The 72,089-nt window shown below is 42.1% G+C and overlaps 1 protein-coding gene across 2 annotated transcripts; it reads left to right on the top strand.

The window, feature by feature from the left end:
• The first annotated feature begins 17,724 nt into the window (after positions 1–17,724).
• ufm1 (ubiquitin-fold modifier 1) lies at positions 17,725–63,103 on the top strand. 2 transcript variants are annotated; one of them, XM_041198595.1, is made up of 6 exons: positions 17,725–17,816; positions 19,125–19,181; positions 20,669–20,726; positions 41,778–41,817; positions 42,603–42,635; positions 62,553–63,103. In XM_041198595.1, coding segments are annotated over exons 1-6 (258 nt in total). In that variant the 5' UTR covers positions 17,725–17,814; the 3' UTR covers positions 62,621–63,103. The 2 variants fall into 2 exon arrangements, with proteins under 2 accessions (XP_041054529.1, XP_041054530.1); XM_041198596.1 differs by lacking the exon at positions 62,553–63,103 and adding an exon at positions 47,068–47,123.
• Positions 63,104–72,089: the final 8,986 nt, after the last annotated feature.

The raw sequence follows: 72,089 nt of genomic DNA, 5'->3' as shown, positions 1-72,089 counted from the left end.
ACATGCCTAACATGTCACATACTTGAATTACAGAACTTTATAAAATTTACACGTTTTCTGCTCAGTTCATCTCAAGGAATCTTTGCTTTTAAACAAAAGGAGAGAGGGAATTGGGGGAGAGAGAGAAACAAACTGAGGGGGCAGAAAGGGAGAGAACTGGGAGAGAGATAGAAAACGCACATTTGAAATAAAAGATCTCATAGCCACCTGTAAAAACTCTGAAGGGATCAAGAAAATAAGTATTTAAACATGCAGCAAATAGCTGAAGGCAATGTTGGTTCATCCAGGATTTAATACCATGAGCAATTGAAGAATGTAGCACTGACTTTAGGACTAAGGGAGGAGACAGAGGAACAGAATGAGGCATTTTCAGCATTCATGGGGTGTCCAACACTTTGGATTTCTGAATATTAACATATAAATGACGAACAAAAATAGGACAAAGATTGGAGTGTTACATGGAATGCACTACCTGAAAGGGTGGTGGAAGCATGCTCAATATCAACTTTCAAAATGGAATTGGATAAATATATAAAGGGGAAACGATTGCAGAGCTATGGAGAAAAAGCAAGGGTTGGGACTAATTGGACAGCCCTTCCATAGAATCATGCTGGCATGAGAGGTAAAATTACTTCCTTCTGTGCTGTTTCATTCTATGATATAGGAACTACAGGAGATGGTATACTTTTTATCAGGTGAATAGTGGAGTGTTTACAAGACAAGGGAGTACAAGGAAGCTGGGCTGCAAAAGAGTAACATTGGAAAAGAATAGAATAGTTGTTAAAAATCTTAGGCGGAATCATCCCAGATTTGAACTAAGTGCACTAGCGGTTGGGGAAAATGATGTTTTACCCAATGGCCACAATGGTGGCTTCTCACACTGTGTGGTCCCAAAACCACTGCATTAATTATCCATTCTTGCGAAACATGTTGTTCGATGGCAGGCAGGCTCTCATTTGCCTGCCACGCCATCACTTCACTGCTTCATCATGCCGGGCGCCATATTTAAAGTGCAGCCGCACGCACACCTCTCAGGGCTTCCAGCCCAGGGCTGCTGCACAGAAGGCAGGATGGCCCCAAAAAGCAAAAAGACTGCAGCCCCAGGTTTAGTGATGCGTCTCTCAAGCACCTTTTGGACACCGTAGAGGACCGCCGTGATGTCCTCTACCCCTACACTGGCTGCAGGAGGGGCAGTGGCATCACCAATCCAGCTTGGGAGGTGGTGGTAGTGGTGGTCAGTGCCAACGCGCTGCAAAAGAGGACAGCCACCCAGTGCAGAACGAAGATGAATGATCTCCTCTGCACCGCAAGGTTAAGTCACTCTTCTCATCACTCTCAACTCACACACTCTCAAACCCATCACACATCCACATCACTCACTGCCAATTCAAGGGGCATCACCTTTCACTCTCTCACACACACTTTCATTGTCCTCATCCCATCCATGGGACCTCTCACCACCCACACATGTCAGGTATACTTATCATCTGGCCTAGCAGGTGTCCTGTTTACACTCCATCTCTAGTCATGCTGGACAAGCTGGCACACAACCAGAGAGAGAGGTCGCAGACTGGTGGGGGAATACCTGAAACAAGGTCCTTACAGGCTTTGAAAACAGCCATTCAGCTGCCTGGAGAGGATCAGAACCATTCCTGCCCTGATGGTGAGGTCGGCGGTGAGGATCCAGCAGTGCAACATCCATCAGACAACCATGCTGTGAGTGATGTGTCCTGTTTCACAGGCCACTGCCATGCACTAATTATCTCCCCTTGCTTTTCAGGAACATATGAGAAACAGCCAATGAAGTCCATGACCCAGGGTCTCCAATCAAGCCCCGAAGAAACCACCAAAGAGGAATCTGAAGGCACCCTCATTGAAGGTCTGTCACAGTGCTCACCCAAATCACTCCACCAGTGCAGAAACACACACCTTGTTGGTGGGACCTAGCTTTAGGGTAGCCTCGGGGTTAAAATCTAGTGAGCACATCGCATTTTCCGATCCACAGCAGGCGGCAGCAAGGACGTCCTAGGTGTCCAGCACTCAGTGGACTGCTTGAGACCGGAAATTTGTTGAGTCCAAATCAGATGACAAGCAGCTGGACTCGGTTATGTCTCAGTTGCTGGAGCTGCAAAGCGATGTTCGGGAACATCAGGAAGGGATGTCCGCTGCACTCCTCAGATTGTAAGGCATGATGGAGGAGTCCGTCCGCCATCAAGCTGAGGTGAAAGCACCAGCATGCCAATACAATGAGGTCAACACTGGTAGGATGGCGACCACCATGGAGACCTTGGTCCAGGACGTCGCTCCTGTGCTGCTGCGCGGGCGGAACTCTATCGCTGATGCCTAATTGGCCTCCAACAGTGTGTACGCAAGAGGGGTGCAGGGCAGCACCCTCTTAATCCAGCCTCCCCTTCTCCTCAAGGAGTCAGCCAGGGGCCCTTGGGCACCTATCGGGAGGAGGATTAGCAGGTGCACTGCCCAGGGCCATCAACCCAGGTAATCTGGGAGGGTCCAGTCCAGCAGATATGACCCCAGCAGCTCCTGCTGCACAGGCTGAGGAGGGTGCCACCGCCACACAGCAGGACCCTGAAAACAGGCTGAGACCCTCCAGAGGATGCCCGTCAATTAAATCTATCACAATTAGGGCTTCGCAGTCAGCAGGCTGCCTCCACCTCCGCTGTGGATACCTGGGGAGCTCCAAGACATAACGGCAGGGTTAGGAACCTTAAGAAACTGTAGTTGTACACCCTGGGCCTGGGTGTTAACCATTTGTACATAATGTTCACTATTGTAAATAAACTCTCAACAATGTCTCCCTGCCGATGGCTCCTTGTTATGGTGAGCAGATGTCAAACCTTTCTGCACAAGATAAAGGCAGGTGTCTTAGTCCAGGGGGTCTTCCCTGTGCTTTGTGCAGCCTTCAGAACAAAGTGATGGTGCAGCCTCACATATTAGAAGTGCCTGCACCTCGATGGTGCTTGTTATTGCTGCCAGAATGTTGTGAGCAGGTGTCACCAAATTCCATCATTCTCTCTGTGTGCTCTCAGCACCTTTAAGATGGGACTGGCCCCCAACCCTTCAGCATCTGTGACCAGTGAACCTGTTCTCCTGAAGGTGTCAGGTGCAGAAGGCAGACAAAAGATCAGGCTTTTTAAAGCTTCATGGCTGTGACTCCATGTAATGACCCTGATCACAGAGTGCGAGGAGCTGCCCTTGGCTAGACAGGAGTCAGACATTCTCAGAGGCTATGTGAAGATCTATGGAGTGTCCTCACTACATGTCATCATCATCTTCCTGCAATCGGTCGACTATTAGGGCCTCCACTGCATCTCCATGACAGGAGCATTATCACAGAGGGTTTGTGTGCTGCCGTAAGGCAGATTGGAGTCAGATGTTCACAGATACAAGGTGAGGATCTATGGTGGCTCTTCACTGCATGTCATTGTCCTCCTTTACAAATCTAGTAGTTATGAGGGCCTCCTGAGCGTGCCTGCCTTTTCTGGCCAGTGCAAGGACATCAACACCGTCATCGTCGCTTTTGAGAACCTCTTCATCCTCATCACCATCGACTCCCTCCTCAATGGAGGAGACCTCCAGCTCCTCCATCTCCTCCATCTGCCCCTCAGCCAGCTCGTCTCTCGTTGCAGCGCTAGGTTCTAAAGGGCACTACAGATGACAATGATGCGTGACACCCTCTGTGGACTATATTGCAGGGCTCCACCAGACCAGTCCAGACTCAGTTTTAGCATCCCGATGGTTTGCTCCACCTAGCACAGAGCCTCGTTATACCGTCGCTCTGCTGCAGTCTGAGGCCGCCGCACGGGTGTCATCAGCTATGTCTTCTGCGGATAGTCCTTGTCACCGAGGAACCATCCCTGCAGTCCCTGTGGATCCTGGAAGATATCAGGGATCTGTGACCGACTAAGGATGTAGTAGCCGTGAACACCCCCTGGAAATCTTGCGCAGACCTGAAGGATGCGTTTGTGGTGCTTGCACACCAGCTGCACATTCAGCGATTGGAACCCCTTGCGGTTGACATAGTTGACCGCTTGGTGGGACAGAGACCTGAGCGCCACATCAGTACAGTCGATGGCACCCTGCACATGTGGGAAACCCAAGATCAGGGCAAATTCACTCGCTCTTGCATGCTGGCTTTCCTGATCCTGGGTGAAATGCACAAATTTGTGTGCCCTTGCAAAGATGGCATCCGTGACTCATGGATGCATTTGTGGGTGGAGGTTTGCGATATCTCACAGTCACCTGTGGATCCCTGAAGGGATCTACTGGCGTAAAAATTGACCACCACGGTCACTTTCACGGCCACTGGCATCCATGTCCCTATCACGCTAAATCTTGCAGCAGGTGACAGGAGTGACCAACCAGTTCCCTAGACATGTGCAGTCTTCACTGACACTGTTTGTTAATCATCTTCAAGAATTATAGGTGGCATCTATAGACCCTGGGTCTAGCTAGGCACCGACCTGCATCTGCTCGCTGTGGCTCTTCAACGGTGTGTGCAAGAGCCCCAGCCGCCCCTTTTTCCTGAGGGTACCACTCCTCCCTCTGCCCAGCCAGGCACCTCCATCACTCTCTTCTATCTTGTCCTCGCTCTCTGTATGCCACAAGGTATACAGCTAGTTCATCAGGCTCCATGCTCTTGATGTACTCCTTCTGCAGGATGAAAGAGAGAGACACGTGGGTTAGCTTGGGGGTTCTAAGAACCTCTCTTGGTTCAGTCTGAAGGCCCCTTAACACATCCCGGAAAGTGCTGGCCACCACTTGGATGGCCAGAGTTTAGTGCGCTGCATGGCTGCCCGAAACCCCACCTTCCTCCGCCCCACTCCACCTGACCGATTGGCAACAGCTTTGCCCATTGGACTGCATGCTATGTTCTCAGCTCAGGCGCAGGCATTCTCCTAACCTGCACTGCAAGGCTGCACTGTTAGCTTGAACCATAGGGGAAGCTGGTCCAAACCAAGTTGATGATGTTGCAAGAGTCTGTGAGTGCCTCCACCAGTGACTGCTCCATTGCCAACTTTAGCAAGGAGATTGTACAATGTGCCCAGTCATTCAACTGTTCTGCTGTTCACTAAAATTCTTATTAGTTTGCAGTCTGTGCCCAAGGGGTGAAACGCTCTGGAGCACTTGGTGGCACTTTCATGCCTCTGTGTTGCCTGAGTGGACAGGTAAGCTACAGGCCCGATTCCACGCAGGTGACCTGGGCGAGCGCTATGCAATGTTACTGTTCACTCACCTCCGAGTTCCCCTCGAAGTGTAGCCCACCAAATGCACGCCTTACATATGCAGTTGTAAAACATATCGGCGTGGGCAGATGATCCAGCTTGGGGGGTGCTGATTTCGGCATGCTGGCCTTATGGTATACCGATATATTACAAGAGGTTCCCGACATCCAATGGCAGGAAACATGGCCCGCCATTGACGGGCTAAGCGGACAATCGCAAACTGGTTTCACGACATCTTGAAACCTATTTCTGGCCTTCTCGCCATATTGTCTGCTCACAAAATCACAGAATCACAAAATTGTTACAGCACAAAAGGAGGCCATTTGGCCCATTGCTTCTGCTCCCTAACGAGCATTGCAGCTTAGTTCCATTCTCCTGCTTTCTCCCTGTACTGTTGTGCATTGTTTCTACTCAGATAATCATCTTTAGCTCTCTTGAATACCTCAATTGAATTGCCTCCAGTACACTTCCAGGCTGTGCATTCCAGACTCAAACAACTCGCTGTGTGAAAAGGTTTTTTCTCATATCACATTTGCTTTTTTTGCAAATCACTTTAAACCTGTGCCCTCTTTTTCTCGATCCTTTGATGAGCGGGAACAGTTTCTCCCTATCTATTCTATCCAGCCCCCTCATGATTTTGAACCCCTCCATCAAATCTCCTCTTCGAATTCTCATCTCCAAGGAGAACAGTCCTAAACTCTCCAATCTATCTTCATAACTCAAATTTCTCATCCCTAGAACCATTCTTGTAAACCTCTTCTGCACTTTCTCCAATGCGATCACATAATTCCTATAGTGTGGTGCCCAGAACTGTACACAATGCTCCAGCTCTAGTGTCTTATGTAAGCTCAGAATAACCTCCCTGTTCTTGTACTCTATGCCCCTATTAATAAAGCCCAGAGTACCATATGCTTCATTAACTGCTCTCTCCCCCTGTCCAGCCACTTTCAATGATTTATTCACATATACACCCAGGACTCTCTGCTCCTGCACACACTTAAGAATTGTACCCCTTATTTTATATTGCCTCTTCATGTTCTTCGTACCAAAATGAATCACCTCACACATCGCTGCATTGAACTTCATCTGCCACCTATATGCCCACTCCACCAATGTGTCTATGTCCTTTTGAAGTTCTATACTGTCCTCCTCACAATTTGTAATACTTTCAAGTTTTATATCACCTGCAAATTTTGAAGTTGTCCCCTGCAAACCAAGATCTAGATCATTAATGTACATCAGAAAAAGCAGGAGTCCCAATACCGACCTCTGGAGAACTCCACTACATACCTTCCTCCAGCCCAAAAAATATCCAGTGACCGTTACCTTCTGTTTCTTATTACTCAGCCAATTTTGTAACAACATTGCTACTGTCCCTTTTATTGCATGAGCTATAACTGTTCTCACAAGTCTGCTGTGTGGCACTGTATTGAATGCTTTTTGGAAGTCCATGTACACCACATCAACAGTATTATCCTCGTCAACCCTCTCTGTTCCCTCTTCAAAAAATTCCAGCAAGTTAGTTAATCACTTGACAATTTCCTCTTTAGAAATCCATGCTGGCTCTTCCTAATCAAACCACATTTTCCATGTGACTACTAAATCTATCCCGAATAATTTTCTCTAGAGGCTTGCCTACCACTGAAGTTAAACTGACTGGACTATAATTGCTGGGCTTATCCTTACAAATTTTTTGAACAAAAGCGTAACGTTTGCAATTCTGCAATCCTCTGGCACCTCCCCTGACCCTAGGGATGACTGAAGGCCAATGCCCTTGCAATTTCCATTCTTACTTCCTTCAATATCCTTGGATGGATCTCCTCTGGTCCTGGGTTCTTGTCAACCTTAAATACAAATAGCTTATCCAACACTTGCTCCTTATAAATTTTAAATCCTTCTTGTAACAGAGTTTCCTCCTGTTACTGTGGCCTTGGTAGCATCTGCTTCCTTGGTAAAATCAGATCCAAAGTATTAATTTAAATCCTCAGCCACGCCCCCTGCCTCCACATGTAAATCTCATTTTTGGTTCCTAATTGGCCCTACTCCTCTTACCATCCTCTTACTATTTATGTGCTGGTAGAAGACTTTGGGATTCCCCTTTATATTGGCTGCCAGTCTTTTCTCATGATCTCTCTTTGCTTTTCTTATTTGCTTTTTCACCTTCCCTCTGAACCTTCTGTTTTCCACTGGGTTCTCGGTTGTATTTGCTACCTGACACCTGTCATAAGCACACTTTTTCCTCTTTATCTTAATTTGTATCTCCTTTTTCATAGAGGGAGCTCTGGATTTGTTTGGCCTACCTTTCCCTTTTGAGGGTATATACTTTGATTGTGTCTAAACCATTTCTTCTTTGAAGGTACGCCATTGTTCAGCTACAGTTTTTAGACCCAGCTCTGTTCTTGCCTTATTGAAGTCGGCTCTCATCCAGTTAATTATTCTTACTCTGGATTGCACATTGTCCTTTTCTACCATCATCCTAAACCTTAGGATACAATAATCACTGTCTCCTAAATGTTCCCCCACTGACATTAGATTTACTTGGCCCACCTTATTTCCAAGAACCAGATTCAACAGTGCTTCCTTTCTTGCTGGATTGGACACACACTGCTGTATAAAATTCTCCTGAACACAATATAGGAACTAAAAACAAAAAACTGTGGATGCTGGAAATCCAGAACAAAAACAGAAATAGAAATACCTGGAGAAACTCAGCAGGTCTGGCAGCATCGGCGGAGGAGAGCACAGTTGATGTTTCGAGTCCTCGTGACCCTTCAACAGAACTAAGTAAAAGTAGGAGAGGGGTGAAATGTAAGCTGGTTTAGGGGGGGGGGGGGGCGAGTGGGGAGAGAAGGGGTGTGGTGGTTGTTGGGACAAGCATGCAGTGATAGGAGATAACCAAAAGATGTCACAGACAAAAGAACAAAGAGGTGTTGAAGGTGGTGATATTATCTAAAAGAATATGCTAATTAAGAGTGGATAGCAGGACAAGCAAGGTACACATAGCTCTAGTGGGGGTGGGGTGAAATAAGACTAAAAGGGCATAAAATGTATAAAAATAATGGAAATAGGTGGGAAAAGAAAAACCTATATTAATTATTGGAAAAAACAGAAAGGAGGGGGAAGAAACGGAAATGGGGTGGGGTTGGAGGAGGGAGTTCAAGATCTAAAATTGTTAAAATTGTTAAAGTGCCTAGTCGGAAGATGAGGTGCTGTTCCTCCAGTTTACATTGAGCTTCACTGGAACAATGCAGCAAGCCAAGGACAGACATGTGGGCAAGAGAGCAGGGTGGAGTGTTGAAATGGCAAGTGACAGGGAGATCTGGGTAATGCTTGCTGACAGACCGAAGGTGTTCTGCAAAGCAGTCACCCAGTCTGTGTTTGGTTTCTCCAATGTAGAGGAAGCCGCATTGGGAGCAATGAATGCAGCAGACTAAGTTGAAGGAAGTGCAAGTGAAATGCTGCTTCACTTGAAAGGAGTGTTTGGGCCCTTGGACGGTGAGGAGAGAGGAAGTGAAGGGACAGGTGTTGCATATCTTGTGTTCACATGGGAAGGTGCCGTAGGAGGGGGTTGAGGAGTAGGGGGTGATGGAGGAGTGGACCAGGATGTCACGGAGGGAAAGATCCCTATGGAATGCTGCTGGGGGTGGGGTGAAGGGGAGATGTGTTTGGTGGTGGCATCATGCTGGAATTGGCGGAAATGGCAGAGGATGATCCTTTGAATGCAGAGGCTGGTGGGGTGATAAGTGAGGATATCATGTTTCTGGGAGGGAGGAGAAGGCGTGAGGGCGGATGTGCGGAAGATGGGCTGGACATGGTTGCTCTTGCCCCTCTCTGCCCTTTACACTACCACTGTCCCAGTCTACATTTGGGTAATTAAAGTCCCCCATTATAACTACTCTATAATATTTGCATCTCTGTAATTTCTCTGCAGATTTGTTCCTCTACATCCTTCCCACGGGTTAGCAGTCTATAGGCTACAATGAGCAATGTAATTGAACCCTTCTTGTTCCCTAGCCAAATCGTTTCTGTCCTTGATCCCTCTGGGACATAATCTTTCTCCAGCACTACAATGCTTTCCTTAACCAATACCGCCACCCCTCCTCCTTCTCTTCCTTACCTATCTTTTCTGAACAGCTTGTACCCAGGAATATTTAGCACCCAGTCTTGCCCTTCCTTGAGCCAGGTCTTTGCTGTTGGCTGTTGTCAGAACATCACTTTTCCACATGGCAATCTTATTTTCTGTACTCAGTGCATTCACATACATGCACAGTAACCCTGATTTAGACTTCGTGACTTTCTCCCTTACTCCGACTCCACCTATTAATTTACTATTCTCTATACTAGTGCTATCTGTCTCTCCCAATATTTGGTGCACCCTGGTATTCCTCTCTAATATTCTCTGCTGGTTCCCACATCCCTGACAAGTTAGTTTAAAGCCCTCCCCCCGACAGCACTAGCAAAAGAGCCCGCAAGGAACTCAGTCCCGGCTCTGTTCAGCTGCAACCTGTCCAGCTTGTATAGGTGCCATCTTCTCCAGAACAAGTCTCAGTGTCCCAGGAAACTAAAGCCCTCCCTCCTGCACCATCAGTCCAGTCACATATTCATTTGACTTATTCTCCTATTTCACCGACGAGCATGCCTGATGCCAGAGGGCAGGGAAAATTCCACCCCTTATCTCTGACACCTTTTTGTATGTTGGTTGTGACTGGCTAAGGAATATTCCAGCCACATAGATGCCTGAACAACAACTGGTTTATTGGATGAACATACCTATATACAAATATACAGAACTATGGGCGGAATTTTCCGAGCCCACTGGCGGTGGGCGTGATAGGTGGCATGCGTGGAAAATATGGCGGGACCCAGCTCACGATGGCATGAAGACAGGTCGCAATCTTCCGCTTAGCCTGCTGCCGATGGGCCACGTTTCCCACCATCGGTTGGCGGGGAGCTAGTTGTAATGCATTAGCATATAATTAAAAGGCCATTCTGCCAGGCTCCGGGAACCCCGCCGTATCGTCCGTCCACATCGGCGGGAAAGCGCACCGACATGTTTCACAACAGCACGGGCACTTGGCGGCCTTCAATTTGGGAGAACTGAGGTGAGTGAGCAGCAGCATTCTCCACAGCTCACCCATTGCTTACAGGCCTCAGGGGTGCCGGGGGTGGGTTGGGGGGGGGGGGGGGGGGGGGGGGGGGGGGGGCGTGGGTGCGGTAAATTGATACCTGGCCAAGCAAGTGACTGCTGAGAGGTGGGGAGGTTTCTGGGGGCAAGTGCTGGCCAGCCCCAGAGGCAACTGCTGAGGGGTGGGGAGGTTTCTGGGGGCAAGTGTTGGCCAGCCTCAAAGGAGACTGCTGGAGGCGGAGGGTCAGTGAGGCAGGGGGCAGGTCAAATGCTGCCCTGGTGTTGCATCCCACACACAGGCAATCGAAGTATGGGGCAAGGTGAGGGAAGTGGCCATGCATTAGGGACACCTGTATAAACTGACCATGCCTCTGCAACTAAGACAGATCAGGTGCAACCACAGTGATATGTTCACAGCCCCTTGCAATCTCAGCATCCTGTTTCGGACCAGTGTCCCCCATGTCACAGGTTGACAGGGCAGCCATGCAGCTCATTCATCTCTGGCCATCCAAGGGGTGACCAGCACTCTCCGGGAAGCATTAAGGGGTGGTTACACAGGGCCAGGAAAGGTGCTAAGTACAGCCATGATAACCACGTCTCTCTTTCATGCTGCAGGAGGACCACGTCAGGATCATGGATTCTGCTGACCTAGCTGCATGCCTGATGACTTACAGAGACTGTAGAAGACGGAGGAGAGAGCGACTATGGCACCTGGCTGTGCAAAGGCAAAAGCAGCAACTTCATGAAGAAGGGGCTCCTGCACACACTGTCCAGGAGCGACTGTGAGCCCTGGCTGGTCAGCGCCTAGCGACACCCAGGGTCGATAGACGCCACCTGCCATTCCTGCAGATGACTGAGAACCAATGTCACCAATGACTGCGCATGTCTAGGCACCTTGTGGCTCACATCTGCCACTTACTGCAGGACTTGGCGCCAAGGGGACATGGATGGCGTCCACTGCCAGTGGTTGTGACAGTGACTGCGGCGCTCAATTTCTATTCCAATGGCTCCTTTCCGGGCTCCACAGGTGTCCTCTGTGGGATTTCACAATCTGCCACCCACAAATGCATTCATGAGGTCACAGATGCCATCTTCCCCATGGCGCACAACTTGGTGCATTTCGCCCGAGACCGGGACAGCCATGAAACAAGGACCATTAGATTCGCCCTAATCTCGGGTTTCCCACAGGTGCAGGGTGCGATTAGCTGCACTCATGTGGCGCTCAGGTCTCCATCGCTACACTCAGTGGACTTCATCAGTCGCAAGGACTTCCTCTCACTGAACTTTTAGCTGGTATGCGACCAAAGGTATGCGCACCGTTTCCAGGGAGTATGCACGACGCCTCCATTCCGAATTGCTTGCAGATCCCTGCAGTTTCCCAGGGTCCACAGAGGCTGCAGGGTTGGCTCCCTGGGGATAAGGGCTACCCCCAGAGGCCGTGGCTGATGACATTCGTGCAGCAGCCTCAGACTGCAGCAGAGCAACGCCATAATGGGGCTCATGCAGCAGCTCGCAACTTGGTGGAATAGACCATCGGGATGCTAAAGATGCGGTTCTGGTGCCTGGATCGGTCTGGCAGAATGGAGGAGATCATTCATCCTTTTGCGGCACTGGGCGGCTGTCCTCTTCTGTAGGGCGTTGGCGCTGACCACCATTGCCATCGCCTCCCAATCCAGGTTGGTGACATTGCTGCCCATCCTGTGGCCAGAGTGGGGTAGACCACATCCCGGCAGGCCTCCATGACATCCAGCTTGCTCGAGGGACCCATCGTTGAAGCGGAGGGGCTGCACTTTTTTTGCCTTTGCTGGCAATGTCTCCCAGACAGCGGTAGTGAGCTGGTGGTGATGAGCGCTTTGCTGGTGGCTGCCTTTTAAAGATGGCAGCTGGCCTGATGCAACAGCGAGGTGATGGCAAGCGGGCGAATGAGAGCCCGCCTGCCAATGGAATGGCATGGTTCATGGGAGTGAATATATAATGAGGTGGGCTCGGGAAGATACGGCGTGAAAACCTGTCATTTTCCCAGCCCATTACCACACTTTGTGCAATTCTGGGAAAATTCAGCCCTACGTGTTACTCAATCTAAGCCATGAACTTTCTCCTTGTTGCCTCTTAGTCATGTGTCTCTCTTACTTCGTCATGTGGATAGCACTGTTTTTCCAGTCCCACACATTAGCCCTTTCAACTCTAAACACTTTAATATTACAATAGGTAAAGGTAAACCCAATGAAAATAAGAACATCAAGCTATGATCACATCACACGTTGGTTATAGTGTGGAAGATTGGGTGAAAGCCAGATTAGAAACTCTCTAGCAAGGAAGACCAGGAGCATAATTAGGGCAAGGACACACTAGGAATCTTGAGGGAAAGGGAAAGGGCAGTGTAGTAACTATGGTTTTATTTAGTGTGTAATGTGCCTTTAAGAATAATACTTGTTAGGCAAGATCACATGACATGTAGCAACTAATAGGAGAGTAGCGCGGGCTACCTCAGCAGTCAGTGTAGAGATAGAGTTGGAGTTGAAAATGCTGCTGAGTATATTGTAAATAAACTTAATGTTTCCACCAAAGAAGTGTCTGCTGATCAAGTCTATCATTAATAGTACAAATCAGCCATCCTCCAACAAACTGGGGATGAGGATAAAATAGGATTGAACAGAAGAAATCATGTTAAAAAGAAATCAGCGCTATACCTCACCCAGTGATGGTAAGTAGCAAGCTCTGTTAGTATTGAAGAAATTATCCCCTCTCAAAATGCTACAATTTTGGAAAATTGATCCTTTTAAACCTGCCACACATGATTGGTCTCAATACATAGAACGCTTCACATTCTTTTTTCAAGTGAACAAGTTTACAGGGGAAGACAAGAGGCGAGCGATCCTCTTGAGTACTTTTGGGACCAAAACCTACAACTTGATTCAAAGTTTGACAGCACCCAATGCTGCAGATTCAAAGAATTTTGAAGAATTGGTGGACATTGTGAAGGGTTATTTTCAACCCAAGCCCTCAGTCACGAAGCAGAGTCAGGTTTAATTCACGAAATGGTGCCACGGGTGAGACAATTGCATGTCACATGGCAAATTTGAAGCAGTTAACGGAACATTGAGTTCAGTACGACTCTGAACAACATGCTCAGAGGTCGTTTAGTGTGTGGTCTGAAAGAGGACACTATTCAGAAAAGATTATTATCTGAAGTGAATCTGGATTTCAAGAAGGTGCTAGATATAGCATTGGCCATGGAAAGTGCAGTAAGAGATTCAAAAGCAATATAGGGTGCGTATTCTCCACATTGGGCAAGAAACCTCAGCCGGAAGAGGTGCGAGAAAATGAAACTCTGCCGAGAAGCGGGAAACAGCTTCTGCTAGCCATAGAATAAAGAAAAATAACTTAGCAGCGAAATTGAAGAATAATTTTAACGGAGGTGGAAACAAGCAGTCTCTTAGCGATTGGCCGTTTTAAAAAATCGAATGCTACTATTGTCATAGGAGTGGACACATAATGAGGCAGTGCAAGGAAAGATTCAAGCAGGCTTGTAAATGAAAGAAGAAGCCCAAGGAAATCTACAATGTAGAAGAGCCTGAAACAACAAATTCAGATATTTATTCATTGTTTCATCTAAAAGTTAGAAATTCAAAACCAATATTCATCACAGTGAAAGTAAATGGTGTACCTGTTAGAATGGAAGTGGTCACAGGAGCTTCCACTAAATAAGTGGGGAACATACCTTCGAATTTTTGAATAGTGGTGAACATCAATTAAGTTTAGAAGAAACAGATGTCAAGCTCAAAACATATGGGTGAAGACATTCGAGTAAAAGGCATAAGCCATTATGGAAGCTAATCAGCAAAGCTACCAGTGTTAGTATTGCGAGGCAGAGGACCAAGCCTTCTAGGGCTGAACTGTGTAAGGGAAATTGAACTTGATTAGCCACTGGGATTCCAAAAAGAAGCTGGAAGCATTCCTGTTTTGAAAAAGGAGTGTGTAAGCTCTCAACAACCTGAAGAAATGCAGGCTGGCCTAAGCCAAACCCGGAAGAACAGTGGAAGGAACTCGAAGAGACCCTGCTTGATGACAGAGTTTGAGATGAGGTGAGCAACCTTCGAAGGGAAAAAGAAAACCTGTTGAAAGACCTTCACACACTACATGATTCCCTCAGGTCAAAGTTTGTACCTCTGGAAAAGAATGAAGAGAAACAGAAAGAATTCAACATCTCTCTGAAGAGTCAGTTGACAGAGAAGATACAACAACGTACAATTTTCCAGGAGGCAGTAAACAAACATAAAAAAGAGATGGAAGAACTGAAGAATCAGCTAAATTAAGCCAAAGAGGCTTTGGAAGCAAAAGTCACAGAATTTTCCAAGAAGCAGACAGATAATGAAATTTTGGGAGGCTTAAGCACTGAACTTAGAAAAGTTGAGCTTGCATCTGAGAGAAGTCTGGCCAACTGTGAAATCAAAAAGAAGACCGAGATTAAAGTATGCGCTAGAAAGAAGGAGGTACATAGAAAGAAGGTACAGAAATACTAATAGGGCCTTCATTCTGGCAGCATACGAATACACTTCCATACATAGGCCTGACAATCAAATCACAAATGCCGATGCCCTTAGTTGTTTGCCTTTACAAAATTTCATTATCTATCTGCTTCTTGGAAACTTCTGCGACTTTTACATTTAATTTACAAGGAAATGATGAGCACGTCCCAGTTCCACAGGAACTTCTTTTACTGTTAGATTTCTTAGATTCCTCGCTGATATGTGTCCAACAGATCAGAAACTGGACAAATCGGGACCTAGTTCTATCTCAAGTACGAGAGTAAGTGCTTCACAGTTGGTCACAGGAGCCCGTATCTGATTAAATGAAACTGTACTTCAATAGAAGACATGAAATAACCAGCCAGGATGGCATCTTATTGTGGGGAGCACAAATGGTAGTTCCTCCAAAGGGAAGGGAGCCACTTTTAATTGCCCATCCTGAATGAAGACTATAGCACAAAGCTATCTATGATGGCCTGGGAAGGATGGTGGAATAGAGAGTTTAGTAAAGCACTGTGTAAAACACTTACTAAACTCAATATCAGCAGCTGCAAAAGTTGCCAGTGACAGCTCTGTTACACCCATGGGAGTGGCCAGGTACATCCTGGGTGCGGTTACACATTGGGTAAAGGCAAAATACTGCGGATGCTGGAGACCTGAAACAAAAACAAAAAATGCTGGAAAAACTCAGCAGGTCTGACAGCATCTGTGGAGAAAAAGACAGAGTTAACGTTTCGAGTGCTTAAATAAGGTGGAGTCACCAACGTTGGCCGCTACAGTTGAGAAACTACGTCAGAGTTTTGCCATTCACGGACTACCAAAAGTAGTCCTTTCTGATAAAGGCAGGGCATTTACGAGTGCTGAATTTCAATGGTTTAACAGCCTCAATGGTATCACTCATGTGAAAACTGCACCGTATCACCCTTCCTCAAACGGGCTGTCTGAAAGTGCAATTCAAACATTCAAGTCACGCATAAAAAAGCTAACTGTGATTCCTTGGCAACCAAGCTAACATGCTTTCATTTTCATTACAGGTGTTACACCTGCGGAATTATTGATGAAATGCTGTCTCAGGACAAGATTGAGCTTAATACCAAATTTAGAGGGGAAGGTGGAAAGGAATCAGGGAAGCCAGAAAACTACACATGGCTGGCATAGTCTTGAGAGGAAATATATCATGGGAGAGCCAGTATATGTGAAAAACTTCGGCAAAGGACCAAAATGGATCCAGGTGAAATAAGTGCAGCGCTTGGACCTCTATCTTACCACGTTAAGATGGAAGGCCAGATCATCCATAAACATGTGGACCATTTATGGAAGAGAGAGACAAATCATCAAGATATGGTTCCACCAGACTGGGTCTACATTTCCTTTTGAGAATATTCAACCCAGGGCTGAAATGTCTGATGTTCCTGTAAGAGTTGAGGATACAGAACTGCAAGTGCCCAGCAAAGCACCTGAAGTTCAGGCAACTCCAGAAAAGGAGGTTCCTGACAAAGAATCTGAAGTTGTGGAGCTGCAACATTCCACACGTACCAGGAAACCACCTGAAAGCCTAAACTTGTAAATTCCTTACACAGTGTAAATATTAAGTTGTCTTGGCAAATATGTACTTGTAAGTATATGTATAGCCAAGTTAAAAGGGGAGGAATGTAGTAACTATGGTTTTATCTAATGTGTACTATGCCCTTAAGAAGGATGTTCTAAAGGAACATCACATGATCTTGTGTAACCAATAGAGTAGTGCGGGCTACCTCTGTAGTTAGTTGGAAGTCAGTAGTCAGCAACTGAGCAGCAGAAGTATGTAGATAGAGTTTGGTGCAGAAGCACCCATGTGTAGCTGCTGAGTACCTTGTAAATAAACAGTATGTGTTTCACCTAAGAAGTGTCTGCAGAACTACTCTGTCTAAAGTACCAAATCGGCCGTCCCACAAGCGTGCAATTAGGACTCACAAGTCTCAACATGTACCTTTAAGAATAATATGTTAGGCAAGGTCACATGATCTGTAGCAACCAATCGGAGAGTAGCACAGGCTACCTCAGCAGTCGGTATAGAGTTAAGAGTTGGAAGTGCACATGTAGTTGCTGCTGAGTATATTGTAAATAAACTTAATGTTTCCACACAAGTGTCTGCTCATCAACTCTATCATTTATAGCACAACTCAGCTGCGCTACAACAGCCAGTAACAGAGGGCTGGGGGTAGTTTGAAGGAGGCCAATGTTGCAGCTGGGAAGGAGGAAGTAGCAGGTTTGAAGGAAGGAGGCATGATGATGCATGGCTTTCTTTCTTTGGATGGAATTGAAAAATGGCATGATACGAGTTATGAAATGGTCCTGCAGGAGTTGTGAACAGCTCATCAAGCTGGTGGTTGGTTTTATTGATTGGCTGTGTGAGTTCTGCCCAACTGGGAAAGGAGATAAGGAGCATGGGGACTGGGAGAACTGGGTGTAGAAGCAAGAATGTGGATGCCCTGATTTTTACAAATAAAACAGATTTTCAAACGGATGATACAAAATAAGCAAGTTAAAGGCAAGTTAAATACTGCAACAAAGCCAGTGAACCAGAGCCATAATGAAAAACGGTTCAAATCTTCTTCACCTTCACAGTCTCCACCAGGGGGCCATTAGTGCTGGCTGTCTAAAGAGATGCCTGCTGAATCTGGGGCTGGGAGAAGAATGCGGCAGCACCGTAAAACAAACCAAGATAATAAAAAAACGAAGCTAATTAAATCGCTTATCTTGATTTACTGGAAGCATTTTTTTTCAACCTAAACTTTCCTGTCGGGATATGGAGTAGACAGCTCAAAGGGCGGTCCTTTCTCGGAACGCTGACGTGAGTTAGAAACAATTCGTTCCGGGTGACTCGGCGCAGTCAGTTCCGGGTCAGGCGGTTCCCAGGAGTGGCTCAGGAGGGACAATGTGAGCGAAGCGGCTCCGCGGCGGGTGTGGGGACCGGGCCGGTAGGACAGGATGGGTAGGGAGGTGGAGATGGTGCTTCAGCTGCCCTGACGACTCAGTGCTGAACATTTCAGCAGTAATCCTCTGCCAGCCGCTGCCATAGTGACAGGGATGTGCACTGCAGTAACATCATTCGAAGCCGGTTTATCACTGCAGCAATAAAGTGTTGACGTGGATCATTGATGTCCCTTTCCCTTCAACCCGTGTCCCATTGTGTATTGCCCCCCTGCGCTCACCTGATCCACCTCCAGCTCCCTCAACCCTATTCCCGAGCCGCCGCCCAAAACACAGTCACCTTCCCTTCTTAGTCCCTGTGCCAGCTGTTGTTCTACACTTTCCCTCTTCACTGCTTCCTGCCCCTCTCCCCTTTCGGATTTACTGTCATCAGCCCCTGTGTACTTGTCAGCCTCTTTCTCCAGATTTACTTCTCTGTAATATTGTCTGCTGCCGTTCCTCACCATTGCCCATATGCTGAAACTCTGACCTGTCAACTTCGTACTCGACTATTCCACAATCTGCAAAAGACTGCGTGTGCTGGAAATCAGAAATAAAACTGAAAATGTGGCTCCTGAAAAATCTGATGCAGGGTCACAGACCTGAAACGTTAACTCTGTTCCTGTCTCCACGATTGCTGCCTGTCCTGAGTATTTTCAGCATTTTCTGTTTCATTCCGTGACTTCCTAGCTGGCCTATCTTGCATTTTCTATAAACTTGGGTTTTAACAAAACTCTGCTACCTATTTCCTATCTCTTATTCCTCAATTCATCCCACTTACCTATCATCACTCTCCTGAACTGCCTACTCTTGACTCCTTACCTTCTGGTCTGTTCATATCCAACTCTTTCGTGTTTAAAATCTTTCATTAAACATTCACCTCTTTGATCAAGAAGGACCATTCTTATTTACTGTTTGCACAATTAGCTGTCATCTGTGTCTATATAATATTGCTTAAATGTGTCCTGAGGACTTGAGAAGGCACTGTGTAAACGCGACTATTCATTCGTAACAGTAATTTAAAAACCAGCAACAGATGCTAAAACATTAACTTAAAGCATGCAACAAAAAGATCAAAGAAGTGGGATAATGTTATTAGCAGCAGTATGAAGATTGGTAATAGTGTAAAAAGGGAATGGGCATAAACAGTGATAGACCAATATCAGCAGCTGAACAAAGCTAGTAACAGCAACTTTGATCAGGCTATTATTCATATCACTGTTAATGTCATTATTATTGTACTCACAGCAGCTAACTCTGTCCTTTTTTTATTAGGTCAAAAGTCACATTTAAAATCACGCTGACGTCTGATCCAAAGTTGCCCTACAAAGTGTAAGTGAGTGTAGCTGAGAATAGTCCATGGGAGCTGCTGCTCCAAAGCCTTGTGACACACTTCATCCTCCTAGTGAATGCTTGTTATGATGTTTAATATGATGTTTGCAGCTGTTTTAAAAATTGTTTGCACTGACTGTGGTATTGGGGAATGGTTCATCTTTTTAGTTACTCTTTACATAAAATATAACTTTATTTGCAACTGTTGTCTTTTTTAAAGTATTTATTTTGATAATTATGCTGTGGAAATGATTTTGTGTTTTGAACATGTAAACACTTGGTTATTTTTAACACATTATCATGCTTTTGTTTAAATTGGACAAACTTTTAATTTAAAAGCACTGAGTGTTAAAATGTATAACCATAGTTTTGGGTGGGTTATTGTGTCTGTTTGCAGACCATGTGTTGGATTAAGTGTTCACTCAATATATGTCAGATATATAGTGGTTGTAATGTATGTAACAAATGTGTTTAATTCTAATTTGAAGTACATTATAACCTTGTACAGTCTGGCAAGGCGATGTTTAGTGTAATTTCCTGTGGTATTTATAACACTCAGAAATTATTAATAAGGGACAGGTTTAAAATTTAATAACACACCCTACATAGGAGATCACCATTTTCTCCCAATCCTCACCACTACACTTCAATTTTGGCTATTCTACTTTCAAAGTTGTGTCAGAGAGATTTAGTGAGTAACAGATAATTGCAGAACTTTAATCTTATGGTAGGTTGAGAGAGCCGCAGAGTTGAACATATGGCAGAAAAGAAGAAATAAAAAGAATATGAAGCAAATAAAAAAATGCTGTGAGACATGGAAACTAGATGTAAACCCATGATTTTGTTCAGATTGTGAGTGCAAAGCTAGATGATAAGGGATGTGAGTATTTTGAGTTATGGAATATGGTAAGTGTAGCATTCTTGGGAGAAGCAGTATCTTTGGCCCTCTAGTTTCCAAACCTTTCCACCACTGCGGTTTATTCTTACCTCATGTCTTAGTCTGTTTTAAACTAATTGATAGAGATTGATTGTTATCATTCATCAACAACTCTGTTACAATACAGTGTCTCAAATCCCGTTGTGCAAAAACCATAGGTATCCCCAAACCGGGCATTTTTAGAATGTGCCATGCATCAATTTTAATTGAGTAAAAGAAAGAAAACAAACTTACCTGGACAATTTGGCTAGGTGCTGCTTTGGTGTGGTATTGCATCAGACTAGTTATCACATTTGTCACTTGCACGCCAGACTATTCCTGTGCTCTGTGCAACCCTTGACTCCACCTGACCCGAAATCTGACAAGATCCGAAATCCAGCATGGCTTCAGTCCAGAAGTTATTGGTTTGGAAACACTCTACCTGTATTGTAATCCTTTCCTCTCATTCATTTTCATCCTTAAAATGTCTCAGTCCAGGTACTTGAATAAGAAATTGACTTTTCGTCACATTCTGGTAGTAAGACTGTATTAATGATTGGTTATGTTTCAGATTGAGTGTACCTGAAGCCACACCTTTCACAGCAGTTTTGAAGTTTGCAGCCGAAGAGGTAAGCAAATCAATACGTGTGATAGAATCATAAAATTGTGCAACACAGAAGGAGGCCATTCGGGTCATCATGCCTGTACCAGCTCTTTATAAGAACTGTGTCTTACTCTCCTCTTTCTCCATAGCTTCGCAAATCTTTCCTTTTGAAGTATATATCTCTCTTTTGAAAGATACTATTGAACATGCTTCCACCACCATTTCAGACACGATAACTATGGGCTGTCAACTTCCTGTTGTGATTTATTTGCAGACAGAGGACACTGTTCAATCCTTTTGTTTACTGATCGATTTTGTATTGGAAACAACACAGGTTTCCATCATGTTTCAATTCTTATGTAAATGTGCTGTCTAGGCCACTATGGTATAGTTTCAAATCATCTAAATATCCACTTTAATAGAAATTCCTATCTTTCCCCTTTTCCCCCCAGATTTGAGATATTTTCTCCCCTAAAAGGTTGCTGATGGATTTGAATTATTTAAATTAGGGTACAGTGCAGGTATATAATCTCACAAAATAGAAATTTACAAAATATATCCTGATTTGTGCAACATGGCTCTTGTGCAAGTTTCTAGTTGCAGTATATTTTAGAATGACCTTGTGAAGCCAGTTAAGATAACGTGTTTGCATGTTACCCTTTCACATGTCAGACTTGGGTTTGAATCCTTCCCAGACAGAGTAGGATTTTTTCCATGATTGTAAAGTTCCGACCCAAGAAGACTTCCCAGCATCTCTCTTGCAGTCCTAGATAGATATAAGATAAAACTTGTCATCTGATAGGTAGTTCCTCCCTCACCTCCAACTCCTTCATCACAAGTTCTCTTTTATATTTTGTCCCTACCAGTATTCCTCTTGAATATTCCTCTGATTACTTCTAAGCTCAAAATATGCCATTCTACAGCTCTTCCTCTTACATTCCTAGCATGGTAGTATTCAAGATTCATTGCCTACACTGTTAGACTTGACTCATTCTCACCTGAGCCATAGGTCATGGGTTCAAGTACTCCTCCAAGCACTTGAGCATATTATCTAGGTTGTAGTACTGAGGGAAGTGCTGAATTGCTGGAGGTGCTGTTTTTCAGGCGGAACCTTAAACTGAGGTCCCACTTACCCACTTGGGCAGATGTAAAACATTATGTGACCCTGTTTGAAGAAGAGCAGGGGAGTTTTGTGATGTCTTGTGAACATTTATCCTTCAACAAACACAATGAAAATCGATTATCTGATGATTATTTCATTGCCGCTGTGGGACTTCGCAGTGTACAATTTGGATGCTGAATTTCCATGTGAAAACAATAACTGCACCTGGAAAATGCTTTACAAGCTTGAAGTGCTTTGGGATGCCCAGAGGTCATAAAAGGCACTGTCTTCTGAGGAGAGGGTGACCAGGTTGATGGGACTCATTGGACTTTAGAAAAATGAGAGGTGATCCTATTGAAACAAAAAGATTCTGAGGAAGCTTGACAGAGTAGGTGCTGAGAGGATGTTTCCTCCCTTGGATAATCTAGAACAAAGGGACACAGTTTAAAAATGTGATCTCCCATTTAAGATGAAGATGAGGAGGATTTTTTTTCTCCCAGACGGGTGTTAATCTTTGGAATTCTCTTTACCAGTGAGCAGAGGAGTCTGAGTCATTGCATATATTCAAGGCTGAGTTAGACATTTTTGTTTGGCAACAGAATCAAGAGTTTTGGGGGCAGGAAAGTGGAGTCAAGGTTATTATCAGATCAGCCATAATTTATTGAATGGTGGAGTAGATTCAAGGAATCAAATGACTTACTTCTCCTTTTTCTCATGTTCTTGTGTATGGACGGACCTTTATTCAACCATTCTATTCAAGCTGGACCTTAAAATTAGGATCCTTCTTAAGTCATTATTTCCTCCTAGAGTCCTCATCTTTTGACATAATTGCCACATTTTGAATAACCATTTCTATTTTAATCAACTGCTGGTGGAGCCTTTATGACAAAGGGATTGAAGTATAAGAGTGAAAAAGACTTACTGCAATTGCATAGGGCTGTGGTGAGACCCCACCTGTAGTACTGTGTACAGTTTTGGTCTCCTTACTCAAGAAAAGATATAGTAGCCTTGGAGGAAGTGCAAAGATGGTTCACTTGACTGATTCTTGGGATGAGGAGATCATTCTATGAGAAGAGAGTTGAGTAGACTGGACCTATATTTCCTTGAATTTAGAAGAATGATAGGTGATCTGATTAAAATACATGACATTCTTGGCTTGATAGAGGAGCTGTTGGGTGAATTTCCCTACCTATGAGTCTAAAACTAGGGGTCAGTCATAGTGTCAGAATAAGGGGTTGGCCATTTGGGAAAGATTCCTTCAAAGGTTGTGAATCTTGGAATTCTCTATCCAATGGAATTGTGGATGATCAGTCGTTGAATATATTTGACCAAGATCAATAGATTTTTGGATGTTAAGAGATGTGGGGATTGTAATACTACCACACCCCCCTCTTTTTCTAAAGGTTCTTGTCTCGATATCATTAGACACAACAACACTTTCATTAAATCTCTAAGCAATAGTACACACTCGCAGTGCTACTGGTTGCTTAGGAATCCTGCGAACTATGATCCGTATCAGGTGGCCAGCCCTTCATCAGATCTCCCAGCGTGACTTTGGAATGGCTGACCAAGCCATTCTACTGACTGCAGTAACAATGTTCTTGAGGCCTGAGTCTTTACACACCTTCTTGGGCCTTGGCTTATAAGGCAATACCTTAAATCGGATCATATGATTGGGTTTTTCCCCCCTGGCCATCCAGGACCACCCCCAAATGGTCATATCCTGCCCTCATCAGGGGTGGGGTTTCTCCAGGTGCATGCCAATAACGGGTGTGATTACTGTACTGTGGGCAGGAAGAAGGCCATTCACACATTCCCGAGTGGACATTGTCTAGTTCAGTTTCTGTGGACAAAGTGTCTGTGGCAAGCCACCACCTCAGGGGAATACCCTGACACGTGTGTGTGTATGTGTGTGTGTGGACCAGCTCACATTCATTAATATGAAAGAAATGAAAGCACAGTTACATGATTAAAAGTGATTAATACAATGCTGAATGATCCATTGGCTTACAGCATAGCACAGGAAGATCAGCAGGCTTGAGGGGCTGAATGGCCTTGTCTTGTTCCTATTTCTTAAGTTCATGTGGTGTTCTGCTGTATAAGCCTCAGACCTTCACCTGAGTTTTTGTACAAAATAGACATATTTAGGACTCCAACAGTACATGAATCATCCCTTCAAAGTGAACTTTTGCTATCTCTGAATTTGTGTGACTTTATATGCTCAATATCCAGAAATGAGGCAGAGTTCAGGTTCAAATAGAATACCAATATTAGTATAATTTCTTAACTGGAATTGATGTAAGCACTCTCATGCTTTCATAGTCTTTGGATAATGGAAGAATGATCCCTCCAATAGACCTTGTGACTGATATTGAAAGAAGTAAAGCAGTAGCAAAATATTAATAAGCTGATATCACTTGGTAGAAAATTTAATTTTCACCTCCTCAATGCAAATAATGAAGGTCATAACACTTCACTAGCTCTTCAAATAATTTTTAACTGGACCAGAATTTGTAACCATAAAACTTTGATGTGTTGCTGAGTCTCCATCCACGGACACTTCTACACAGGCTATGGTAAAGTCGAAGAGGAAGAACTGACAGTGGGCTGCTGAATATGTTTCTCTTTTCAGACATGGGGCTGTCCCATCAACCCTTACTTCTAGAGATGGCCTGAGTATATTGATCTTAATGGAGTTGGGTATGTCGATCAGCAACCAAAAGATAGTGCGAATTACACGTTAACACAGATTAAAGCAAATTTTGATAATCCAGCCATTAAGAATGATGATGCCTGTTACTCCGGCTTGTAGCATTCTGTAATGTGCATGAAAAGATTAAGTAACAAGATCATAACTCTTTAATTTAGTTACCCATTCTAAAAAAGAAGGCAGGCTGACAAGATACAATATTGGTACAATTGCCACTCTTTGAGGTGAGTTTAAAGAATATTCTAACAAGGGTGGAATAGGAACTGGAATTATGCTATATTCACACTGATTGAAAATAGAAGTGGAACTATTAAATCCCTAGCACAAGCATCCTTGATCTTAAACATTGTTTTACAAGAAATACATTTTTCAGTCTAAATCTCAGCATGTTATAAAGAAAACCAAATTGTACAACTTATAGAGTTGAGAAAGATTAGACTAACTGCAGGTACAACACAGAGAGCAGCATTTTATTTAAAACAACATTCTGCTTTTGAGGCAAAGCCGTAGTAGTGTTATACTGGGACAGGGAAAATAGAAGTTACTGTACATTGATATTTATTGGAGAGCGCAGCGTATATTGCAATGCAATTGTGCTACTTTACAGGTTGATGATGTGGTCACTTTTAAAAATATTTGTTTCTGAATGTAGTGGACAAAACAGATTCCTTTAGTGAGGGATTGTATTTTCATGTTGCTCACTGAGGTATTGCAAATTCTCCACAAGTATTCAGCTCCTTAGCTTGATACTCATAGCTGATTAATGCTGGGACAAACAAGTTGCAGAGGCAAATAAAAACAAGTCAAAGAGTAGAAATTTTCAAAGAGTATCCACACTAATTACAATTGGTGCCTTTGTCGTTCTGTACATTATGCACAGAATGTGTTTTGTTTTATCCATCTGTTCTGGTGTAGAATTCTCTACGAGATAGGAGAGTAATTTGTACATGGAGCTGATCATTACTCACAACCTATTACAAAAGTATTAAGGCTGTTAATATCCTGCTTGTGTGAAATCTTTCTACTAATTATTAATATACAAAAAAAGCCAAAGGATTCTTTGTTGCTGTTTTAGCAGTTGTACATTTAAGACATACATGTATGGACATCTGGCCTAATGTGATTGGGAGGTTGCTAATTGTACATTGTGAGGATTATTTTGTTGTTGCAGCCTTGAAACATCACTTCTGAAATGCATCAGGCAATCACCAATTACAATGTATAGCAGGATGATGGAATGGCAAGACTTGGATTAATTTTATTTGTTCATAGGATGCAGACGTCGCTGATTTATTGCGCATCTCTAATTGACCTTGAGAAGGTGGTGGTGAGCTGTCTTCTTGAACCGCTACAATCCATGTGGTGTAGGTACATCCACAGTGCTGTTAGGGAGAGAATTCCAGGATTTTGACAGTGAAGGAACGGCAATATATTTCCAAGTCAGGGTGATGAGTGGCTTGGAGGGGAATTTCGGGTGGTGGTGTTCCCACGTGTCTGTTACCCTTGTCCTTCTAGGTAGTAGTGTTCTTAGGTTTGGAAGGAGGCTTGGTGAGTCTATCACTGTGTATAGGTAATGGAGGGAGTGAATGTTTGGGGATGGGGAGCCAATCAAGTGGGCTGCTTTGTCCTGGATTATGTCAAGCTTCTTGATTGTTGTTGGAGCTGTGCTCATCCAGGCAAGTGTAGAGTATTCCGTAACACTCCTGATTTTTGCCTTGTAGATGGTGGACAAGCTCTGGGGAGTCAGTGGGTGAGTTACTCGCCGCAGGATTCCTAGCCTCTGACCTGCTCTTGTAGCCACTGTATTTATATGGCTAGTTCAGTTCAGTTTCTGGTCAATGGTAACTCCCAGGATGTTGACAGTGGGGGATTCAGTGATGGTAATGCCATTGGATGTCAAGGGATGATGGTTAGATTCTATCTTGTTGGAGATGGTCATTGCCTGGCACATGGGTGCTGCAAATGTTCCTTGCCACTTGTCATTCAAGCCTGGATATTGTCCAGGTCTTCCTGCATTTGGACGTGTACTGCTTCAGTATCTGAGGAGTTGTGAATGGTGCTGAATGTTGTGCAATGATCAGCGAAGATCCCCACTTCTGACCTTATGATGGAAGGAAGACCATTGATGAAGCAGCTGAAGATGGCTGGGCCTAGGACACTACCCTGAGGAACACCTGCAGTGATGCTCTGGAGCTGAGATGACTGATCTCCAACAACCACAACCATCTTCCTTTGCTCTAGGAATGACTCCAACCAGCAGAGTGTTTTCCTCCAATTCCCATTGACTCCAGTTTTGCTAAGGCTCCTTGTTGCCACATTCGGTCATATGCTGCTTTGCTATCAAGGGTGGTCACTCATAGCTCACCTCTACAGCTCAGCTCTTTGGCTGTGTTTGAACCGAGGCTAGAATGAGGTCAAGAGCTGAGTGTCCATGGTGGAACCCAAACTGAGTATCAGTGAGCAGGTTATTGCTAAGCAAGTGCCGCTTGATAGCACTGTTGGTGACCCCTTCCATCACTTTACTGATTATGGAGTGTAGAATGAGGATGAGTGTAGAATTGGCTGGGTTGGATTTGTCCTGCTTTTTGTGTACAGGACATACCTGGGCAATTTTTCACATTGCCGGGTAGATGCCTGTGTTGTAGCTGTACTGGAACAGCTTGGCTATGGACATGGCAAGTTCTGGGGCACAGGTATTCAGTCCTATTGCTGGAATATTGTTAGGGCCCATAGCGTTTTCGGTATCCAGTGCTTTCAGCCGTTTCTTGATATCACGTGGCGTGAATTGAATTGGCTGAAGACTGGCATCTGTGATGTTGGGGACTTCTGGAGGAGGCCAAAATGGACCATCCATTTGGCACTTCTGGCTGAAGATTGTTGCGAATGCTTCAGCCTTATCTATTGCACTAATGTGCTGGGCTCCTTGGATGGGGATATTTATGGAGCCTCTTTCTCCAGTGAGTTGTTTGATTGTCCACTTCATCAGCTGGGAATTTAAATTCTATGAATTAAAGGTGGAATAAAAAGCTTGTTACAGTAATGGCGACCATGAAATACTGGATGGTCATAAAAACCCATCTGGTTCACTAATATCCTTTTAAGGAACAAAAGCTGCTATCCTTACCCGGTCTGGCTGAATGTGACTCCAGATTCTTAACTGCCCTCTCAAAAGCCACTCTGTTGTCGAGAAGGTGGCTCACCAACACCAACTCGAGGACAATTAAAGATAGGTAACAGATGTTGGTCTCTTAGTGATGCCTACGTCCTACAAATGAGACAAATAAAAATTGCTACAAATAGGAATAAATCACCAATAAGATTGTACGTTTTGCATGTACAATGAGTCCTCACTTAACGGTGTAGTTGTGTTCCTGAAAAGTGAAACTTCAAATGAAACAACATTAAGCAAATCAGATTTTCCCACTATAACCAAAGTGAAAGCTGTAGTTGGGCTCTGTAGGATCTTTCTCATTAGAAAAAGAATTAGAACATTTTGCCCTGTAAGTTGAAATACTTCACATTGCTAAATTCCTATATTCGTTAAAGAAATCACTCTTAAAATAAAATTAATTAAAAAATATATAAGAAATAAGCTGATTCCAATTACCTCAGGCTTCCTGCCTCTCTGGCTCCCAATCCACCTGGTCACCACCAATTGTGCTGTCTGACCCGCCTCCTCACTGCCTCCCTCTCCTCCCTCGTTGTTAGTGAGGGGTCACGAGATGAACAGTGAGAGGCAGGAAGAGCAGCTTCAGGTTGCAGAGATAACTGCAAGATGGAGAGGTGGCAAGAGGGAAGATCGACATTGACTGGGAGGGCCGGCGAGAAGGAAGGTGGACCATAACGTGGAAAGTTGGTGAGAGGGAAGGTCATCAGTATCGAGAAAGGTCCGCAAGAAGGAAGGTCATCAGCGAGAGGAAAAGGCCGCTTCAGAATGGTGCAAATCTGGTCATGTGACCCTACTTCGGACCTGGCGCAAAATGACATTAAAACAACTTCCGACGATAAACGTGAATAACTGACCAATGTTATAGCAGAATGAATTAAAACTGGGCAATGTAAAACGGGGACTTACCGTATTAGAAAATTCAAAACCCTGTGCTTAGTTATTTAGAATGTTGATAAAATAAGGGCTAAGATACTCTTAAAGTTATGTTAGATTATTTTTAAAAAGTAACTTTACTGATTCTGTGTTTCACTGCCTGGTTCAAGTGAGCCAATTGAAGGATGGCTTTAAATAAAATCAAACTACTGACTTCAGAATCAATAGAGATGACCTGACCAGTGAAGATTTCAAACATAAACACATAACTCTTATCAATTTAAAAGAAAATCAAAGCACATATGGTTAGCAGCATGCATACTAAGCTTGTAGAAGAAATTCAGTAAAGTAGAATGATGCACACTACTTAAAAATTCCATTTTATCACGAAATACTTTTGAAGATGAAGAAAACTAAATATAGATGTTACATAGGATTTCAATCCAAAAGTAACAGCTGCACTTCAAAAAATGTGCATGCAAATTTTAAAATCAGATCTGAGTTGAATTTCAAGGTAATAAAACTTGAAAAATCTCCAAATTTAGCCATTTTACACTCGGTGATTTCTTTAGCTCTAATGTAGCTGCATTGTAAGGTAACCATTATTTTTTCACACTATGAGCTAGTCCCTTAGTTCTTCAATTATTTTTATTCAATGAAGAGCTTCTTAAATTAATTTCGTATTGTGCAATCTCAAACTTTATTGAAAATGTGTTAAGCAATACTTTACATTTAAGCAACATGTAATAAGATTTTGAATGGCAGATTGTTATGACCAGACCCTAAATGTTTGGTGGTATCCAATTAGGCACCATTATTTGTTTAAAGTAGATAAAGTTTGAGTTCGAGACACTAAGAGAAAAAGCCACTGGTTTTGAAGGAACAAAAATAAACTTTACTATACAAGGTCGAAATAAAACAATTTACAACCTCCATCTTATACTCTAACATTCAGGGCTAATGTGAGGTACACATGAATTAACAGGCAAACTATGGTCGAACACATCACGTTGCACAATAAATGGCAGCTGCGACAAGTCAGAGTCCAGAACAAAAACAGAAATACCTGGGAAAACTCAGCAGGTCGGGCAGCATTGGCGGAGAAGAGCAAAGTTGACGTTTCGAGTCCTCATGACCCTTCAACAGAACTAAGTAAAAATAGGAAAGGGGTGAAATATAAGCTGGTTTGGGGGGGGGGGGAGGGGGGTGGTGTTAGAGGGGAGAAGGGGGTGGGGGGTTGTTGGGACAAGCAATGACTAGGCACTTTACAGCCTTCTGGACTGAATATTTAGTTCAATAATTTTAGATCTTGAACTCCCTCTTCCATCCCCACCCCCTTTCCATTTCTTCCCCCTCCTTTTTGTTTTTTCCAATAATTTATATAGATTTTTCTTTTCCCACCTATTTCCATTATTTTTAAATGTATTCCACTCATGGTTTATTTCACCCCACCCCCACCAGAGCTACCTTGCTTGTCCTGCTCTCCGCTCTTAATTAGCACATTCTTTTAGATAATATCACCACCTTCAACACCTCTTTGTTCTTTTGTCTGTGACATCTTTTGGTTATCTCCTCCTATCACTGCTTGCTTATCCCAACAACACCACCCCCCCCCACCCGCCCTTAAACCAGCTTATATTTCACCCCTTTCCTATTTTTACTTAGTTCTGTTGAAGGGTCATGAGGACTCGAAACGTCAACTTTGCTCTTCTCCGCCGAAGCTGCGAGACCTGCTGAGTTTTTCCAGGTATTTCTGTTTTTGTTTTGGATTTCCAGCATCCGCAGTTCTTTGTTTTAAAGTCTTGCTCAATGACCCACCCAGGAATCATTAAACACTGTGAGTCAACCAATCTCGTTGAAACTCTGTCTCCCTCATGAGGGACTCCAAACTTTTAACTTTCGAAGATCAAGCCACTGAATTCCCTCAAAGCCGCTGCAAACCGGACTGCCTCAATGACTGCACACCTCGCAGGGTTTCAGATTTATCACCTGAGACTCCGTTCCCCTGGCTTTCTGAGTCTGCACTCCAGCCTCTACTTACTGTCACAATTTTAGCTTTTCAATAGCTGGCTAACTTCACTGGGCTTGCACTGCCCCTGAATTTCACCAAGCTTCAATCTCCTCAGCTATACCAAAATGGCTCCCAGGGCTTCTTCTGAGCCCTAACCCTTTCCAGCTCAGTGCCAATGGTGACCTGCCCCCTTCTCAGCTCCCTGGGACTTCTCCTGAGCCCTAACTGCATGGAGCTATCAAATGGCTCCTGGGACTTGTCCTGAGCCCCGACCACACAAAACAAGCTAACAGCAGTACTTTTGCTGTGTGGAGCCTGCTAACAGCAGCACCTTTTCCTTTGCTGCAGAACACTCACTCTCCTAGCAAGCACACAGATAAATTGAAACCCTAGAACTTTCTTAAGCTCCACCCATCTCCATGGCGACATAACCTTCCAGGGCTCTCTGCTTTTAAATTAAATGTAGTTTTAACTCCCAAAACAAACCAACTCTCTTGGCTGCATTTCTTTGCCAGCATTGTAGACCCCTCGTCTCCAATTCTCCAGCTATCTAAGCCCACTCGATGTTTTATGATCTTACCTTCCAGCTGTTAACCCCTTAAAACAACATGGCCATCAACTTTTAAATGTAACAGTTTTCAAGCTGCTTTAGTTGCATTTATCCAATTTTCTACAGTTAACTTTAATTTTCCAGGAACTAAAAATTACATCTAAAATATTACTATGCACTAAGTATTTATAACAAGATGGAAGCAGCTCATTGGTCCTAGAAAGCAGCAGAGCAGATAGGACAGGCAGGAGACATTTAATAGCGTGAGGCAGCAAAAATTTGGAAACCTTGACTGCTGCAGAATGGGCTCTGGCTTATAACAACTCCCTCCATTTTTGGCATCAGTAAGTGCCGCAGAAATGAAACCTTCAGATCCCTGAAGAAATTTTCCAGACCTACTTCCACTTATTACCCAAGGTCATCTTGCCCCATTCCATGACTCCTCACAACTATATTACTTTGATTATGCGAGACGCTAACCATTCTACTCAATGGCAAAATACTTTGCAGTCATGCAGCTAACTTCAAGATATAAAATAGTGATGCTAATCACAAGAACACAAGAATTAGGAGCAGGAGTAGGCCATTTGGCTCCTTGAGCCTGCACTGCCATTCGTTAAGATCATGGCTGATCTGATTGTAGTCTCAACTCCACATTCCTGTCTGCCCCCCATAACCTTTGACTCCCTTGTTGATTAAAAACCTATCTAACCCAGCTTTGAATATATTCAATGACTCAGCCTCAGTTGCTGTCTGGGGAAGAGATTTCCACAGACTAACAATCCTCTGAGAGAAAGCATCCTCCTCACCTCCATCTTAAATGGGAGGTCCCTAATTTTTAAACTGCGTCCCGTGTTCGAGACGCCTCCACAAGGGGAAACATCCTCTCAGCATCCACCTGTCAAGTCCCCTCAAGATCTTATATATTTCAATAAGATCACCGCTTGTTCTAACAGGCATAGGCCTAACCTGTTCAACCTTTCCTCATAAGCTAACCCCTCTCACCCCAGGAAACAGTCGAGTCAACCTTCTTTGAACCCTTCAAATGCAATTATATCCTTCCTTAAGTAAGGAGACCAAAACCGTACACAGTACTCCAGATACCACCTCACGAAGTAACACAGTTGTACAATTGTAGCAACACTTCCCTACTTTTATATTCCATTCCCTTGCAATATATGCCAGCATTTTATTTTGCCTTCCCAATTACTTGTAACTGTTTGTGATTTGCGTACCAGGAAAGCCAGATCCTTCTGTACCATAGAGTTCTGCAGCCTCTGTCCATTTAAATAATATACTGCTTTTCTAATCTTCCTGCCAAAGTGGACAAGTTCATATTTTCCCACATTATACTCCACCTGCCAATTTTTTGCCCACTCACTTAACCTATTTCCCTTGGCAGACTAGTCATTTCATCTTGACATTCATGTGTTTCTGTACAAAAACCATGGTTGTTTCCTTTAGGCTGTACTTACTTTAAAAAAAGTTCCAATTTTGCACAAGTGAATGCAGAAGTAAATGTCATTCTGTCTGACAGCAGTGGGGCTTCTGTTCCAGAAAGATGATCATTCCCAGAACTGCATAGGTTTCACTGCTAGGGAGGAGGACTAAGCAAAATTATAATTCCTAATCATTTCAGAATCTTATCCTTTGAAATATAGAAGGGGTTCTTGAGCAACTTAATAGCCTGTTTGGATCATTTGTGAGTCAATATTCTTCTTTTAAATGTTATGACTTATTTTGTGTTGGAATTGTTGAGGTGGCTTTAGCATGATTGTATAATCAAGGTTCAGGTAGTTTTGAAAAAAACCTTGATGTGATCTGGTAGCATTGGAGCAAGGCATGGGATTTGTGTATGCTGAATATTTAGTTTATTTAGAGTTGCAAATTGTGAATTTGTAACTGAATGTGTTGAAGACCTGTAATGAATAGTGTCATCTCCCACATCAATCCTTTCCACTTGGATTGCATGTTACTGTTTACCTAGTTACTGTGACATACTGCAGCTGAGATCCTGTTTACGTTCATGGCAGAATGAGTAGTGTGTTGTTTCTTCTAAAATATGTACTTTAAGTAGAATATACACAGGGCAATAATCAACAAAAATATCAATCATATGTATTAGACATATGGGTACATTATTAACGTGCGCTCAAAATTATTAATGGATTCAATATCATCTAATTTCAGAAGATATTGCTAGTGTTCAAAGAGCTTATGTGTTTCTAAAACAAGTGATCAATAACGAGGATTCATTTTTTGTTAGTGTTGATTTTGTTCCTTGGAATTATTTTACCCCAAGTGTGCACTACCTGATTAAATGGTCTTGAGAAAAAGGTTAAGTATTTTGCCAGCCTGACGACTGATTCTGGATTAATTTGAGTTTTTGCTTATCTGCGATGGTGCAGGCTTATTTCACGCTGACGGCAGTGACCTTATCAAAAAATAATGTAGTCAGACCTGGATTAAATTCTATTTTTGCTGGTAGGGTACAGTATTTGTATTGAGGTGTAGTAAGCTTCTCTGACAGCAAAAATATTAAGCTTAACAAATTGGTTTGTACTGTAATCACAGTGTGTACACCAAGAATACACAAGGAAAATCTTTCGGGTTTGTGTGAATTTGGTTCGCTTTTTCCTTTCCACTCCTGGAGAATTAAATTTATTATTTGAAATTTGAAAATTTGTTGCTGCGTTAGTAATACTAAGCTCCAGCCTGCTATAGTGCAAAATCACACGCACAAGTTCTGAAGCTTCTCACTGAAGAGATTATTTGAAACAAAAAATTCAGTGAGGGCACCTTAATTCAGAAAAATAATATATGTAAAATCCATGAAAAGCTAAACATGAGATAATAAATAATTATTGAGCTTTGCCATTTTATCCAGCAATATTTATAAAGTAAACTGCTCATCTGGTGAGATTGATTTCCACTTTGTGACTTTTCTAATTAGTTACTGAGCTTCAAGAATTTTTCAAATTAAATAATCAGTTTAGTTTAATTTGTGCAGATTATTTATAGCATTTACATAGATTGTAAAGTCAACCATGTTAGTCTTAAGTATTCTAACCATTAAATAGCTGAGTGAAGAACACTGCAACTGTGTGGCCTTTGTTTTCTGACTGGCTGGGTCATCAATGGGGAGACAGTCACAGTGGACCCACTTATAATCACTTGGAGCACACCTGATCATCTGAGGGATTGATTTTTACCCACAAATGTTGTGAAATGTCAAAACCAGGGTATTGCACTACAGATAGAGCACCTCAAATCTGGTTACACAAAAACTGGAACAAAAACAAAAAATGCTGGAAAATGCAGGTCCGACAGCATCTGTGGAGAGAAAGACAGAGTTAAAGTTTTAAGTCTGTATGACACTTCTTCAGAACTGAAGGGAAGTAGAAATGTGGTGAAATAAAAACTGTTTAAGGGGGTTGGAACAGCTGAAGCTGGATGGAAGACCAGCGATAGGTGGAGGCAAAGGAGAGATTGCAAAAGATGTGATAAACAAAAGGTCGAAGGGTTGTTAATAGTGGTGTTACTGGCTAAAGGAGTTGCTGATGGTAACATTAAGAGTAGAAAGTAGAATGTGATAATGGCCAGACCAGGGTAAGCATTCTGGCAAGTGACAGATGGCCCTACTGGGGGTGGGGTGGGGGCAGGGGATGGTGGTGGGAAAAAAGATTGAAAATAGGCTAAAAGCTGGGTGCAAAACAATGAATAAAAATGGAAGTATATTTTTAAAATAATAATGAAAATAAGTGGGGAAAAAATAATAATTAAAAAATAAAAATGAATATAGAAAAAGGGAGATCAAAAAGGGTTGGGGATGGAGAGAGAGTTCATAGACTGAAGTTATTGAACTGAATGTTAAGTCCGGAAGGCTGTAAGGTGCCTAATCGAAAGATGAGGTGCTGTTCCTCCAGTTTGTGTTGAGCTTCACTGGAACATTGCAGCAGGCCAAGGACAGGCATGTGGGCATGAGAGCAGGATGGTGCGTTGAAATAGCAAGCAACAGGTCTGGGTCATGCTTGCAGACAGACTGAAGGTGTTCCACAAAGCGGCCACCCAGTCTGCATTTAGTCTCTCCAATGGAGAGGAGATCGCAATGGGAACTGTGAATGTATTAGACCAAATTGAGGAAGCGCTGCTTCATTTGAAAGGAGTGTTTGGGCCCTTGGACAGTGTGGAGAGGAGAAGTAAAGGGGCAGGTGCTGCACCTTCTGCGATTCCATGGTAAGGTGCCTTGGGAGGGGGCTGAGGTGTTGGGGGTGATGGAGAAGTGGACTAGGGTATCCCTGAGGAAACAGTCCCTGCGGAATGCCGACAGTGGGGTTGAAGGGTTTGGTGGTGGCAGCATGCTGGAGTTGGTGGAAATGACGGAGGATGATCCTTTGAATGCAGAGGCTGATGGGGTGAAAAGTGAGGACAAGGGGGACCCTATCATGGTTCTGGGAGGGAGAGCAGAGGTGTGGAAGATGGGCCGGACACGTTTGGGGGCCCTGTCAACCACCATGCGTGGAAACCTCGGTTAAGGAAGAAGGAAGACATCAGAAGCACAAAAACTGGCCTGTCTGAGAACCAGGCATTTTTATCCCCCATGCTCCAGCAAACCTTGCCCCGATCCAACTCAGTGCAAATGTGACAGACAGTTGAATACACCCAGGAAGAACAAAAGACTCTTGCAGAATCCAATGAGGTCGAATACTTAGTTATGTATTATACCTGGAATCAGGACATATGCCTACTCTTACTACAGTACAGGGTTCTTGTATTGAATTTTGATGCAATTAAGGCCACCCAAATAGAAGCCCACAGGCTTAAATTCAAACATTGCACTTGATTCCCAAAAGCCTATAAGTTCCATGACCACTGGTTGCCTTCTTGTGGCTGGCCAAGTCAGTTCAAAGAGAGCTATTAAAAAATACTGTGCAATCTTGCTTGAATAAACAGCTGATAGTTTTCAATTACAACTACAGTATATTTTAATATAATTTCAGTTTAATTGATCTTTTCTCATTTTAAACAGGTGAGTTGAAGTAGGGAATTGGGGGAGGCATGAAAGAGTTATTAAATCCAATGCATGAAAAGTAATTTAATATCAGCTGCAACATAGCCATTAACCTAAAGAACAAAGAACAAAGAAAAGTACAGCACAGGAACAGGCCCTTCGGCCCTCCAAGCCTGCGCCGATCAAATTGCCTGTCAAACTAAAACATTATGTACTTCCGGGGTCCATATCCCTATATTCCCATCCTATTCATGTATTTGTCAAGCTGTCTCTTAAACACCACTATCGTACCTGCTTCCACCACCTCCTCTGGCAGCGAATTCCAGACACACTCTACCCTCTGCATAAAAAACTTGCCCCGCACATCTCCTCTAAAGTTTTCTCCTCTCACCTTAAACCTATGTCCCCTAGTAATTGACTTTTCCACCTGGGGAAAAGCTTCTGACTCTCTACTCTGTCCATGCCACTCATAATTTTGTAAACTTCTATCAAGTCATTTTTCCTGCGTCTCCCATTCACTGAATTAAGGCTGTCCAATTTGAATTAAGGCGTCCTGATTTTTTCCCGAAAACTGATGAGTTCCAGAATCCAGCAGGGACTCTATCCTGAGGTTGCTGGATTTGAGGTACTCTACCTGTATTGCACCCCGCCCCCCACACAAAGCTAAATAGGCCTGAGCAATGTTTAAAGCTTGTTCTTGCCATCCAGCATGCCATCTGGAGGTAACATCTGTGCTCTTCTAGATATTGTTCAAATGGGGTACATTGAGCTGAGATGCTGGCTTGGTGATTGAAATATGTCTTAAACAGGAGTAAATGTGGCATGTCTTACTCCTTAAGGAACAGATCCCCTGAAGTTGCCCTGGTACCAAATGAATTTAATCATAGAGTTAATGGAATAGTACAGCATAGAAGGCAGTCATTCAGCCCATCGAATCTGCAGCAAACCTTTTGAAGAGCAAACCAGTTAGTCCAACTCCCTCACTCTTTCCCCATATCTCTGCAATATTATTTCCTTCATTTAATTATTCCATTCCCTTTTTGAAGATACTGTTGAATCTGTATCCACCACTCGATCAGGCAGTGTATTCTAAATTCTAACCACTCATTGTTAAAGTAAATTTTCCCTCCTCGTGTCTCTGATTCTTTTACCAGTCACATTTAATCGATTCCGGTCACTCGAGCTGGCACAAATAGGTGGAGCTTGCATGGCCGTAGGGTCTGCTTATTTTTATACAGGTTTTAATTGGGGTTCTACAATGGGGGATAAACCCTAGTTTGTCTGTGTATGGTTCCAACTCCTGTTTCAAAAATACCCTGGACATCTAAAAAGCAAATCCAGAACTTCTGATGAAGGGCCATTGATCTGAAACGTAAAACTCTGTTTCCTCCGCAGATGCTGCCTGGCCTGAGTATTGCTAGCAATTTTTGATCTTATTTCAGATTTCCAGCATCTGTAGTATTTTGCTTTTGTTTCAGAACTAAGTTCTGCCAGTATAAAGGAAAGAAGAAAGAGAAATGAGCAGTATATTTTTAGCTCTAGCGGTAGAATGATCACCCCAATCCACAAAACTGCAATTCTCCTTATTTGTATATTGAAATAAGCATGCAATATCCCTTTTCTCGGTCATCAACACCACCAAATATAAAACTATATGTTGCTATTTAAACCTACAACTAGGTTACTGGATGCATTGCTTGAAAGGTAAGAATTAAAGTTTTGTTAATGCAATCCTTTTTGCACCTATTTTAAGATGTAAGTCTACAAACAGAATGTGCTCAACTGCACTTTAACACCAGCTCCATAAATAGTAACTTATGCTGGAACAGCAAAGTCAGCCTGACCTGTAAATTGTTTACAGAAACGGTGTACAGCCGTGATCTTATTGAATGGTGGAGCAGGCTCGAAGGGCTGAGTGGCCTACTCCTGCTCCTAATTTGTATGGTCGTATAGGTGTGCATGTATTCAATCTCATGGGGAATTTAGATGCATCAGCTTTGCAATGATTCGCAGTTTTAGATTTTTCCAAAGCAATTAATTATTGCTGAAAAAAATGACATATCGAAGCTTTTCGTCTTGCATACATTTAGACGCTTGCAAGAATATCAATATACGGGGAGACAACAATTTATATTGTATAAGAAGAGAGTGCTGATTGGTTGGCAAGTGGATCCTGATTGCTAGAGCCGTTGCCGTGGAGAACGCACCAGGATGCTAACTGACGGTTAACTGCCAAGCGTTGTTTGAAATTTAAACGAGACAGCTTGATCCTGATTGGTAAGGTATCAGGATGGGAGTGGGAGGGGTCTGGAAGGGGAAAGAGCATCATTCAACAAGTGTCTCCTTTTGTCCTTATAAAACAGTATAAACTTTGAAACAAAAACAAAAATACCTGGAAAAACTCAGCAGGTCTGGCAGCATCTGCGGAGAAGAGTACAGTTAATGTTTCGAGTCCGAATGACCCTTCAACAGAACTAAGTAAAAATAGAAGAGAGGTGAAATATAAGCTGGTTTAAGGGGGGGGTGGTGGGATAAGTAGTGCTGGACATGTGGGCATGAGAGTAGGGTGGAATGTTGAAATGGCAAGCGACAGGAAGGTCTGGCTAATGCTTGCGGACAGACCGAAGGTGTTCTGCAAAGCGGTCACCCAGTCTGTGTTTGGTCTCTCCAATGTAAAGGAAACCGCATTGGGAGCAACGAATGCAGTGGACTAAATTGAGGGAAGTGCAAGTGAAATGTTGCTTCACTTGAAAGGAGTGTTTGGGCCCTTGGACGATGAAGAGAGGGGAAGTAAAGGGGCAGGTGTTGCACCCTCTGCAGTTGCATGGGAAGGTGCCGTGGGAGGAGGTTGAGGTGTAGGGGGTGATGGAGGAGTGGACCAGGGTGTCCCGGAGGGAAGGTTCCCTATGGAATGCCGCTGGGGGGGTGAAGGGAAGATGTGTTTGTTGGTGGCATCATGCTGGAGTTGGCGGAAATGGCGGAGGATGATCCTTTGAATGCGGAGGCTGGTGAGGTGATAAGTGAGGACAACTTATCACTGCACTTATCACCCCACCAGTCTCCGCATTCAAAGGATCATCCTCTGCCATTTTCGCCAAGTCCAGCCTGATGCAACCACCAAACACATCTTCCCTTCACCCCCCCCCGGCGGCATTCCGCAGGGATCGTTCCCTCCGGGACACCCTGGTCCACTCCTCCATCACCCCCTACACCTCAACTCCCTCCCACGACACCTTCTCACGCAACCGCAGAAGGTGCAACATCTGCCCCTTTACTTCCCCTCTCCTCACTGTCCAAGGGCCCAAACACTCCTTTCAAGTGAAGCAGCATTTCACTTGCACTTCCCTCAATTTAGTCCACTGCATTCGTTGCTCCCAATGCGGTTTCCTCTACATTGGAGAGACCAAATGCAGACTGGGTGAATGCTTTGCAGAAAACCTTCGGTCTGTCTGCAAGCATTACCCAGACCTCCCTGTTGCTTGCCATTTCAACGCACTATCCTGCTCTCATGCCAACATGTCCGTCCTTGGCTTGCTGCCTTGTTCCAGTGAAGCTCGACGCAAACTGGAGGAACAGCACCTCATCTTCCAACTAGGCACTTTACAGCCTTCCAGACTGAATATTGAGTTCAACAATTTTAGATCATGAACTCTCTCCTCCATCTCCACCCCCTTGCCGATCCCGCCCCTTTTTTTCCAATAATTTATATAGATTTTTCTTTTCCCACCTATTTCCATTATTTTTAAATGTATTTCCATCCATTGTTTTATCTCTACCTTTTAGCCTTTTTTGATTCCTTCACCCCACCCCACCCCCACTAGGGCTATCTGTACCTTGCTTGTCCTGCTTTCTACCCTTAATTAGCACATTCCTTAGATAATACCACCACCTTCAACCCCTCTTTGTCCTTTTGTCTGTGACATCTTTTGGTTATCTTCACCTATCACTGGTCCTCTATCCAGCTCTATTTGTCTCCCCCCCCCCCCCCCCCCCCCCCCTTAAACCAGCTTATATTTCACCTCTTCTATTTTTACTTAGTTCTGTTGAAGGGTCATTTGGACTCAAAACGTTAACTGTGTTCCTATCCGCAGATGCTGCCAGACCTGCTGAGTTTTTCCAGTTACTTTTGTTTTTGTTTTGGATTTCCAGCATCCACAGTTTTTTGCTTTTATTTTAGTATAAACTTTGACTTCCATAAGCAATGCTAATTTATTGACAAATAAAAAATATATAACAAGGCTTTATTTTATTCTTTCATGGGATGTGGGCATCACTGGCAAGGCCAGCATTTGTTGCCTATCCCTAATTACCCTTGAACTGAGTGTCTTGCTAAGCCATTTTGGAGGGCAGTTAAGAGTCAACCATATTGCTATAAGTTTGGAGTCACATGTAGACCAGATTGGTAAGGATAGCAGATTTCCTTCCCAAAAGGACTTTCGTGAACCAGATGGGTTTTTACAAAAAGCAATGATTGTTTTCATGGTAATCATTCCTGAGGCTAGCTTTATATTCCAGATTTATTAATTGGATTTAATTTCCACTAGCTAGCATGGTGTGATTTGAACCCCTGTCCCCAGAGCATTAGCCTAGTCCTCTGAATTACTGGTCCAGTGACAATATCACTCTGCCACCATCTCCCTCAATTTACTCGTACCTTGACTCAGATCATCCATTTATAGAAACCAGATGTTAGTCAACTTGTATTGTGGAGTTGAACATGCATCCAACATGTCACAAGATTGGCGTGTCATTGTGCTGTTCCCTCTATTGTGTCTGTCTTTTCTGTTCTATATCTAGTCTTACCTCGATGTCAGAAATCCATTTGGACTTTTCCCATTTGGGTGACACATTACCTTCTTGGGCTACTAATCTTCAAATACATGGCACAGATGTCAGTCTCTTCTACTAACATTCTGCTGCTGGCCCTTTCTCAATACTTCAGTATGAAACTATGGTTAAAGAATTTGCTTTGTGTATATGCAAAAGATTTCTTCTTGGAAGAGTATTAGTCATTTTTTGGGTATTGGGGCCTCAAAAGTAATTTTGCTTACATACGTTTTATGACAAATTAGGTTTGGGATGATTGCACTTGTGGTTTGTAGTAGGTGGAAGAAAAAGAAGCATACGGGTATGAAGTGACAGGTTTATAGCTTATTTTTGCACAATGAACGTTTTTCTCAGAATAACAATTCTGATATTTAATAGGCACAGGCATTGTCAGAAATCCTGGCTGTCTCCAGCTTTTAATTCTGGACAGAGATTTGAGCGTGATAATGAGAGACATGAAGAGGAGAGGCATTTAAAATAAAACACAATATTAGATGGTCTCCAATTATTTTAAAGGTTTAAGTATATTCTGCATGTCATTTTAAGTATTTTAAAGTAAATGTGTTAAATTGGAGAGAATAATATAGTTAAAATTGCTGTTAATACAGAGGCCCTTTAGTGTCAGTTATAGTGACATTGATGCAACATTTTGACTCCTACGCAAGTCAAGATATATAATCCATTTTGATGGTAACACCTTACTCATACCCAGTTTTGCATGATCTCCAGAAACCATATTACAGGAATTCATAATCTCGCTGTTCTGAAAAAAATCTTTTCAAAGTGCAAATTTTTATATATTTTTAATGTCTTTTGTTTTCAGTTTAAAGTGCCTGCAGCAAGCAGTGCTATCATAACAAATGGTAAGAAAATAATTAAACATTTTATTACAATAACATTAAAGATGAATGTTTATTTGCCACTTTGATCTTTAGCTCAGTGCTTTCTGCCAGACACTGGCAGATCCTAAATCCAGAATAATTGCAATACAGTGGATGTTTAACAGCCTGAAATATGATGGCGCAGCATTTGAAAATTTGGGTTGCAAATTAACATTGATGTCAATACTTTTATTACTGTAGTATTTCATTAAGTACGCAATATACATTACAGTAGTGTGGGCGCACTGAGCAAGATGGCTTTAATGCTTTTAAAGGCAGACATAATTTTAGAAAATTGAAGCAATGTGACATTGCTTCGAAATACACCAAATAGAAACATGTTAATACAAATATTAAAGCTATTGTAAAAAATATTTTGATTGCATAAAACATGCCTGCTAAATCGCTGGATAATCTTAAATGTTAAATGTATATACCAGTATACTCACTTTTTCTGCTATCTCTCAAGATTGTCTTCATGCTCACTTTCTAGCATTTGCCATAAAGCATAGGAGTAAATGAAGGTTTTCGAAAAGAAAATTATAAGGGCCTTGAAACCAATTTACTAAATAGCTATCTAAATATAGCAGTTTTATCAAAGACTGCATACTAATTTTACAGAATTTGTATCATTTCAATATGTATATTCCAAATAGTAACTATTTTTAAGTGTAATTCAATTGTATTACCATCTACTTTTCTTTCAAAAGGCAAGGCGCCTTTCTGCTGGAATTGTGATAATTTAAGGTGAATTTGTTTCTTTGCAGATGGAATAGGGATCAACCCTGCTCAAACTGCAGGTGAGTAAAGTTTTTTAAATTGACAATCTTTTTGGAACGTTGTAGTCAATTCCACCAATTTTATAATGGAATGAATTTTATGATTTTTTGAGCAGTTTCCAAACCACTACATTAATAGTTGTTTTTTTTTAATTCATTCACGGATGTGGGCTTCACTGGCTGGGTCAGAATTAATTGCCCTCCCTAGTTGCCCTTGAGAAGGTGGTGGCGAACTGCCTTGACGGCTGCAGTCCATGTGGTGTGTAGGTACACCCACAGTGTTGTTAGGAAGGGAGTTCCAGGATTTTGACCCAGCAACAGTGAAGGATTGGCAATACATTTCCAAGTCAGGATGGTGAGTGACTGGGAGGGGAACTTGTAAGTAGTGGTGGTCCCATCTCTCTCCTGCCCTTGTCCTTCTAGGTGGTAGTGGTGGTGGGTTTGGAAGGTGCTGTCGAAGGAGCCTTGGTGAATTCCTGCAATACATCTTATAGATGGTACACACTGCTGCTACTGTGCATCGGTGGTGGAGGGAGTGAATGTTTGTGGATGGGGTGCCAATCAAGCGGGCTGCTATGTCCTGGACGGTGTCAAGTTTCTTGAGTGTTGTAGGAGCTGCACTCATCCAGGCAAGTGGGGCGTATTCCATCACACTCCTGATTTGTGCCTTGTAGATGGTGGACAGACTTTGGGGTGTCAGTAGATGAGTTACTCGCTGCAGGATTCCTAACCTCTGACCTGCTCTTGTAGCCACAATATTTATATGATTAGTCCAGTTCAGTTTCTGGTTAATGGTAACCCCAGGATGTTGATAGTGGGGGATTCAGTGATGGTAATGCCATTGAACATCAAGGGGCGATGGTTGGATTCTCTCTTGTTGAAGATAGTCATTGCCTGGCACTTGAGTGGTGCGAATGTTACTTGCCACTTGTCAGTCCAAGCCTGAATATTGTCCAGGTCTTGCTGCATTTGGATACAGACTGCTTCAGAATCTGAGGAGTCGCGAATGGTGCTGAACATTGTGCAATCATCAGCGTACATCCCCACTTCTGACCTTATGATGTAGGGAAGATCATTGATGAAGCAGCTGAAGGTGATTGGATCGAGGACACTACCCTGAGGAACTCCTGTATAAGTATTTGTGCTATATATATAAAAATAATTGAATGTTTCAGAATAGGATCATGAGTTTATACTTAAAATCAGAATGGCTTAACTCTGGAGACACCTTATTTACAGTATTTTCCCGAGAGTTGTCGGTTGCACTTTTAATGTATTTTCAATGTCATTACTCCTCACTAAGTTATAATTTTTTTGTTTTATGTATTCTATTTGGCCAGTTTAAATTTGAAGCAAACTTGCACACAAAATACATTTTGTATATCATGAAGTCACTGTTGCATATAAAATTAATGGCACCTTTTTCTCCAGGATCTTTAACATCATCTCAGCCAGAGCTAAGTTGCGAAATGAACTGAATTGCTTCAACACGCGATAAAATTTAGTGCAGTAGCCATGGTATTGTTTGACACTGGAGCATTATCAATTTATACTGCCTTGTTCTAACCACTTTCTAATCTGGGAGAAGTAGGACAAAGCAGCTCACCACCACCTTCTTGCGGGCAATTAGCAATGTTCAATAAATGCTGGCCTAACACTTCCACATCCAATGAATGAATGCGAAACAAAGCCAGTGAAGTTTCTGAACTTTTGTATTGATTTGGAAATTGGCTTTTTCTAACATTGGAAATTTAAAGATGACCATCCTGGACATTATTTTTTTCTTTATTGGTGTAACTGCAACCATTGCATAGATAAAAGTATTGTGAGACTCCTCCAAGTGGCTTCATATCTGACACTGGTTTGGCTGCAGTTGTGCTGTTTATTTCATCATGGCAATGACAAAATGTGCACAATACTGCATTACTTTTAGCTTTGGCTTAAATTGGAACTTTTGTAGACAGGTTTATCTAATCATTTGGCAGTCCAATTATTAACCCCAAGCCTTGATAACCAAGCATAGTGTAACTAAGCAACCTCTCTGGACATTGTTCCACCATTCAATTATATCATGGCTGATCCGAACTTGAACTCCATTTACCCACCTTTGCTCCATATATCCCTTAATACCTTTCAACCAAAGTCAGAAGGATGCATCTTTCCTAATTTCTGGGTCAAAATTCTGATCAATCTCAGTATTGCAAGTTGGAACTGTCATTGCATCCACAGCCTTTTGGGAGAGAAAATGCCTAATTTCTATCTGCTGGCGTGGTCTGTTGGTGTATTCTAAGGCAAGGGGCTTAAAATCAACCAGGCTATTTAGGATAGATGACAGGAAACGCGCCTTCTTACAGAGGGAACACTCTCCCACAAAAAGCAGTAGTTACTAGCTCAGTTAATTTTAAATCAGAGATTGATAGATCTTTACTAGCCAAGTTTAATAAGGTACACTGTTCCAAGGCACGTAAATGGAGTTAGGATGCACATCAGTCACAATAGAAGTGAATGGACTTACGGGGCTTGAATGGCTTACTTGTGTTCTAGGTTACTGTCTTTCCTAACTTAATCCCAGCTGCAAACTTGGATATGCAACCTTCAATTCTTTCATCCAAGTCATTAATTAACATGGTGAAACATCAAGGCCCCCGAACACGTCCCTGGGGATCAACACTTGTCACATGCTATCAATCTGAGTACCTACTCTTTATCTTCACTCTTTGCTTCCTACCTTCTAATCAATTTTCAACCCAAGTCAAAAAAGCTGCCTCTTTCATTGTTTCCATGTGCCATCGTTCGTGTTTTCATTATTTTTATGATGGTCCTTGTATGCCCTGATCTTTAATTCCAACTTATTGATTTTCTATGACATCCTAAAACCAATAGTAGTTGCCTTTTTTTAATAGAACATCCTTGTCCAGTGGCTTTGCAACCTTTTTAAAAACATCCCACTGTTCCCAGTCCTGTGTGCCATTTTCCCCTTCCACCTCAACCCAATGCTGGTACCAATACCTAACAAAATGTTATTGCTCTTCCATGACACCACATCTTTAGCTGTGCATTGGTTTCTGTAATTGTCTTGTCTTTCCCTTGTAAGGCTAAGGAAGTAATCCTGAGATTAGCACCTGTGAAACTCTGCTTTGTTATGATTCCCATGGAGACCAATAACTTTTAAAAGATATCTGGATTTCCCAGTGACTGACTCAAAAGATCACATGACAAGATTTCACGTTTTAAGACTTTTATTGTAACAAACACACTAAAATCAAAATAGACTAGACAGTACTTAGTAGGCAACTAATGCACTGAACTGCAGAAAAGGCACTCTGAGTAACTTCTTAATACACCTGAAAACCCCATGCCGGATACATTACACCAAACCGCAGAATTGTAGTCCAGTGCAAAGTGCAAAGTTCCTCCTGGCTCTAGCAGAATCACTTCTCACTGCTTCACCAGGGTGAGTCTTCCAATGTCCTTTTAAACAAAGTCCCATTTACTAAACCCTTTGAGTATAATCAAATGGGCTTCCTGTTGCAAGGCACCCTCTGGTGTTTCTATGGTCTTTAACTTATAAGAATCCTTGTTTCCTCGAGCATGGGTTCCGTCCTCACCAGCCCTTCCAATCCAAAAGCAGACCTTTTCTTCTTCCTGGCACAGAGGCACCTGTTGTGGGTTGTCTTCCCCAAAACTTTTTGTGCCCACAAGTAACAACCACAACTGCCTTCTCCTTCATGTTCAGATGTTTAAGCTTGCACCTTACTTTCAAGTTTTGGCCTGGGCCCCTGTCCCCATGGCAACCAGGCCACATGGACTTGTCTCCGGTCAGACTTTGTATGAGGTCACATGTCCCTCTCTACTACTCCATTTTACTTTGAATGAAAGGAGACAAAACTAACCATCTTATAACGTCCAACGTCATAACATTCTAAACTCGAATCTCCTAAACTCATTTTGCCATACTTTAAGCCTTTCTTCACCAACATCATTAGTTCCCAATTAGAGCATAGTCACTGGTTGCTCTCCCTCCTCTTGCACGACCTTTTTCACTCAATTCAAGAGTAAGGGACATATTAAATAAAAAGAAAAAAAAGCATTTTGAGTGAAAAAGTTGATTCCGTGACTGTTGGTTGACCTATTACAACAGTTTTTATAGAATGTTTCCATTCTAAATATTGGAAGAAAAAGTGTTACAGAAACTATTACTTGCGGGCATGAAGTGCATGTTTTGCACAGTGTTTAAAATACAAGTACACATAAAGATTAAATGTCTTTATTAATCTTTCTGGCAACAAAATGATATGAAGCTTGCTATTTGCGAAAGATCCTGTAACCCGCCTTGTGTTCTGAAACAATAAGCTGTTAATGGAACACTAAAGGTGAGACCTTGTTATCTAGATTATAATTATATTATTAATAAAATAATTGGTTTTTATTTTCCCTGAATATTTGATTGAAGGCAGTGTGAACGATAGCCAATATTCAGTGGCCTGGATGTAAAGAAGCCTCCAGAGAAATGAATGAGGTGATGTGCACTTGGTCTAGTTTAAAATAAATTTGATCAGTGAGAAGGAACATAAGTTTTTTTTTCTAATAACTATTGGAGTAGATAAAACTGGATGAAGATACTCCTCTACTATATTCTCAGGACACTTTGGGCAGGATTCTACTATCCCCCTGTGGCAGGCTGAAGGTAGGCAAATGTGGGGTTGGGGTTTCGTTAAATCCGGCTGGTGGCCTGCCTTTTGCCTGCCCCCCACCCCTCACCCTTGCCCCATTGTACCAGCAGTGGATGGGGTTGCATTGGGTGGCCCACCCACCAATGGGCCAATTAATTCTTGCTCAAGGGCCTTTTCTCATTGCTGCTGAGATTTAACTGGCGGCGGGAGAGGCCCAAGAGGCCAGCCCGGTAGGTTTCCCTGCACCAGCTGGTGGTGGGGAAGTTGGGGATTGGAATTCTTCCTTAACGGACCCCCATTGTTGGCCTCTCAAACCCCAGCACCTACCCTCCTCGCCAAGGCCTGCTAGCTTGGCACCCAGCAAGACCTCCAAACAGTGACCCAAATCCTGATCAAATGCTGCATGCCTCTGAAGTACCTCTGATTGGCCGGCAGCTTTATGTGGCTGTACTTGGTGTTCCTTAGGAGTGGAAATTCTGTCTACAGTCTATTAACAGCCAATTGCCATAAAATGGTTGCGGGGTAGCTGGTGTTTTCCTCAGGAGACCAAGCCCTGACTCTTTAGCTGGGGAGGTGTGGGAGGTTGTTGGTGGTAATAAAACTGATGCCCTATGTAGAAATGTAGGAAGGAATTCCTTATGCCAGTTTGAGAATCCAATATTTCACCTATTGGTGTTTTTAACTGATAATGGAAACTAGCCAATTGCCCAGCTGGACCATTTAAATGAAGTTCAGATAATATTATTTGGATTTGCACCAAATTTCCTAGAGATTATGCAGCAATAACAGAGTTATGAACCTACCCCATAGAAATTGGTTTGCCAGGTTTAAAATAAAATATCAGAATTGCTATTGACAGTGTTGTATGTGGAAATGGATTTAAAGAGATCAGCATGGTAATTGCTGTATTTTGCAGCTAATTTTATATCAGTTTTTTAAAATTCCCTTTTCAGCATTTAGCTCCACAGTATTGGGACAAAGAATTTCCCCAAGGCATTCTTCTTTTCCATGACCTTTCAGATCAATAAGTCATATGAAGAAGCTCTGAAGAAGGGTCATATAGACTCGAAACGTTAACTCAGTTTCTCGCTCCACAGATGCTGTCAGACCCGCTGAGTTTTTCCAGCATTTTCTGTTTGTATTTCATTATTTTATATTCATGCTGTTTTGAGATAGCAATATAGAAATGCAGTTGCAAATAACCTAGAGCAACTTAATCTAGAATTCTCACTCACTGCTGAGGTTTGATGTTTACCTTAGCTTGCCTTGCAGTACTAGAAGTTGAGGCACCTGCATTTTGTAAAGGTCTACCTTATGGACACACAGATCCTTTAATATTTACAATCACTACGTATCAATGTGTGAGAGAGAGGTTTATCTGGTGGTTGCATGCACAGGGCTCTGGGTTCAATATGCCATATTAACAGTCTGCATGCTAATCAGCTATAAGAAAAATAAATGTGCAGGCTATACATTTTAGACATGAAAATAGGTTATGTAGAACTTGACACACAGATAAAATCGCAACTGGTCAATAAAGAAAGACTAGAATGTCACAAGTGTAATCTTTTTTCATGAAATTTTAACCTGGTTTTGATTTTACATCAGTGCAAATTGTGAAGATGACAATGTGCAGGTGCTGGACCAGCAACTGGGGATAGATATAAAATTAATTCAAATTTCCACATTTTTCTGCAGGCTGTCCTTGAGGACTGATGAGCACAACTGTCTGAGACAGCGGTTTGAAAAATAGTTGAGAGCCCCTACTCATGAAACAACATTTTTGAAATGTGTCTGCATAAATTTCATGATAGGGCAACACATAATTTAAATAAACAATTAACTTGGGGATTGCTTAGGGATAATTGACATGTGGCAATAATTCTAGGAATGTATTAATTTGATGGTTCATAAATAACAGAAACCAAAAAATTGAGAATCCAATTAAAAATTGTACCACAACACTCAAATTGCTAAAAGTCAGCAGTAAATTTGGGATGCTTGTTTTTACATTTTGTATTCATAAGAATGTACAGAGCAGCTAAAACTAGTATTACATTTTAACTGAGTTTCAGCTCCCATTATTAGTTTATTGTAGGAGATGGTATTGTTGCATTCTTAAGTTATTTATCTTTCATATTATTACTATTCACAAGCTTGCGATTTGTGTTTTTTAAGTAAAAAATTTAAGGTCATTCAAGACTATACATTTCCCAGTAGTGTTCACTATTTAGCATTATAACTTTCTATATCATCGAGATATGAGTATTATGGCTTTTTAAGTTCTGTATAATTTTTACTGTAGTTTTTATCTGCAAGTTAATGAAATTAATAAGGTGGAACAAATTAAAATAGTCAATGTAATTCAACAACTAAAATTGTCTTCCCATTATTAATTTACTTGGCACTGAACATTTTAATAAGTGTACCTTTAAGCATATCAATATGTTTCATGGACTGCTGCAAATTAAAAGCATTAAGTTATTGGTTATTTCCAGAAGACAAATTCTGGCAGCGGAGGTTGCTTAACTAAAGGGATAGTTAACTAAGTTAATACTGAAGATTAATACTGAAGATTAATAACTTGTCGTGGTAGCTTCTAATTCTTCAGCCTCTACAATTCCTTTCTGAATTGATGTCTTTCTCTCTCCTGTTGTGTTCTATATAAATAGCCAAAATATGAATACCCTGTGCAGATATGTTTAAATGTTTGCAGTACGTTTGAGGATGTTTTATATTCATAGGTGTATTTATGCCATGTAGGAGATAATATCAGAGCTACTGATATACAGTTTTTAAAAAATTGTTTCATGTGGTGTGGCTGTGTCTAGACCAGCATTTATTGGCCATCACTAATTGCTCTTAAGAAGAAAGTGGTGAACTGCCTTCTAGAACCACTGCAGGCCATGTGGTGTAGGTACACCCACGGTGCTGTTAGGAAGGGAGCTGCAGGATTTTGACCCAGCGACAATGGAGGAACAATGAATAGTTCCAAGTTAGGATGGTGTGTGGCTTGGAGGAGAACTTTCAGGTCGTGGTGTTCTCATGTATCTGCTGCCCATGTCCTTCTGGGTGATAGAGGTCGCGGGTTCAGAAGGTGCTGTGGAAGAAGCCTTGGTGAGTTTCTGCAATATATCTTGTAAATGATACACACTGCTGTCATTGTGCATTGGTGGTGGAGGGAGTGAATGTTTATGGTGGTGAATGGGGTGCCAATCAAGTGGGCTATTTTGTCCTGGATGATGTTGAGCTTGAGTTTTGTCAGAGCTCATGCAGGCAAGTGCAGAGTATTGCATCACACTCCTGAGCAGATGGTGGCAGGCTTTGGAGAGTCAGGATGTCAGTTACGCATTGAAGAATTCCCAGCCTCTGATTAAATCAAATTCTGTTTTTACTTAATTCTATTCTGGAATTGTTACTGATACTTAAGTGATTGGAATATGCAATTCTCTCCATTACTCTGTGAAAACTGTAAAGGATTGGTATTTGTGTGATCTATTCATTTACTTTTGTATCTATGTTTCATTCTTTATCAGAGCCTGTATTAAACAGGACCATTTAGAGGCAGACATCTTAGATATAGAATTACTGGCTAGGAGGATTAGATATTTTGTAGCTGCAGTGAAGATGTGATTTAATAGCAGTGAAAACATAAAAGAAAGTTGATTGATAAATGTAACATTATTGCAAAGTGCTTTTTTGTTGCATTTTAAATTTTATTGTAAACCCTGCTTTGAGTATTAGAAATTTCAGTTACTGAGAAGATAATGGATTTTTTTTCAAAACAACACTGAACTCTTAACAAATTATGACTGAAAGGTGACATTGTTTACCTATTAGAAAATGTTGATATGTGGTTTATGCATTGTTACAAAGTGGCGCTAGCTTTCAATCAATAAAGCATGATTCGGAAATATATTGTGAACAAAAACATGAACCATATGCAAGATTTTTAGTATATAGGTTATGATCCATACAGGTAGCAATTGTTTTAAAATTTTTTGCAAACCTGAATGCAAGTGTGGCCAAACCAGCCTACAGTTTAAAAAAAAGTTATGATTTTACTAGGAAAAGTAGAAAAAACATTGTTTACATGTGCTTAAGGTTTCACAGATGTTAGTGGATCATAGACTACTTATAAGAAGTTCCAGCTAACATGTTATAATACATAAAATGAGAATGTAAAAGTTTCAATGTCAGCAAATTAATTTTAATGTAAAAATTAGATCTTTTAATATGATTAGAATTTTTGAATAAAATTTGGCATAAACTGAGGGGCTGAAAGGCCAGCATTGCATTAGCATTTTTGATTATTTTCTGTACCTGTTCATGGCATTTTAATAACCTATATACTTGAACCTCCAAGTCTCTTTGGCTGTCCTCTGTTTCTAGTTTTTACCCATTTAAAAAAACATCCTGTCGTGTCCGTTTAATGTCCAAAGTGGATGACCTCACATTTACAATAAAATCCACTTCATATAATCACAGACTGCCCACACCAGAGAAGGAGGCTATGTGGCTCATCGTGTTCATGCTAGCTCTCTGCAAGAGCAACACCGCAAGTCCCATTCCTCTGCCCTTTGCCAGTAGCCCGGCAAGTTATTTCTCTTCAGGTGCTTATCCAAATCCCATTCTGAAAACTACAATTCAATCTGCAAGTGCCAGGCTCTTAGTCAATGCATTCCAAATCCAAGCCGTTCACTGCGTTCCTCCTTATGTCACCATTGTTTCTTTTGCTACTCACCATAAATCTATGTCCTCTTGTCGGATGGGAATGGTTTCTCCCTATCTATTCTATCCAGACCCCTCATGATTTTTGAACACCTCTATTAAATCTTCTCTGAACTTTCTCTTCTGTGAGGAAAACAATCCCAGCTTCTCCAATCCCAGTCTATGTAACTGAAATCCCTAATCCCTGGAATATTTCGTGTAAGTCTATTCTGTATCCAGTCTAAAGACTTTACATCCTTCCTGATGTGTGGTGCCCAAATTTGCCACAATATTCCAGCTGAAGCTGAACCAGCGTTTTATAAAGTTCATCATAACTTCCTTGCTTTTTTTAATCGAAACATCTATTTATAAAGCCCAGGATCCTGTATGTCTTTTTAATCACTTTCTCAACTTGCTCTGTCACTTTCAACAATTTGTGCACATAGGTCCCGAGGTGTCTCTGTTCCTGCACCCACTGTAAAAACTGCACCTTTGATTTCATATTGCCTCTTGTCTTTCTTCCTACAAGAACGTATCACTTCAGACTTCCCTGCATTTTATTTCATCTGCCACATGCTTGCTCATTCCACCAACCTGTCTATGTCTTCCTGAAATCTATCACTATTCTCACAGTTCACAATGTTTCCAACCTTTGTATCACATACAAATTTTGAAATTGTGCCCTGTACTCCCAAGTCCAGGTCGTTATTATACATCCAGAAAAGCAGTGGTCCACCCCTGGGGAACCCCACTATATCTTTTTTCAGTCTGCAAAACAACCATTCACAAGCATATCAGATAAAGGGACGACAATGAGAAAGGGGACGGGAAATACAGGACTGAAGGTGTTGTCTCTAAATGCATGCAATATACGAAATAAGGTAAATGAGCTTGTGGTGCAGATTGAAATTGGCAGGTATGATGTGGTGGGCATCATGGAGACATGGCTGCAAGGGGATCAGGACTGGGAGCTAAATATCCAAGGATATACATCCTATCGAAAAGATAGGCAGGTTGGCAGAGGAGGTGGGGTTGCTTTGTTAGTAAGAAATTAAATTAAATCAATAGCAAGAAACGACGTAGGGTTAGATGATGTAGAATCTGTGTGGGTAGAGTTGAGGAACTGCAAAGGTAAAAAAACCATTATGGGAGTTATGTACAGGCCTCCGAATAGTAGTCAGGATGTGGGGCACAAGATACACCAGGAGATAGAAAAGGCATGTAAGAAAGGCAAGGTTACAGTGATCATGGGGGATTTCAATATGCAAGTAGACTGGCAAAATCAGGTTGGTAGTGGATCCCAAGAAAAGGAATTTGTGGAATGTCTACGAGATGGCTTTTTGGAGCAGCTTGTGGTAGAGCCCACTAGGAAACAGGCAATTCTAGATTTAGTGATGTGTAGTGATAAGGCAGAGTTGGTAAGGGAGCTTAAGGTGAAGGAACCCTTAGGAGGAAGTGACCATAATATGATAGAATTTACCCTGCAATTTGAGAGGAAAAAGCTGGAATCAGATGTAACGGTATTACAGTTGAATAAAAGCAATTACAGAGGCATGAGGGAAGAGCTGGCCAGAATTGACTGGGAGATGAGCCTAGCAGAAAAGACAGTGGAACAGCAATGGCAGGAGTTTCTGGGAGTAATTTAGGAGACACAGCAAAAATTCATCCCTAGGAAGAAGAAGCATAGTAAAGGGAGGACGAGGCAACCATGGCTGACAAGGGAAGTCAGGGACAGCATAAAAGCTAAAGAGAAAGCATACAGTGTGGCGAAGAGCAGTGGGAAGCCAGGATATTGGGAAGCTTACAAAGACCAACAGAGGACAACTAATAAAGAAATAAGGCCAGAGAAAATTAAACATGAGGGTAAACTAGCCAGTAATATAAAAGAAGATTGCAAGATTTTTTTAGATATAAACAGGGTAAGAGAGAGGCAAAAGTGGACATTGGGCCACTGGAAAATGACGGTGGAGAAGTAGTAGTGGGGAACAAAGAAATGGAGGAACTGAATGGGTACTTTGTGTCAGTCTTCACAGTGGAAGACACGAGTAACATCCCCAAAGCTCAAGAGAGTCAGGCGGCAGAAGTGAGTATGGTGACCATTACCAACGAGAAGGTGCTAGGAAAACTGAAAGGTCTGAAGGTGGATAAATCACCTGGACCAGATGGATTACACCCCAGAGTTCTAAAGGAGATAGCTGAAGAGATAGTGGAGGCATTAGTGGTAATCTTTCAGGAATCACTGGAGTCAGGGAGGGTCCCAAAGGACAGAAAAATCACTAATATAACCCCCCTATTTAAGAAGGGAGCGAGGCAAAATATGGGAACTTACAGGCCAATTAGCCTGACCTCGGTTGTTGGTAAGATTTTAGGGTCCATTATTAAGGATGAGATTTCAGAATACTTGGAAGTGCATGATAAAATCGGGCAAAGTCATCAAGGGGATGTCATGCCTGACAAATCTGTTAGAATTCTTTGAGGAGGTAACAAGCAGGTTAGACAATGGAGAGCCAATGGATGTTATCTACTTGGGCTTCCAGAAGGCCTTTGACAAGGTGCCGCACAGGAGGCTGCTCAGTAAGGTAAGAGCCCATGGTGTTAGAGGCAAGGTACTAGCATGGATAGAAGATTGGCTGCCTGGCAGGAGGCAGAGAGTGGGGATAAGGGGGTCCTTCTCAGGATGGCGACCGGTGACTAGTGGAATTTCGCAGGGGTCAGTGTTGGGTCCACAACTTTTCACTTTATACATTAATGATCTAGATGAAGGAACTGAGGGCATTCTGGCTAAGTTTGCAAATGATACAAAGAGAGGTGGAGGGACAGGTAGTATTGAGGAGGCGGGGAGGCTGCAGAAGGATTTAGACAGGTTAGGAGAATGGGCAAAGAAGTGGCAGATGGGCAAGTGTGAGGTCATGCACTTTGGTAGGAAGAATAGAGGCATAGACTATTTTCTAAATGGGGAGAGAATTCAGAAATCTGGAGTGCAAAGGGACTTGGGAGTCCTAGTCCAGGATTCTCTGAAGATTAACTTGCAGGTTGAGTCGGTAGTTAGCAAGGTAAATGCAATGTTGGCATTTATTTCGAGAGGACTGGAATATAAAAGCAGGGATGTGCTGCTGAGGCTTTATAAGGCTCTGGTCAGACCACATTTAGAATATTGTGAGCAATTATGGGCCCCGTATCTCAGGAAGGATGTGCTGGCCCTGGAGAGGGACCAGAGGAGGTTCACGAGAATGATCCCAGGAATGAAAGGCTTAACATATGAGGAAAGTTTGAGGACTCTGGGTCTATACTTGATGGAGTTTGGAAGGATGAGGGGGGATCTGATTGAAACTTACAGAATACTGAAAGGCCTGGATAGAGTGGACGTGGGGAAGATGTTTCCATTAGTAGGAGAGACTAGGACCCGAGGGCACAGCCTCAGAGTAAAAGGAAGACCTTTTAGAACAGAGATGAGGAGAAACTTCTTTAGCCAGAGAGTGGTGAATCTATGGAATTCATTGCCACAGAAGGCTGTGGAGGCCAGGTCATTGAGTGTATTTAAGACTGAGATAGATAGGTTCTTGATTGGTAAGGGGATCAAAGGTTACGGGGAGAAGGTAGGAGAATTGGGTTGAGAAACTTAACAGCCATGATTGAATGGCGGAGCAGACTTGATGGGCCGAATGGCCTAATTTCTGCTCCTATGTCTTATGGTCATTCAGCACCATGCTCTGTTTCCTGTCACTGAGCCAACTTTGTATCCATGCTTCCACTGTTCTTTTTTCCATGCTTGTTGGCAAACCTATTACATGGCACTTTATCAAGTGTCTTTTGGCAGTCCAGGTACTCCACATTAACTGCATTACCTTCATCAATCCCCTCTGTTAGCTCATTTAAAAAAAAACTCAATCAAGTTAGTTAAACACAACTTCCTCATAACAAATCTATGCTGGCTTTCCTAAATTAATCTGCACTTGTCCAAATAACTGTTTATATTGCCCTGGATTATCATTTTGAAAAGCTTTCCCACTACAGAAATTAAATTGACTGGCCTGTATTTGCTGGTTCATTTGTAACCCTTTACTTAACGAGGGTGTAACATTTACAATTCTGCACTCTGGCGCCATCCCTATTTTTAAGGATGATTGGAGGATTATGGCCAATCCTCGAATTGGATTGCCAATTTCCTCCTCAATTTCTACCTTTACTATCCTTTGCATCCTCGGATGCATCCCGTATGTGCCAAGGTACCTATCAACTTTTAGTACAACCAATCATTCTAATGCCTCCTCTTTATCAAGTCCTGACCCATACAATATCTCAACTACCTTCTCTTTCACTGTGACTTCAGCAGTATCTTCTTCCTTGGTAAAGACATATGTAAATTAGTACCTCAGCCATGCCTTCTACCTCCAAGCGTAGAACCCCTCTTATGGACCTAATCACCCCTTTCCATATCAGATCCCTGCCACCGCATCCTCCTACAACCATTTTACTATTTATTTACCAAAATTTTACCCAATTGTTAATCTCTCTTTGTAATTTTATGTTCCCAACTAAACTGTTTATAATAGTGCCTACCTTTGTGTCATTGATAAATTTGCATTTTTTTTTGTAGTTTCCGAGTCCACTCACTCATTGCTGACAACGATTATCTTTGATCATAAGCCATTACAAAGAGTGGTTCTTCATGGCTTTTCGTTATTTTTTTTTGGTTTAAAATAGTGCTGAATCACAAATCTACAGCATCTGACTTGATGATTTGTGATCAGACCCCATTATGAACTTGGTAAGAGAGATTCATCCATTTTCTTCACCTTTATAACATTCATTATTTTGTGTTACTGCTTTCTTGTATTTTTCTCCCTTTCACTATAATATGGATATGTGACCCTCACAGCATATAATTTGATGCATATGCTGCAAATTTCTTCTTGCGCAGACCCTTGGGATCGAGGATGATTTGCTTCCACTCTGGTTTACTGGGTTTGGAGATGGCTAATAGTTCCAGTGCATAATCTGCAGACTCTGTCACATGTGGGGCAGTTGGTGCTCGAAGGGTTGGGCAGATGAGATGTTTTGAAGTTTGTGTGCCCTCTCCGCTGCCTTGACTTTGCCTCTGCTTGCTCCTGATGAAATCTCTCGATGCATTCAGTGCTTTCCTGAATAAACCTTTTCCATTTTGGTCAGCTATAAGCTAGAGACTACCATGTGTTGGCATGGTTATTTGATCTCTTCAGTGATGCTTTACAGACATCCCTAAAGCGTTTCTGCTGATCTCCGGGAGTCTCCTGCCATGACTGAGTTCCAATTAGAACAGTTGTTCCCAGAGCCTGGTATCAGGCATACGACCAACATATCGCGCACAGTGGAGCTGGTTTTAAGTGATTAGCAATGTTGGCCTGGTAGAGGATGCCACCAGATTTGGAGAGTCTTGCAAAGGGACTGCTGATGGTACTTCTCCAGTGCTTAGAGATGCCTGCTGCAGGTTGTCCAGTCTTTGAAGCATATAGGATCATGGGGATGAATGCTGCCCAGTAAACCATGACTGCAGACTGATGATCGATGACAGGAAATATTTCAGCCTCCTTGGTGCAATAAATATATCAACTTATAAGCTTTTCAAAATATTTTGTATGTGAATGATGCCGCAGATGGCCGACTTGCAATGCAAAACATTTGCTTTATATCAGTTGTATCGATTAAGCAGAAAGTTTCAAAGGAACTTTGACAGGTTAAGTGGGTAGACAAAACTGTAGCAGATGGATTTCAGTGTGGCAAAGTGTCAGGTCATCCACTTTGGATACAGAATGGACAAATCAGTATATTTTCTAAATGGCAAAAACTGTGGAAAAGCAAAGGGATGTGGGTGGCCAGGTGCACAAAAAAACTAGTGCCCATGTACAAATAATAATCACCAATACTAAGTGGATAACAAAAACAGAATTACCTGGAAAAACTCAGCAGGTCTGGCAGCATCAGCGGAGAAATAAAGAGCTGACGTTTCGAGTCCTCATGACCCTTCCACAGAACTGAGTGAATATAAGGAGAGGGGCGAAATATAAGCTGTTTTAAGGTCGGGGGGGGGGTTGGTGGGTGTAGGGATCGTTCCCTCCGGGACACCCTGTTCCACTCCTCCATCACCCCCTACTCCTCAACCCCCACCTATGGCACCTCCCCATGCCCACGCAAAAGATGCAACATCTGCCCCTTCACTTCCTCTCTCCTCACCATCCAAGGGCCCAAACACTCCTTTCAAGTGAAGCAGCATTTCACTTGCATTTCCCCCAACTTAGTCTACTGCATTCGTTGCTCCCAATGCTGTCTCCTCTACATTGGAGAGATCAAACGTAAACTGTGTGACCGCTTTGCAGAACACCTGCAGTCTGTTCGCAAGAATGACCCAAACTCCCTGTCACTTGCCATTTTAACACTCCACCCTGCTCTCTTGCCCACATGTCTGTCCTTGGCTTGCTGCATTGTTCCAGTGAAGCCCAACGCAAACTGGAGGAACAGCACCTCATCTTCCGACTAGGCACTTTACAGCCTTCTGGACTGAATATTGAATTCAACAACTTTAGATCTTGAACTCCCTCCTCCATTCCCACCCCCTTTCTGTTTCTTCCCCCTTCCTTTTGTTTTTTCCAATAATTTATATAGATTTTTCTTTTCCCACCTATTTCCATTATTTTTAAATCTCTTATGCCCTGCTAGTCTTTCCACCACACCCTCACTAGAGCTGTACCTTGAGTGCCCTACCATCCATTCTTAATTAGCACATTCGTTTAGATAATATCACCACCTTCAACACCTCTGTGTTCTTTTGTCTGTGACATCTTTTGATTATCTGCTCCTATCACTGCTTGCTTGTCCCTACAACCACACCACCCCCTCCCACTTTTCTCTCTCTCCCCCTCCCCCCCCAACCTTAAACCAACTTATATTTCACCCCTCTCCTTATATTCACTCAGTTCTGTGGAAGGGTCATGAGGACTCGAAACGTCAACTCTTTTCTTCTCCCCCGACGCTGCCAGACCTGCTGAGTTTTCCAGGTAATTCTGGTTTTGCTTTGGATTTCCAGCATCCGCAGTTTTTTGTTTTTAATACTAAGTAGATGTTGCCCTTTATTTTAAAGTGGCTGTGATACAAAAGGAAGAGATGGCAGTCATATCCTATCTTGGATACATAGTTCAGTTTTGGGTACTGCACCTCGGGAGCAATATGTTGGCCTTGAAAGGGGAACAGCACAGATTCATCTGAATTACACCAGGCCTTAAAGTGGAGGACAGGTTGCCTAAACCTGTCTTATATTCTTGAGTTTACAGGGTTGAGGGTTGATGTAGTTAAGATGCTTAAAATGATGAAAGATTTGATAAGATTAATATAGAGAAGCTACTGTTGTTAATGTTTAGCCAAAGAATCTTTAATGGGAGGGGCCATAATTTAAAGTTAGAATTAGGCCATTTGAGAGCAAAATCAGGAAGGACTTTTTTTATTAAGAGTTGTGAAAAATCTGGAATTCGCATGCTGGGTAATTTGACATTTTCAAGATAGCATTTTATTGGGTAAGGGTCTCAGAGATAAAGGTAGCTACATGCAGTTGATATACAGATCAGCTGTGACTTAATTGATTCAGGCCCAAGAGGCAGAATGGCATAGTCCAAATAGAACATGAGAGTAAACAAGCCAGAAATATAAAAACATTGTAAGAGCTTTTCAAGCATAAAAAGAGGAAGAGAGTAGCTAAAGTAAACGGACTCTTAGAAGCAGAGAAAGGAGAAAGTATCATGGGGAATGAGGAAATGGTGGAGGCATTGAACAACTATTTTGTTTCTGTTTTTACAGTAAAAGACACAAGTTCCATACCACAAATAGACGATAACCTAGGGGCTAAAAAGAGTGAAGAAATTAGGGAGATTAATATCAGCACAGATAAAATATTGGAGAAACTTAAGGGACTAAAATCTGACAAATCCGTGGGACCTGATGGCCTACACCCTAGGGTTCCAAAAGAGATAGTTGCAGAGATAATGTATGTGCTAACTATGATTATACGAAGTTCTTTAGAATCAAGAATGGTCCCATAAGATTGGAAGTTGGCAAATGTTACACCACTTTTCAAGATAGGAGGGAGAAAGAACAATGAATTACAGGCCAGTTAGCCTAATGTCAGCTGTTGGGAAAATGTTGGAATCTATTATTAAAGAAGTCTTAACATTGCATTTAGAAAAGCATAGTATGATAGAATGAGACAGCGTAGTTTACTAAGGGGAAATCCTGTTTGATGAATTTATTGAAGTTTTTTAAGGGTGTAACGAATAGGGCAGATAAAGGGGAACCAGTAGATGTAGTATACCTGGATTTCAAAAAGGCGTTCGGTAAGGTGCAAAGGTTAATAGGAAAAATAAGGGCTCAAGGAGTTGGGGGAAGATATTAGCTTGGTTAGAGAATTGGTTAATGGATAGAAAACAGAGTGGGCATAAATGGGGCTTTTTCAAGTTGGCAGGCAGTGATTAGTGGGATGCTGCAAGGATCAGTGCTGGGGCCTCAAATTTTTACAATCTATATTAATGACTTAGATGAAGAGACATGGAGTAATGTATCTAAGTTTGCTGACTAGGTGGAAAGGTAAGCTGTGAGGAGAACACGGGCTGCAAAGAGATTAGGTAAATGGGCAAAAAGATGGCAGATGGAACATAATGTAGGAAAATGTGAAGTTATTTTATTAAAAAAGCAGACTATTTTTTAAAAGGTGAGAAACTTGTAAGTATTGATGTTCAAAGAACTTTGGGCGTGCTTGTACGAGGCACGCAGAAAGTTAACATGCCGGTGCAGCAAGCAAATAGGAGGGCAAATGGCGTGTTGGCCTTTCTTGCAATGGGATTGGAGTACAAGAATAAAGTCTTGTTACGGTTGGTTTTTCATGAGATTCCATCTGGAGTACTGTGTGCAGTTTTGGTCTCCACATTGAAGAAAGGATATTCTTGCATTGGAGGCGGTACACTAGTGAATGTTCTGGGATGAGGAGGTTGTCCTATGATGAGAGTCTGAGTAAATTGGGTTTATATTCTCTGGAGTTTAGAAGAATGAGAGGCGATCTCATTGAAACCTACAAAATTCTGAATGGGCTTGATAGGGTGGACACTAAAAGATTGCTTCCATTAGCCAGGGAATCTAAAATATGGGAGCACAGTCTCAGGATGAAGGGCTGATAATTTAAGATTGAAATGAGGAGAAATTACTTCACCTAAAGGGTTGTGAATCTTTGGAACCCTCTACCCAGAGGGCTGTGGATGCTTTATAGTTGAATACATTTAAGGCTGGGATAGACAGATTTTTGGTGTCTCAGGGAATTAAGGGAAAAGGGAGGGTGGGCAGGAAAATGGAATTGAAGCCCAAAACCAGCCATGATCATGTTGAATGCGGAGCAGACTCGATGGGCTATGTGGCCTACTTCTGCTCCTTTTTTTAATGTTCTTAAGTTCTCCTGTTTCTGTTCGCTTATAATTGAGTTCAAAAATCTGTAACTGAACAGGATGCTTATCCAATTTAGCCTCTAAATGTTAATGATCAGTACATTTAACTCTAAATGTTAATAATGAGAATGGGATCAACTACAGAACCGCTAAATGTTGAGTCATGTTCTTTTTACTCTACCACTGCAATATTTTTGTCTAACCTGAGAAGAGCACCACATACCAGTGTGAATTGTCCACTTTCCTCACTAGCCGTCATTATGCCTTTTCAGTATGAGCTCTTCATTTTAGAGATGATTATGTGCTGTAGACTTGGCAGATGCATTTCATGTATGACCTACACAAACTGCAAGGAAGGCAATTAGCATCCAGTTTTGCTAGTTATGAATTGCAGTGCAAAGGGTGAAAAGTGTTTAGTCTAAAACTATTGAATACCCAGTCTTTTTGTTCTGTTGATTCTACAGTTATGTAAAGCAATGAAAAAGACTGAATCAGAGTCTTCAATCTTGGTTATTTAGATTAATTATAGTATTTGGATTCTATGGAAATTTTAATGCCCCAAGTTTTTTTTTGAACTGAATAAAATCATTATTGAATAAAATTAAGTAGGTGGCACCCAGTGATTGATGTTACCAAGTTTTATAACTGTTCCTTTATCAGAATTTGAGAAATAATCATAGATTTCCTCTGACAAAGGAGGCAAGAGGGGAAAAGCAACCACAATTGATGCTGTGTTAGGACATGTTGTTCATATTTTATATTGGAAAATAGTTACATGGACGTTGATATACACCATAAGATACTCGTATGCAAATATTTCCTTTAAACTCTGGGAAGAAATAACCTTGTATAAATGAATTTCACACAATACAGGTTCAAAACCGTAATGATTTCAAAGTATTTAACACATTTAGAATAGAAAAACATGAGCGTCTCTGAAATCACTAGCCGCTTTGTTTGCATCGTGTTTTTTTAGGATGCACAAAATATTACATAAAAGTAGGAAGCATAAACAGTTTAGACAGTCGTGTCAGATGAACACTTTTAAGAACATTCTGTATGCTTTTAATAACCAGTTTTCTTGTAATCTTTTATTGCAGGAAATATTTTCCTAAAACACGGATCAGAACTGCGACTTATTCCCAGGGACCGAGTTGGAAGTCATTAACCATTTGTCATCCAGAGCACCTTTTCCTGCAGAAGAAAACTATTTATTTTTGGAATTTTTTACCCATGTGTCCTTGCCACTTTAACACGCATTCCTTTAAAAAAATTTCTAGTAGGACTCTAAAGGTTTAATGAAATGGCAGGCCTCTTAAGCAGGGAAAATCTAAAAGATTCTTTACTGTAAATTCTCTCAACAGTACTCCCTAAAATGTGTTCTACAATGCAATTTTAAACAGAACCGAGCTCGAAAGAAATATAATCCTTAAGCAGGGATTGCTAATACCTTAAGAGTGTTTTTATGTGTATAGCATTATACCTACAGGAAGAAATTATCTCAAAGTATTATACAAAGCCTTTGTAAAATGCTTGCATTAAGCTCTTTATGCATAGATTTTAATGCATTATAAACCTTGTACCACCTGTTTTCTCTATTGAGACTATATGAATCCTGAAATTCATTAAAATAAAAATGAACTGCAGAAGATACCTTATATCTGAAATTATTTGCTATGTTGAGCTGTAAGTTTTCAAATGTTATATTTATTGTTACACATGTAAGAGCTTATTTTGATAGATTATTCATTTAGATCGGTGCATCTCCTTTGAACAAAATGTTCTGAATCAGGATGTCCTGACATCCTTTCATTCCCATAACATGCATTAGAGTTGCATTAATTGTCTGCTTGTACATTTATGTACCCGACTTGATTCTCACGTCCACTAGGGGAGCGGTTCTTCCCCAGTTATATTTTTTTCTTTCAGCTTGAGGCAAACTGCTCTCCACCATAAACGATCAAACTTGATGCGTTCGTTGTCTTTATAATACAACGCCACATCAGATTGGCTCATTTACCCACAGAATCAAACAGGGTTAGTGCAACACACTACTGTTAAGGACAGGAGGAAGGTTAATTTAAACAGCATTAGTTTCTCCTCTCAACACCAGTCTGTAAACAGAAAGGTGTTTTGATTTGATTCCCTCTTTATAAGTGGTGGCGTATTTCCCCAAGCCCTCAGTTTTTGCATGATCCAGCTTTCCATTAATGATCCCACAATAAACTCAAGATAGGATGAACTCAAAGGGTTAGTTTATTTGCACACGCTCAAAACACGGAAGGAAGGTTCGCAACATCACCTCCAAACTCAAAGATGAAGAATAGAGAAAAGAAGGTTTTACAGTACAGAGACCACAGAGAAAATAAATATTGGTACACGTGAGTTCCAGAGTCCAGAATCAAAGTCCAAATAGGCATTCCTTCATGGAGACTGGCAGGCTGAAAACCAGTGTTGTAGAGTTCACTTTTCCGGTGGTGTTGACTTCAGAAAATGAGATAGGTGTGCAGAGATGAATCAGTCATGTAGGCGCTGGCACAGAACTTTCAACAGAAGCAATATAGATCAGGCCAGGTGTTCAACCTGAGTAGAGCTCCTTTCTGTGTGGCTGTCAGTCAGATGTTAAAGGGCAGACTGAAAGGCAATATTATTTATTCCACAAGCCATAGGCCTAGGTAACATAACTCCTGCCTCTCCACCAGGTCTTCAACAAAGGACGTGTATCCACTGTCTGGAATTTGACTGGGTCTTAAAGACCGCTAAATGTACCAGCCATTATGAGTTGAAAGGAACGCTTGAGGGTTTTTTTGTCATAGCAGACCATCTATTTCCTGCTGGCAAGCCTCGGTTATCAAATGCAAATTTTGTTTGTAGAGCTCTCTTTGAAGTTGGGATGTGCAGTTCCCAGGTGATCATTAGTGGCTCCTCCGAGATAATGAGGTGAGAGTTTTCCTGAAACTACAAAGTGGCTTCTTTTATTCTGGAGTCACAGTCAGAACGTAGGTTCAGCCATTTTAAGAATCTTGTTCAGCTAAGGTCTAGTTTTAAAATTTAAAAATTGCAATGACTAAATATATAGATATATATATATATATATACAAAATATAAAAGTACAGTTAAAGGTTGTAGTCCATCACACTACTTTTACAGTTTAATAGATCAGCCTTCCTCAAAATGCAGATTTTAACTTGGAAGCTCCATCTGGTTCTCCAAATAAGATTAAAGAGAACAGAAAGGAATCTCTGGTGTGGGTTGGAAAAATGACAGGTGCACATGAGTTATGAAGGTCTTAATACAACCCTGCGTTAAAGTAATAAGTCTAGTATTAATCTGGATTTATATAATTTATACTGTAGACATATGTTCAGTTAATAAACTGGACCAAAGCCAGCATACATCAGCCATATTTTCTAACTTTGCGTGCCACTGTGTGATAAACAATCACGGTTATTTAATCCTTCGTAAATTCCCAGAAGTGATATATGTACTTGTCTGCTTCCTGAACGTGAACAGCTTGAAAACGGCTAACCCTGTGCTAAATTGAAGAGTAATGAATATGATAAATCTGATGGGTAATTTTTAAATTGCAGGAAACATAGCAACTGAAAGAGAAAGATAATTTAGTATTTCAGATAGGACCCCCTCATCAAAATGTCGTGCATTTGACATTTCATAATTTCCAATTTTGACCCTGTGACCTCCAATAGCTAATGCTTTTCCCTAGATTTAGTCTTGATCAGAAAAGTCAGTGAGCTGCAAACTCAAGTACCTGACTGTTTTCAATATTTGGCAGAAGAAGAAAAAAGGTTTGAGTTCATTCATATGCTCTACCAGAAGACAGGTCCTTGGCTTATTGTCTGCTGATGCTTCATCCTGAACTGTTTTCTTGGCAGTTTTGTCAGTGGTGGTTTATCATTTCCTTTCACACTCAGGAGCAGGGTAAGGAGGCAGGTCCCAAGCTCAACCATCAGAACCCATGTTCTGAAGCACACACCAGCCATAACACCAACTTTGCAATTCTGATTTCATTTTTCTTTCAACCTGTTATTTAACAAGTTGAATATTAATTGAGCTCACAGTGATTTAGAAAAGGATTTACCTCCATAAATTAGTTCATTCAATCATTAAATTTCTGACATTTGTGTAAACCATTCCTGATCAAAATGACTATTGTTAATTTCCATGCATTTACTTGGCTTGGTGAACGAATTAACACACACATATGAACAGGATGCAGATTTTTGGCTGGTCTGGAAACAGTGGACACAAGCTTCAATTGTCTGTTCCTGATTTCAGTCATGCTATTATGAAAGAGTATTCACCAGATGAAAGATACTTTGCCATAGAAAGGTAAGAACAATTGGCATTCATTCTAGCCCACTCTTGTGGACTTTATGTTGAATGCCTGATCATAATGCCAATAGTAACCCTATTAATTATGAGTTGCTGTTACAATTATAATAAATGTATGTTTGGGTCTGTGACATTGGTTAAGAGATGGAAAATAGGCTTGCACTTTGGCTTCAGTTCTGGAAATAGCCCAAAGGATTGTTAACTTCAATCTGAATATAACAGCAGAACTATGTCAAAAACTACATTAAGTGCTTTATTCAATGCAAGTCTCTACAGTTATTGGTTCAATGTGTGACATAACAGTGTCCATCAAAGGTTCAGAACTCCAAGCCACACAATGATGAGTCTTCCTATGGTTCATATGTGAGATCCAGACCAAGCTGTGCTGTATTGTTCCAAAAGGGGAAGTGGGCAAGTTCTGATCTTTAGTGACCTATTAGGTAACACCCTAAGTCAGCTTTACTATAGGCAGATCTCTCTGACAAAGTACCTGGATTATGTAAATATTACTATTCAGAGCTAAAGGGAAGTAAAAATGTGGTGAAATATATACTGTTTAAGGGGGGGTGGACCAGGTGAAGCTGGATAGATATGTGGAGGCAAAGGAGAGATTGCAAAAGGTGGCATAAACAACAGGTCAAAGGGTTGTTAATAATGATGATATTGGCTAAAGGAGGCGCTAATGGTGACATTAAGGGTAGAAAGTAGAATGTGATTAATGGCTGGACCAGGGTAAGCACTCTGGAAAGTGACGGGTGGCCCTAGTGGGGGCAGGGGATGGTGGTGGGAAAAAAGATCAAAAATAGGCTAAAAGTTGGAGACAAAACAATGAATAAAAATTGAAATAAATTTTAAAAAATAATAATGAAAAGTGGAAAAAAATTAAATAAAAATTAAAATGAATATAAAAAAAGGTGTGGGGATGGAGAGAGAGTTAATGGTCTGAAGTTGTTGAACTCGATGTTAAGTCTGGAAGGCTGTAAAGTGCCCAATTGGAAGATGAGGTGCTGTTCCTCCAGTTTGCATTCAGCTTCACTGGAACATTTCAGCAGGCCAAAGACAGACATGTGGGCATGAGAGCAGGGTGGAGTGTTGAAACGGCAAGCGACAGGGAGGTCTGGGTCATGCTTGCTGACAGAACAAAGGTGTTCTGCAAAGCGGTGACCCAGTCTGAATTTGGTGTCTCCAATGTAGAGGAGACCGCATTGGGAGCAGCGAATGCAGTACACCAAATTGAGGGAAGTGCAAGTGAAGCAGTCCTTCACTTGAAAGGAGTGTTTGGGCCCTTGGACCGTGAGGAGGGGAGAAGTAAAGGGACAGGTGTTGCACCTTCTGTGATTGCATGGGAAGGTGCCTTGGGAGGGGGTTGAGGTGTTGGGGGTGATGGAGGAGTGGACCAAGGTGTCCCGGAGGGAATGATCCCTATGGAATGCCAACGGGGGGTGGGGGAGGGGCGAAGGGAAGATGTGTTTGGTGGTGGCATCATGCTGGAGTTGGTGGAAATGGCGGAGGATGATCCTTTGAATGTGGAGGTTGGTGAGGTGTAAAGTGAGGACTCCCCCACCCCATCCCCACTAGGGCCACCGGTCACTTTTCAGAGTGCTTACCCTGGCCCGGCCATTATCACATTTTGCTTAATGTCACCATTAGCACCTCCTTTAGCCAGTGCCACTTATCACTGGCCTTCTATCCAGCTTCACCTGTTCCACCCTCCTTAAACAGTCTATATTTCACCACATTTCTTCAGAGCTAAAGGGAAGTAGAAGGGTCATACGGACTCAAAACGTTAACTCTGTCTTTCTCCCCACTGACGCTGTCAGACCTGCTGAGTTTTTCCAGCATTTTTCATCTTTTGCTTTTGTTTCAGATTTCCAGCATCTGCAGTATTTTGCCTTTACCTGGATTATGTAGTTGGTGTTGAGTGACACAACTACCTGATCAGTAGCAAATCCAGTATCTCAAACATCTCCTCCCTCCACTAATGGTGCACCATGGCTGCAATGTGAATTCACTAAAGGATACAGTAGGAGCATAACACCATCAAGGTCATCTCCAAGTTTCTCACCACCCTTACTGTTCCTTCATTGTTGCTACGTCAAAATCCTAGGACACTCTGCCCAACTACCTTCATCACATGGACTGCAGCCGTTCAATAAGGTGGCTCATCACCGCCTTCTCAAGGTCAAGTACAGGCGGAAAATGAATGCTGGCCTTGTTAGTGACATCCATCTCCCAAAATGTTTTATTCTTTAGAAAGCTGATACATATCATGTCTGCAGCATCAGGATAACTGGCAAATTATGTCCTGTCCAAGGTGAATCTTTCCAGCAAGCTGAAGGTGTATTCTAGAGCTAAAAATGAACTTGAAAATTGGGCTGACAGCGGTTAGGAGATATTGCATGGAGCTGGCTGTAAGAGTACAAACTCACATTTGTGGATTTCAGTATTGACCCTGGGTGTCAGAAAGACAAGCTGCTGGCAAAGCCCTGCATCTCAAATTTGTAGAACCACTGGTGGATTCAATATGAGGTGTCTCCTCTCTGCTGAAAGAGGTTGTGATCTACTGGTTCCTTGTACCTGTTGTCTCTTGAATGAGCACTCAACCCCTAAGGTGGTGAGCATAATCTGCTCTTCCACAGAGTTGGTTCCAAGGTGATTTGCATGAGAGTTGAGTATTGGAATTGAATAATTTTTCAGTAATCCAGGATAGCAGTATGCCAGAGCATTGAGCAGACAGCCTAGTTCATCAATGAAATCTGAAGGATGGACATGTCACATGGGAGCAGAGATTCTTCCCACTCAAATCCCAATGACCCAGCTAGCCAATCGCATTACCGGTACGTTGGTTCTGTAGTGAAGTGCAGTGTGAGTAAGTTAAATGCCATTAAGTGGTTAAATTCCAGCACACTTTGTATGCTCCTTAAGTCTTGAAGCCTCCCATCTGCACCCTGAAGTTCTGGATTTAAGTAAGGGTGGTATTTCTCTACAGGGAGAAAACATGTTCTCAATATTCTGAAAAAGAAAAGACATGGATTGGGATAAGGACAATAACAGAGGTTGATTTTATGAGAATATTATCGGAACAGAAATAGAAGGAATGAGGCATTGAGGTAGTAAGCATTAAAAATACTTACAGCAAAGGCAAAGGACATCAGAAAATTAAATGACAAAGCCAAGAAAAAGGGCAAAGGGTAACTTTTCAAAAAATTGGAGCTAGCATTATGCCTTCTGGAGGTGAATGCACAACACATTCAAAACAAACTTGGAGTTAGAATCATTAGTAACCATGGAAGGATTTGATTTTTTTAGCTATTCTTTCATGGGGTGTGGACATCACTGACAAGGCCAGCATTTGTTGCCCATCCCAAATTGCCCTTGAACTGAGTAGCTTTGCTCGGCCATTTCAGACAGCAGTTAAAAGTCAATCACATTGCTGAAGGCCTGGAACCACATGTAGGCCAGACCAGGTAATGATGGCAGATTTCCTTCCCTAAAGGACATTAGTTGAAGCAGATGGGTTTTAATTGAGATACAATTGAGACATGCCTAGGTTTTGACTGGACGGAATCTTTCTGGTTATAAAATTGTCAGGTGAGATAGAGACTGGAAAGGGGAAGAAGCTGACAGTGTTTTTAAAGGATTGTATTACAATACTAGAATGTGAGAAGGTTCCAGAGAGTCCTACAGAATCCTTATAGATAGATTTAAGAAACAGGAGGAAAAATCACTCAACTAAGTGCATTATTGACCAAACGGCGGAAATATGAAAAAGGGGCAAACTTGTATAGAGCTTGGAAATATATAAGAATGACAATGCAATACATTCCTACATTAAAAATACGACTACAATTCAGAAAGTACTTCATTGGCTGTATAAGAGCTTTTGGAGGTGCTGTGGTGGTGAAAAGCACTGTATGAATGCAAACCTGTCTTTTGTTCAATAATGGCAGATTTTAACTTATCAAATCAGACTGGAATAGGAGTAACACATGTTAATGGAGTTTAACCGATAAGTGTTGTTTAATTTAGTTATATGAAATTAAATGTGGTAACTAAGGCAGAATTTTCTGCCTGTCGGGTGCGTGCCGCCATTTTACGTGGGTGGGCTAATTAAGCCCTGCCCAGCGCAATGTGCACCCAGAAGCACTGTGCACTCCCTCCTTGTGTGGGGGGGAGGGTTGGGGGGCTGGTTGCCCAAGTTGGAAGTGCGTTCTTTTACGCATGTGCGCAAAAGAGCGCAGAAATCTCCCTGAGGCGCAGAGCTGCCTCAGGGAGATTAATTTGAGTGTGAAAAACTGAAAAAAGATTTTAAAAAAATATTCAGACATGTCCCCTTGTAAAACTGTCACAGGAGCTGGGACATGTGCGTTAATTTCAATAAAATTATTTTCAAAATTTAAAATTAATCATGAAACCTCATCCCGCCCGTGGATGAGGTTCCATGAAAAATGAAAAGGCCGCCTGGGCTCTTCGCCTACCTGACAACCTTAACATTGGATGGGCAGCTCCATTAGTTATTTTAATTGACAGTTAAATGGCCTTAATAGGTCTTTGACAGTTCGGTGAGTGCGCAGCCGACTCGGGTGTGTGCCTGCCGAACTGAAAATCTAAATGACGCACCGTGATGTCGGGACATAAGTTATTTTACACCTCAACGAGCCCTGCCCCTGCTTGCCGAGCTGAAGATTCAGCCCTCACTGATGCAAGAGTCGGGGAGCAAATGTAATAGATAATAAATATGGGAGAACTAGCGGATGTGGTGTATTTGGATTTTCAGAAAGCTTTTGATAAAGTCCCACATAAGAGGTTAGTGTATAAAATTAAAACATATGGGATTGTGGCCATTGTATTAGCATGGATTGAGAATTGGTTAGCAGACAGGAAACAAAGAGTAGGAATAAATGGTTCTTTTTCAGAGTGGCAGGCAGTGAGTAGTGGGATACCGCTGGGATCAGTGCTTGGGCTCCAGCTATTCACAATATATATCAATGATTTGGATGAGGAGGTCAAATGTAATATTTCCAAGTTTGCTGATGACACGAAAATTGGTGGGAATGTGAGCGATGCAGAGGGCATTAAGAGGCTTCAAGGTGATTTGGACAGGTTGAATGAGCAGACAAATACATGGCAGATGTAGTACCACATGAATAATTGTGAAGTTATCCACTTCGGTAGAGAAAACAGAATGGCAGAGTATTATTTAAATGGTGACAGATTGGGGAAATGCTGATGTACAAAAGGACCTGGGTGTCTTTGTACACCAATCATTGAAAGCAAGCAGCAGGTGCAACAAGCAATTAAGAAGGAAAATTGTATGTTGGCCTTTATTGTGAGAGGACTTGACTATAGGAGCAAGGATGTCTTACTGACGCTGTACAAGGACTTGGTGAGACCACACCTGGAGTATTTTGTGCAGTTTTGGTCTCCTTACCTAAGAAATAATATACTTGCCATAGAGGGAGTGCAGCGAAGGTTCAACAGCCTGATTCCTAGGATGGCAGGATTGTTGTGTGAGGAGAGATTGGGCTGACTAGGCCTATATTCACTGGACTTTAGAAGAATGAGACAAGATCTCATTGAAACATATGAAATTCTGACAGGGAGGGAGAGACAGACTAGAAGCAGGGATGATATTTCCTCTGGCCATGGGGTCTAGAACAAGGGGTCAGAGTCTCAGTATACATGGTAGGCCATTTAGGACTGAGACGAGGAGAAACTTCTTCACTCAGTGGGTGGTGAACCTATGGAATTCTCTACCACAGAATGTTGTGGAGGCCAATTCACTGAATATATTTAAGAAAGAAATAGATTTATGGACTCTAAAAGTGTCAAGAGGTATGGGGAGAGTGTGGGAGTACGGCGTTGAGATAGAGGATCAGTCATGATCATATTGAATAGTGGAGCAGGCTCAAAGGGCAGAATGACCTACTCCTGCTGCTACTTTCTATGTTTTCTATGAAATGACAACAAAGAAAGGCTCAATGTAAGCCTAGAAAAACCTAATGAAGAGTTGAAAAAAAAACAGGCCCTGGGATGATACAAGATTGATAAGATAATGGATCTGGTCCAAATAAATTCGATAGAAAAAGTAGCAACAGATCAGCAGTAGGAATTCTTCAGTTCAGGAGCATGGAGTACAAAATAAATGCATTCCTATAGGATGAAAAGGAAGTACTTCAAAGAATAGAGCTCCGTTAATATTCCTAATTATTAATAGATTAATAAGAACAGAATAGAGATGGAAACAAAAACTAAACTAAATTAAAAACCTCAAAATTAGAGTT

The sequence above is a fragment of the Carcharodon carcharias genome, chromosome 11 (assembly GCF_017639515.1).
Source record: "Carcharodon carcharias isolate sCarCar2 chromosome 11, sCarCar2.pri, whole genome shotgun sequence".
Lineage (NCBI taxonomy): Eukaryota > Metazoa > Chordata > Chondrichthyes > Lamniformes > Lamnidae > Carcharodon > Carcharodon carcharias.
Note: the sequence above shows the minus strand (reverse complement) of the source record. Positions and strands in the feature narration are given on the sequence as shown.

Excerpts from the sequence above, each read along its gene's own strand:
- ufm1 (XM_041198595.1), top strand. Across the intron at positions 41,818-42,602 it reads CAGTGCTATCATAACAAATG|ATGGAATAGGGATCAACCCT; the intron begins GTAAGAAAATAA and ends GTTTCTTTGCAG. Across the intron at positions 42,636-62,552 it reads CAACCCTGCTCAAACTGCAG|GAAATATTTTCCTAAAACAC; the intron begins GTGAGTAAAGTT and ends CTTTTATTGCAG.